The 69629-nt window shown below is 38.7% G+C and overlaps 6 protein-coding genes across 10 annotated transcripts; 3 read left to right on the top strand and 3 right to left on the bottom strand.

Annotated features, from left to right (window-relative positions):
• Nucleotides 1-4464: 4464 nt before the first annotated feature.
• On the bottom strand, nt 4465-11692 carry LOC114141557 (C-X-C chemokine receptor type 3-like). Of its 2 annotated transcripts, XM_028012138.1 has the most exons (3): nt 9504-11692; nt 7543-7935; nt 4465-7466 (listed from the first exon to the last, which is right to left on the bottom strand). In XM_028012138.1, the coding sequence occupies exons 2-3, from the start codon at nt 7924-7926 to the stop codon at nt 6813-6815; spliced, it is 1038 nt and encodes a 345-aa protein (XP_027867939.1). In that variant the 5' UTR covers nt 7927-7935; nt 9504-11692; the 3' UTR covers nt 4465-6812. The 2 variants fall into 2 exon arrangements, with proteins under 2 accessions (XP_027867939.1, XP_027867941.1); XM_028012140.1 differs by lacking the exon at nt 9504-11692 and having other exon boundaries at nt 7543-9496.
• Nucleotides 11693-11751: 59 nt separating this feature from the next.
• LOC114141554 (C-X-C chemokine receptor type 3-like) lies at nt 11752-27015 on the bottom strand. Of its 2 annotated transcripts, XM_028012135.1 has the most exons (4): nt 26641-27015; nt 22438-22485; nt 14158-14565; nt 11752-14083 (listed from the first exon to the last, which is right to left on the bottom strand). In XM_028012135.1, the coding sequence occupies exons 3-4, from the start codon at nt 14554-14556 to the stop codon at nt 13364-13366; spliced, it is 1119 nt and encodes a 372-aa protein (XP_027867936.1). In that variant the 5' UTR covers nt 14557-14565; nt 22438-22485; nt 26641-27015; the 3' UTR covers nt 11752-13363. The 2 variants fall into 2 exon arrangements, with proteins under 2 accessions (XP_027867936.1, XP_027867937.1); XM_028012136.1 differs by lacking the exons at nt 22438-22485; nt 26641-27015 and adding an exon at nt 15618-16601.
• LOC114141553 (C-X-C chemokine receptor type 3-like) lies at nt 17367-22191 on the bottom strand. Of its 2 annotated transcripts, XM_028012133.1 has the most exons (3): nt 19792-22190; nt 18647-19045; nt 17367-18559 (listed from the first exon to the last, which is right to left on the bottom strand). In XM_028012133.1, exons 2-3 carry the CDS (start codon nt 19037-19039, stop codon nt 17828-17830), a joined length of 1125 nt encoding a protein of 374 aa, XP_027867934.1. In that variant the 5' UTR covers nt 19040-19045; nt 19792-22190; the 3' UTR covers nt 17367-17827. The 2 variants fall into 2 exon arrangements, with proteins under 2 accessions (XP_027867934.1, XP_027867935.1); XM_028012134.1 differs by having other exon boundaries at nt 18647-22191.
• Nucleotides 27016-33536: 6521 nt separating the features above from the next.
• On the top strand, nt 33537-38001 carry trim35-28 (tripartite motif containing 35-28). The gene is made up of 7 exons (XM_028013582.1): nt 33537-33633; nt 33731-34257; nt 35410-35505; nt 35754-35984; nt 36104-36126; nt 36222-36340; nt 36448-38001. The coding sequence occupies exons 2-7, from the start codon at nt 33844-33846 to the stop codon at nt 36978-36980; spliced, it is 1416 nt and encodes a 471-aa protein (XP_027869383.1). The 5' UTR covers nt 33537-33633; nt 33731-33843; the 3' UTR covers nt 36981-38001.
• Nucleotides 38002-39948: 1947 nt separating this feature from the next.
• On the top strand, nt 39949-61492 carry megf8 (multiple EGF-like-domains 8). 2 transcript variants are annotated; one of them, XM_028013581.1, is made up of 44 exons: nt 39949-40114; nt 41530-41722; nt 42196-42359; nt 42451-42660; nt 42804-42984; nt 43594-43682; nt 44222-44435; nt 44529-44712; nt 44957-45102; nt 45189-45299; nt 45390-45541; nt 45653-45754; nt 46270-46417; nt 46764-46927; nt 47256-47459; nt 48111-48308; nt 48472-48732; nt 48845-48963; nt 49067-49198; nt 49399-49512; nt 49644-49727; nt 49971-50210; nt 50346-50530; nt 50649-50862; nt 50956-51196; nt 51316-51448; nt 51544-51794; nt 51970-52080; nt 52500-52618; nt 52758-52995; nt 53092-53263; nt 53439-53602; nt 53688-53823; nt 53905-54136; nt 54221-54347; nt 54427-54637; nt 55455-55669; nt 55751-55946; nt 56056-56224; nt 56798-56990; nt 57081-57251; nt 57358-57482; nt 58293-58422; nt 58539-61492. In XM_028013581.1, the coding sequence occupies exons 1-44, from the start codon at nt 40112-40114 to the stop codon at nt 60039-60041; spliced, it is 8649 nt and encodes a 2882-aa protein (XP_027869382.1). In that variant the 5' UTR covers nt 39949-40111; the 3' UTR covers nt 60042-61492. The 2 variants fall into 2 exon arrangements, with proteins under 2 accessions (XP_027869382.1, XP_027869381.1); XM_028013580.1 differs by lacking the exon at nt 39949-40114 and adding an exon at nt 40148-40920.
• Nucleotides 61493-62160: 668 nt separating this feature from the next.
• Nucleotides 62161-66745, top strand: LOC114142364 (oocyte zinc finger protein XlCOF6). Its single transcript, XM_028013616.1, has 2 exons — nt 62161-63004; nt 65005-66745. Exons 1-2 carry the CDS (start codon nt 62554-62556, stop codon nt 66384-66386), a joined length of 1833 nt encoding a protein of 610 aa, XP_027869417.1. The 5' UTR covers nt 62161-62553; the 3' UTR covers nt 66387-66745.
• Nucleotides 66746-69629: the final 2884 nt, after the last annotated feature.

Below are 69629 nucleotides of genomic sequence, written 5' to 3'. Positions count from 1 at the left end.
ACACTTTAGTTGTATGCATGCACCCAGCATCATGGAAACATATCAATATGCAAAATGTCACAACGTTAGAAACTGCCAAACCAAATGCTGAACTGGAAAGTTGGAGGCAGGAAGAAGAAATTTAAAATAGCTTTAATCATATGAAGGAACATGGCAATTGAATATAACCCAAACTGTAACAAAGGGAACCACAAAAAAACGATAAGGGTGGATGTGGTAACCCAACAACAGATTGGGCAATGACTAAAGAAACCTTGGCTTTATTTTAAACTGAAGGAGAAAAAGGAGTAAAGGTAATTTAGATGGACAGATTAACAAATTAAAACCAGAAGGAGCAAAGTGAAAGCAAAGTGAAAGCAGAAAGTAAAAGTAACACCAACATGGCAAGAATACTGTCTGAGACTGCACACATTAAGGAGGACCAATGATTGTAGTGAAAACACATCAGATATCAAAACCATCACAGACCCTTTAGTTGGAAAAAAATACTGATCTTCCACAATCAAAAGGATTCAAAAACAGTCAACTCTTGCTAAATAAACGTAAAATGTTTCTGTTCCTAATGCGTATTCACCCTTGCATTTGTGGTTTGAAACCAAAGTTTGACAGAGATACAAGCTGCACGCCTGCATGAAGCTGTGCTGACTCGTTGCCAGTAGCAGAGTCTGGAATCTGCGGGGAGTTGGTCTGAGGTCAGGAGCTAACAGACACACGTCTAAAACTTACATAACAGTCACAGTCTCACCACATTGAGTACTGAGCTATTCTGAAAATAATTCACTATTTATTCACTGTACAAAGTTAAATCCAGCTTTATTTTGTTTTATCTGACAATGTTTACTGCATCAAAGGCCAATGTGAACCTTTGGAAGAAGATTGATCTTAAATTTTGGAATAAAATTAGCGATTAGAGCCCCAACCCCCATATTTTAGGTCTTTTTCTGCTGGTGCACACCTGATTTGAGTATCTGATTATCAGCCTGCATCTGAATCAGGTGTGTTTAAAGCAGATAGACATCTAAAACATGCAGGGCAGTGTGCCTTGAAGACCAGGCTTGGGAAACATTGCTCTTAAAGACTGAAAAAGTGTTTGAGGGGATTCCTTAAAATGTGCACATTTCTCCCAGTTCCTTTGGGATCAACATTCAACTTTGTTACAGAAGAAAGCCGAAATTTGACTGGTTAAAATTTACCACGCACTTTTATGAGACTATCATGAACATAACCTCTAGGTCTTTACTCAACCCCTTCACTAGTTTTAGACCTCTGCTTGTCTTTTCTGATATCTGAAGTAGAAATCAAGTGTTAATTCTTCTGGGATAATCTGAGCCCATCAGTCTCTGGCATTGCTAAACTTATTAAATAACTTTCTTGATTGGTGTGGACCCAGAAATACTTTAAGCTTCTTCCAGTGGATGTGAATGGGCTGAATTGCCACCCTGTCAGTAAATGGTTAAAGGAACATGTGAATGCATTGTGAACATTATTGAATCATTGTTGTGTTTGTATTAAACCGATGTGCACTGATAAACTGAGAACATGTCAGAAAATTGCACCATCAGTTGTCTTTTAAAGGAACTTCAGTAGTTGATGTTGAATATTCATTTCTACAAAAATGCACAAGATGGGACTAAAGGTGCCCCATTCATTCCAGCTGCCACATCTTAAACACCTTGTGAAACTGTTTACACCATTTTCCTTTTATTGTGAAGGAAACAATAAATGGGACAAAATAACAGAAAAGTTCAACATACATTGCTATTCACCCTCCTAAATTCAGTACTTTCTGGAGCCACAATTACAAGTGCAAGTTGTTTTGCATAGGTTTCTATCAGCTTTCCAAATGATGTTAATGGGATTTTTGCACATTTCTCAAGACAAAGCAATATTTAAATTGGACCACAGACTTTCTGATAGATTATATCTGAGTGGCTTTGACTAGGCCAGTGTAACACATTTACACATTACCGTTTAAACAGCAGAACTGTTACTTTCACAGTATCTTTGGGTTGTTGTCCAGTTTCAAGTCACTGACAGACCGAAACAGGTTTTGCTCATGAATATTTTTGTATTTAACACCATCCATCTTCACCTTGATTCAGACCAATTTCCGAAAGCAAACATCACTGGATGTAGAGCTGGGATGAAAGCTGCTTCAAAATCATGTCATCTGTGGCATCACAACCAATCCAATTAAAAGCATGGTTGACACTGGATTGCTGATTTGATAAATTCGTGGAGCCTTCCATCATTTACTTCTGTAAAACAGAAGGAAGCTTCATGCTTTGGTTTGGCTTGTTTATTGAGCTGAAAAAGTTACAGTCCAGATCCATATAGTATAAAATAACTCTTCAATCTGTTTCCCCATAAAATCGGTTTGTTAAATTTAGATCAAATTTGACTATCGAAAGCAGAAAGATAACCGTTTATGGTTGATTCAGTAAAAATCTTCAATATTTTTCAGTTGTTGTCATCAGATTAGTCTTAATTTATAGTCTTCATCACATACCCTACTTCTACCATGGTCACCATCAAATAAAGTCACTTCAATCTCCATTACTGACATCAACGTAAAACAATAGCACCTTTTCCTCTGATTCACTTTATTTCACAATGTGTGTTGCTATGTTTTGTAGTTGTCTGTCTGCTTCTGCTCCTCCCAACTCCAGGGTAATTTTTAAGCTACAATTATAGTACCTACATGAAATATTAGCAATTAGATGTATTTTTGGACAAATACAACTTGAGCTGCCTTTTGTACATTTTGTACTCAGAAGGACATAAACAACTATTTTTTATTTGACCTTGACTTATACAGGCTGTCTCATTGAGATCCACAATCTCATTTGCAAGAGAGATCTGACATCAAACATAAAAATGACTATTTTAGTAGTTGGTTAATGTATTCCCAATGCTACATGTACTGCTATAAACATAAAATGCACTAGATAAAGAAAGTAAATACTGGATTGGCTATTCAAGCAAGAACAAATAACAGTATACGAGCTTATGTTTCCACTAGAGTTTATGACACCAATCTAAAAAAAAGTTAAATATTTACCTACAAAACTGTAGTTAACAGATGTCATGGTTCATAAATATGGACACCAGAAATTAGATTTGGTCTAAAGCGAGATTAAACAGAAGAATGAGCGGCGAGAACTCTTGTGCAGATAAGAAATAAAACCACGTCTCTGGTGGGTTGGACCTCAAACCCTGACCACAAGGGAACGGTGCTGCTGTGTCACACCAGGCCTTATGAGCAGGAATGTAAATGCCTGTAACAATAATAATAAAAACGGCATCATTTTCAGTTTCGTCTCTGACTTATACTGTTTATATTGAAGCAACAAAGAGTGAGTGAGAAAACCATACTGTTCAAGTTGAGGCAAGTACATTTTAACAGATCAAGCCTGTGGTTTCTATTCTTTACACAGCTCAGCTAGCAAGTTACCAAAACATTTCTTGTCAAAGCCCATCGTTTCACTTGACAGATCTGAAAAGCAACTTTTAAATGAGACTAAAATCTCGGTTAAAAGTAAGGAGAGCAACAAATATTTTTAAATCACAGAAACTGAATATTGTAAAACTACACCCAAAAGACAACAAAACAGAAGACTTGCAACTTGTCTTTAGAAATATATTGTTTAGGGTAAATGTAATTTCTACATATAGTAATGTTATCCTTATATAAACTGTACTTGGAGGAAGTTTGGAAAAATCACATACAGTAAATTATTCCTATTTGAACTTGTCTGACGAAAGTTGATTTTGTTACTGAAATGTTAAGCCCCTGGAGTAAAGTTGGTGACAGTAATACTCCAAAGATACAGAAAGCTTTGAGAGTTTCTCATTATTTGGACAATTTATCCAAGGAAAGTGGGACTGAAAAGGATACAGAAAGATTCTTGGCAAAGTTCTGCACTGGGTCACAATAAATTAGCGAGGCCTCAAATCATGGGCAAATTATTGAACAAATAGGCATTCGATCTCTCTGTATGTGATTTATTTTTGGAATTATAATAAAGACACTTGCGCATGTCAAATAATGTCAGAAGTGGCTCAGACTACGATTTGTAAGCACAATATTCTGTTTCAAGCCAAAGTGCTTATGATACAGTATGTGTTGCATCACATGTGGTCTTTGTAGTGGAAAAATTACAGTTAGGTTATACCTGCTAGTTGTATTGCTATATGTTTATTCTAAGTTCTGTATATTCCCACCAAGTTGCTGTTTGGGTTACATGCACAAGGTTGGTCGTTGTTTTTCCCCAGCTGCATGGGAACCAGTCTGATTCCCATGCTTTGGATCCCTTATCCCTTTGTACAAAACTCATGTGTTGGCTCTGCTTTCCGTTTCAGACTTGCTTCATTATTGACTGTCCTGTGAGCTCTCTGAGTTGTGCACAATTCATGAATAAACCTGATTGAGCGATTTTACCTGAACAGTGTTTGGAAATAGTACATGACAGTCTTCAAAATATATGAGAGTACATTATGGGAGTTTTGTACATGAAATGGCAGTTGATAAACATGCAAAGTGATGGTTTAACAAGATTACCTGTTCAGACAGTTCCTGGTGTTTTCTGCAGTAGCAGTGCTACAGAAGTGTGTTCTGTCTTAATAACTTTTCACACGTGAAAACCCTGCAAAATACTCCTAACTTAACATCACAGCTGAATGTCGTATGTATGTTGAATGAAGCAGGCCCGTATAACTTCAAAATAATATTTTTACAGAGAAACATACCGTTGTAAAAATCTAATCTACTGGGGAAAAGCATTCCCAGTTTTTCTGTGTCCAGTTTTGATGAAACTCTGACAGGGACAGACACTGCTTCAAGATTCATACTCTGTCAGACTACAAGCAACCCCAAAGTCATCTGCCAGGTCTGCCCACCATGACCTTCATCTGATGAATTAATAGAAACTTCCATAATTCACATTTATGAGAAAGTATTTTCCTGGTTTATGAGAACTCAGTGCTGCCCCTTTTATTGCTGTGATCAATTCGGCCCCAAAATTTATTTGCTCGTTCAGGTTTCAGTCATAGACGAAGCAACTTTCACCTGCAGAATAAAACAAAACAAGAACTGTCAGTTTGCTAGCTGCCACATGGTGGTGCTATGTATTCTTTAATGTCCTGTTCTGCTTGCTTACACTTTCACTGATCCCTGTGTTTCTGGGGTGTTTGATTTGTTTGTCCATTTCCTGTTAGTTTCCCCTAGTTTCCCTCCTGTAGGCCTTTCAGAATCAAGTAAGGATCCTTCACAGTTTATGTTTTCACTGCTGGTTTCTTACATTGTCCCTGGTTGAAGCTGTCTCTTGTCAAAGTTTTAATGCTGGTTACTTGTTTTTTTTGTTTTTTTCCTCTATGGACCATTTCCTGTCGCTCTAGTCTGTAAAGGTTTGGTGCATATTGTTGCCTGGGTGAAGGTTGGGGACAGACGGGGAAGTAAAAGAATGAACTGTATATAGATTCATAAACTTTTTATTTACAAATTAAAGTTAAGTGACATTTACAGCAGATTGTGAAGGATGCATGTTTTTTTACTACATGTTTTTACTGAAACACAACATAATGTCACACCACTAAACTACACGGCACAGGATTTTATTATACTATATATGTGTGTGTATTTTATTATAGACTTCTTGCAATAAACTTAAAATAATAGCAAATTATTTTGTAAAACAAACCAATCTAAAATTAGGAGCAGGGGAGGAAAGACAGTGGGGACATCTGTTCATCTTAAGACCAAACAACTCCCACACACTAAGTATGTTCTTAATTAACACACTTAAAAAAATCATTGTGAGTTTTGGGAATAAGCTGGAGAAAACCCCCTGAGGCACCATGGGAACAAGCAAACTGCAACACAGGAAACTCATAGAAACTTTAAACTTTTGTAGTACTTTATTTCCTTTTTTCTTCTTACTATAACTGGTAGGTGTCATTTTTTAACATTTATTTTTACATGTAAGAATGTGTCTGTTAAAATACTTTTTATTGATCATTTCATTTATTTAAGTAGACATGTTGTCAATGCAGTTTTCATTTATTGTGTTTAATTCTGAGTATAGAAATGAAGGGTAGGAACTATTTCTTTTACTCTCAAACAAAATCTGGCTAATCATCACCTTTAGACATTGTAATTTAAATATGGAGCCAAAACCACAATTTATTTTGTCATTAACATTTTCAGAAAACACAGAATTACTTCATTTATAAACTCTGGCTAGCTCTGATTAAAATAATAATAAAAAAAAAATGTAAAATTGGCTTGCAGTATTGATAATGGGATACAAATCAGTATTTTGTGACTTTCCTCTTTTTCTTAGAGTTATGTGGGCTGGAGGCTGTTCACCATAATTGCTTGAATTGGCTTGGAATGGTTAATTGGGAATTTGAACATTCCCGGTTGGGTTGGGCAGATTTATAGGCCATAATGTTAAATAAACTCAGTGACTGGTTCAAATCAGAAAGGGCCTCACTGACACAAACAATGTTCACCTTTAACAAAACTCACTATTTAAACTGTTTGATTCTTTTTCATTTATCTAGTTACGCTAATGTTTTTGAAACATTTGTTATATAATTGTGGTGCTGAAACAAAGTACAAGAACATTTTTAAAAAAGAAAAAAAATCACACAAGATATTAGATATTTCTTTAGTTCTTCATATTACAGTTTCACTTGGCAGCCAGAAAAATTTAAATATGAAGTTATGAGAGACAGACAAAGGAAAAATGTTACTGGGGCTATAATGTATTCTCATTTAAGTGATGTGCACTGGTAATCTATTAGAGTCTTTAAAAAACTGAGCTGTCAGATGTCTTGGTCCACATGCTCATCAGCTGTTGCCGATACTTAACATCTAGAAAAAAGTACAAAACGGGATTTAGGCAACAGTGGATGAGAGCCAAAACAGAAGTTGCAATTAGAGCTCTGTCCAGAGATGTTTGCGTTCCACATTGTGTTGCACTGCTGTTGCTTATTTCAACTGTGTCCATCAAAAGGGTAATATTGAACGGTGTCCAGCAGAGAAAGAAAACTGCCATAATAGCTATTATGACTTTGAAAGTTCTTTGTTTTTGGAAGCCTCTGGTGCCACACCGCAGCTGCCACAGGATGCACAAGTAGCAGAGGACCAGGACAACTGAAGGAAACAAAAAACTCAATATGTGGTACAGCCATCGCGCAACTATCTTATAGGATGTGCCATCCAAGTCACGTTTTGCATAATTACGAACACACACGGTGGTATTTCCTCTTGAATCTGTCACACTTTCTAAAAAGTTCCAGTCAGGGACGGAGAGGAGAATGGAGAGGATCCACACCACCACACAGCAGGCTTGAACCACCCAGGGCTTTTTCTTCATGAACTCTTTGGTAGAAGGAAGGATTGAGAGGAGGTAGCTCACACTGATGCAAACCAGGAGAAAAATCCCACAATAGAAATTCATCTGAAAATAAAGAGACATCAGTCACAGAAAGTGTTTTTCATGTTTAAGATCGTGTTTCTTGCTGCACAGCTCTTACTGTGAAAACACTTCCAGCGACTTTGCAGAAGAACGTCCCAAACACCCATCCGGCATCACTGGCAGACGCTACAGCCCAGAAGGGCAGCGTCACCAGCAGCAGGATGTCTGCCACAGCTCGGTGAAGGATCAAAATGTCTGTTGTGCTCCAGACCTTTCTGCTCTTCATCAGTACACCCAGCAGCAATCCATTTCCCAGGATTCCCACAACAAACGCCACTGAGTACACAACTGGGATCAACACATTTGCAAAGTTTAGATACTCTGTCATGTCACATATATCATCTTCATAGTCTTGATCATAAGAATAGTTGAAATTATTCAAGACATCCATATAGTCATGCCACCATGGCTCTTCATCTGATGACATCACAGGAGCTTCCATAATGCACACCTGTAAGGGAGAGGGAAAATGTTCGCCTTGTTTAATGAGTTCCTAAGTCAGAGTCCAACATGTTGTCAGAGAATTTAAGTGATTTTTCTTTAAGTAAACTGGAAGCCATGCTGAGTAGCAGCAGTCAAAATAGTGAAGTATGTGGTGTTGTGCACAGTTGCAAAAGTGCTTTAGTGAAAACCTTCTTTTTTCCTGGACAGCATGGCATTTTTGAAGAAAGACACCTTTTTCTTTTGACATCCATGCGTAAAGTCAGTTACTCCAGTGAAGCAACCGCAACCATAAAACTGTACCTTGAATGTAATCCAATCTGTATCGATCTAATCCTGTCCCAGTTTATACAGTGCACTGTTGACTTTGCATATCACTCTGTACACAGTTGAGAGACTAAAGATGGTTTAACAGTTCTAAAACTATAGGCTGTTAGCTATTAAAAGTGAGGTATCAGAGTTCACTTCACACAGTCGTATGAAAGCCTTGTCTGGGAAAAATGAAAGATTTAAACTGCTCAGTCTGTGTAGGTAAGAAAATAGTACATTTTATAAAATATATTCAGCAGTTTACTCCTCTCATTAAACTATAATTTATCCGCTCTTGGTGACGTTGGTCTTTTAGAGTCAAGAATATGGAGCAAAATGATTCATTTTCATGTGCGTCAAGTAGCAAACAGTCTTTGATTTGAAAGTGAAAACTTTTTGAAAGTGAGGACATTTAATCTGGATTTTAGTCATTTGGCATTTAAATTAGGTTTCAGTTCTCCTTTGTTCAGCCTTTTATAGCTTTTTACTTTGGGGGATTTTATTGTTTCATTTACAGATTTATAATAACAAACCTGTTGACACTACACATTTTCAGAGGCCGTGTTCAAGTTTTTTTCTTTCACTCTTTTGTAACAGTTTGAGATTACAGGCATGGAAGTATCATATGCTGCCAGCCTAAACACAAAAATCACAAAAAAATGCCTTTTCAAAACAAAATTTTGCCCCCTCGACCACAAATTTTAATTGAATACGACATTATCTAACCACAAATGCCAATTTAGATTTTGTTATTGTGCTTTAATATGACCTACTAAAGCCTATTAAAGGCTAAAGGTGTCTTTTAGTAGGTATCTAGATCCTTTATCTATAAAGATCCTAAGATCTAGAAAGAAAATAGTTTAGAAAAGTGTCTGAATTCAACTTCAGTGCCTGTTAAATAACAGATGTAACAAAGCCGGGAATGGCTACCAGTGACCAGTGGAAACTATCCATCATCTATCATAAGACAAAAAACAATCACACAAAATATAATAAATTTAAAAATATTAATTCATTTATCAAAAAGGATTTAAACTGTGGGAAGAAATGGGGATACGTAGAAAAATAATACAGTTCTGTGATGTTTGCTTGAGAAGTTAGAAATAGAAGGTTTTTCACTGGTAAGGTGAGGCTGAAAGAAAACATCAATATTAAATTTATTCAGTTTTTATCAATATGTTAATACTGATTATTTATAACAAATAGAATTATAGTTATTGAAAGTTCACATGTGAGTTTAGTGAAAGCTTTTTCTGGAAATTCACTTACCAAACTGTGATCTTTAGATGTTGTTGGTCTCAGAACAAGGCAACAGAGACGACATCCTGTTTGCTTTATAAGGCATTTAGTGATTCCACAAGGGAACTGAAAATGAGTCAGGTTCACACAGGGAATCACCAAACAAGACTTTTTTCTGTTTTACTTTTCTTTTTCTATGCATGCTGGAAAATACATTTTAAGATTTTATTGACATTAACAAGACAAAATCACATAAATGGAAAATACTTAAACTTGAACAAAACCGTCTAAAAAGTCAGGACGTCTGCCATCTTCAGTCATCAACATGACTCTAAATAACCTGATCTTCCTGTTGTTTTCCATGTACAATTATCTTATAACTGCTTCCTCCTCTACACTACCCCTCTTGATTGTGGTGTTTTTCCCTTCATAAAAATCCCCTTATAAGTTGAACAACAATCATTTATTATTAGTGGCACTAAGCATCATGTAATAATGTTATCCTTCCATTAGCTCAAACTGATCTGCAGAATGAGACAGAAAATCAACGGATTAAATAATTTTTGAAGCAGAATATTTCTTTACATGTTGTTAACAGTATACTGGGACCTATGCATAATTCAACTAAGATTATTTTTATGTATATATTGTTCTCAAACCATTGACATTGTCCACGGAAAGAAGTTATACAGATGTTTTGGAGGTGTTTATAAATGTCTTAGACTGCTGCGAGTAAAGGTTAAAAAGTAGATTATTTCTCAAATTTGCTCTTACAGTCTGACAGACATGTTAGGTACTCAGTCTTCCCATACAATTTTTAATTGACTTGTTTAAGTCAATATAGCAGTAAATCCAGCTCATGAGATTATTTTAGAATTAGTTTTAGAGGAACCTAAGATTCTGTAAAACTTTACAGATCATAAAGTGTGTTTTAAACACTTTATGATTAAAAAGTGTGTTTGGATTCAGTGTACATTCTTAAATTATGCATTTTCCAGGCACACAGTAAATTTTATGGCACAAATAAGTAACTATGTTACCTTCAGTTGTTATAAAAATTATGAATAGCTCAATATCGAACATAACTTAAAAGTCAAATTTCACAATTTGATGCTGTGAAATTAGCCTCTGTTTCTTTCCTGCTTCTGACTCTGCGTTCACCACGTCATCACAACAATGTTTCTCCATTATGCTGTTTACAACTGTTCTTGGGAGCTTTGAACTTAGAAATAGTTCATATGATGAGTTCAGAAGACACACGGTTTCATCAGGTGTTTGCTAATTGCTGCTGCCACTAGTCTGGAGGAACTGAGTGTGGGAGAGGACGTACACCACTAGGAAGCTGTAAGTCAAGTTGTGGATCTATCGCTGCTTCTCATGGTGTTTGCAAATCTATACAGTCGTGTCTGTCAATCTGTCAAAAACCTTTTCTACCTGGTACCAAAAATGTTGCCTCAGAATCCCTTTGAAGATGATTGAATCTTCTCTAATATTTATTTAACCATTAATTGTTGGACCGCCAGACAAGAAGGTTTTAAAAGTCAACACAGCTCTTTTATTTGAAGCCAACTTTGTTTCATACTTCAAAATTAATGTTTCAAATATGGGTAAAGACACTAATCACTCTTAAATCATAACTGAAGACAGTGTGCGGGTGTGTGCGTGGCAGGGGGATTTTACATTTTTTATAAGACATAAAAATGTTGGACAGAAAGATTTGTGTATTTCAGGAATTAAGTTCTTAAACTTGGAATAATAGTTGCTAGGATTGTTAATTGTAATTACCCCCCAATCAGTTGTAAAAGGAGGTTTCATTTCCATGTAAATGGATTATATAATAACAGGAGAGACTGACAGTGGGCGTGTTTACAAGATTCATACTCAGAGAAACTCTTCTTCACCTTTCTTAACATTTTAACGGAAACTTGAGGTAGAGGATGCGCTTTGGTTTTTTTCCACTTTGTTTCAGTTTCCTGCAAAAAAGTTTTAATGATTTCTTCAGAAACTGCAGCATGCTGGGCTTCATTTTTATCTGTTTATGCTTTGATTTTTCTTCCAACTGCAGATCTCTTAGAAATCTGTAAAAACCCTTTCAAACATGTAGATATTCATATGTTCAGGGTCTCCGATATTAAAATCCAATAAAACTAAGCAACTTTTGAAATTAAAAATTTCTAACATTTCAATTACAGTACTTAAAAAGAACTGATTTATGCAATTTTGAGCAAAAATAGGAAAACATTTTTTTCCAAATGACAAATTCTAGGTAACAAAAATGTCCAGAGTAAATCTTTTTTATTAAAAAAAGAGATTAAAAAAGCAGAGTAATTCTTCCATATCTCTGACATCAAATTGTTAACCATCTTCACTTTCAATGAACACAAAAACCACAATATCAAGGGTTATATGAAACATGAATGATATTTTAAATGAATATATTATTTTAATACTTTTCTATTCTATCAACTTTTTCAAGACCCAATACATACTTGAAGTGTCAAATTTATATAAATGTTCTCACTCATACTTTGATTACTAAATACCTCTAAAATAAACAGTTAGATAAAATGTTTGTGGATGATTCTAAATGCATATGTAGACATACATAATAAAACAGATTCAAATGATATTTTTCTTAAGAACCAATGCTGGCTGTGCTCTCTCTCTTGCAGTCTGGCTGCTGGTGAACTTGAACTCCAGATATAAAATGTGGAATGAATTAAGAATGATCCAAACAGCTGCACATGTCTGAAACTGATTTTAAAAAAAAACATTCCATCATCTTCACCCTGCAACTGAGCCAAAGTTTCTCTCCTTGAAAACATTCATAGTTCAGAGAAACAGGTTAGCCTATATCCATATTTCACAATTTATTTACTTTAGACTGTACAAAATTAAACATAATAAAAGTTACACTGCATATTGTAAGCCGTAAATGATTCACAAGAGCAGTTTGTTTAAAAATAAAAATCATTTTGTCTTTGAAGGACTACAGCTATCAAACAAAACTGTATAATAAATGTTTTTTTATTATTATTTTATATGCTTACAAAATATAACAGAAGCAATTTATTCACCACAAACAAACTGTGAGAAAAAGTATCTGGTTCAGTGTGATTTGATTTCTGCTTGAGACAATTTGTCAATAGCTTTCTGTCTGTCTTGCATCATATGAGAGAGAAATCTGCATACCTCTTAAATCTCAAAGTGAAATTCCTTGTTTTAATTTGTGCAGCCTGCACCAGTAGAGAGAGATTCAGTTTCCTTTGTGAAACCATTTGTGGAGCAGATGTGTCTTGTTTGTAAAATTTTAGAAATAGAAAATTAGAATCAGAATCAGCTCTATTCACCAAGATTGTATTAAACAAGAATGTTGACTTTGGTTTTCAAGCCTTTGCAACATAAAGACAAAGTATAAATATGTAAGCTGTAAAAGAAATCATTGGAGTAAATAAAAAATATGTACATGTGTTTGCAACCAGTTAATTTTTCTACATAATGAAAGGAAAACAGGAGGCTTGATATGACTGAGGAAAAATGCAAAAAATGCTCTTTTAGTTTCACAGCATAGTTCTTGACTAGAAGCTGTAAGGCGGTGGTGCTCAAGTCGAGTCCTCAAGACTCAAGACTGCAACTTTTAGATGCATCCTTACTCCAACAGACCAGGATCATACATTATATATATATATATATATATATATACGTACATACGTGTATGCGCCCCTAGCAATATTTAGATGAACATTAAGAGAAATTACATTATTTATCTCTCCACAACCTTTTGCAATATTTATGTCTGGATATTTGGCTATTCAAATATAGACAAAAATGGTAAAACTTATTATATTCATGCCTCTGATGAATACATTGAAGCTCCTCAATGTAGTCTTTCAAATTTCAATGGCGTTGGAGGCGTCAGCTGACTCAGACCAAAAGGAAGATTCAGATTTTAAACTTGTCTTCAGTGTGCAGCCCATAGACCTCAGGATATTCAGCAGCTGATGTTGAAACTTCAGACCTACGAAGGCATACAGGATAGGATTGAGGCTGCAGTGAAGGTATCCCAAACTCTCAGTCACCAGCCGAGCTATCTGCAGAGATGTTCTTGTTCCACATGCTGTTCCGTTATCGTCGTTTTGGTAAATTGTGTCCACAATGAGTGTGATATTAAGTGGAGTCCAGCAGAGAAAGAAAACAGCCACCACAGCTATTATGACTTTGAAAGCTTTCTGCTTTCGGAGGCCTTTGGTGCCACACCCCAGCTGCAACAGAATGCAGGAGTAGCAAAAGATCAAAACAAATGAAGGAAGTAGGAAGCCCATAGTGTGGTACAGCCACCGGGCTGCCATTCTCACGATATAGAAATATTCTGGACTAATCTTAAGGTAGTTATGAACACACTCTGTTCTGCTTCGTCTGACATCTTCCACGGCTTCTAAAAAGTACCAGTCAGGGATGGAGAGGATAAGGGAGACTAACCACACCACCAAGCAGCTGGCTTGTACCACCCAGGGCTTCCTGCGAGTGTACATATTGGTAGAATGGACGATGAAAAGGTAGCGGTCCACGCTGATGCAGGCAAGGAGGAAAATCCCACAATACAAGCTGACCTGAAAGTAAAAAGAAAGAAAACACTGAGACAAACTTGCTTTTTGAACTAATATTCCCTATTTTACATTCTTACTGTAAAAACAGCTCCAGTGATCTTGCAGAGCGGGGTCCCAAAGGGCCATCCAGCCAGGCTTGCAGACTGTACAGCCCAGAGCGGCAGCAGCAGCAGCAGCAGGACATCCGCCAAAGCCAGGTGAAGGATGAAGGTGTCTGTCACTCTCCAGGTCTTCCTGTTCTTCATTAGCACGGCTATCAACAACCCATTTCCCAGGATTCCAACAACAAACACCACTGAGTACAGAACTGGGATGAACACCGCTTCAAAATTAATACTCTTGGTCAGGTCACAAACATCACCATCCTCGTAACTGTTGTCTTCATAAAACGAATCGTTGCCATAGTAATCAGGTAGATAATCTACTAGATCACTCCACCATGGATGTTCATCTGATGATGTCACAGCAGCTTCCATAATTCACATCTGTAAGAGAGGAAGATCGTTTTACTTAGTTTTGGTTTGTTCATCAAGTTCTCAAGTAAGAAACCAACCATAAAATGTATGAAAAACCTATGTGGTCGTCCTACCATATAGATTTAAATCAGCAAAATTCAGATCTGAATCCATAAAAAGTTTCAGTTTAATTTGCCTCCTGACAAATTACACTGGCAAATATACATTTGCCTGAGGGTTGGGCCAGAGAGCACCAAAATGGCTAGAGCTTTCTTCCCACCAATTATGATTTACCAAGATACCAATACTGGGAATCCTGTCTGGTTTACAATTAAATGAAGAGTTCAGTGCACTAAAGAAGGAAAAACTGAGAAGAAATTGAGAAGTGAAAATGGTCTACACATCAAAAAGGAAAGAAAATATGGGTGGGCACTATTAGCAAAGAAATGCAGATCTTACAATAAATAAATGTAAGTAACATTTATATGACAATAAGAAAGGTCTAACAAATGTTTATTCCTTGAAATGACCCCATTGGTTTATTGCGGCAACTTTTTTATCAGTGGTGTTGTGGTACCATAGAATCAAAGGTCTGCATTAAAATTTACAGCAAACTAGTGTCTTAAAAATCTCCCTCACAATAAAAGGTAATATTGTACCTATTATTTTGAGTTCAGAGTTAAAGATTGAAAAAGTCTTTCCCAGGTGATACTAGTGACATGAAGACAGTGGTCTCTTCATACAGTCAAACACAGAAGCCTGCTGTCAGTACAGAACTACTAGTTCACTTAATGTGCATGTTTTGAATCACAGGAAGAATCCAGTGAAACCACAGAACAACTGTAAAGCAAAATTCACACGGAAAGAGCGGAAACCTTTTTCCAACTACAACACCGCAGCAATACTACTTGTAAAATTCTGTCAATTTTTCATTATTGTTATTATATCTAGTTTTAAATACCTAAACTGAAAGAAAAAAAGCAAACACTTTTTTTAATCAATGACAGAATTTTATAAATGGATTTAAGTACTAAAAGAATCATGTGAGCATTAAAATATAAACACAGTGTAAATTATCTTACCAAGCCGTATGTTGTTGGATGTTGTAAGTCACACAAGCAGAAATGGCTGTGAAAGGATTCTGTATGGCTTACAATGGAACTGAAGGAGGAACTACCCATTCAAAGAAGGAATCCCCTCTTGACCTCCACCACAAACAGGGAACTTTTGTGTGTATTTCTAAGCCTTTTTATTTCCCGTCTTCTATAGTTGAAGACTGTATATAAATTAAGGTTTATGTTTTCCTGTTCACATTGGATTGTTTACTTGAGATCCAGGAACGAGTGCAATATGTCATCTTGAGTTTTATTCCAAACTCAAGTAATCACAAAGAAACAAGAATTTAAATGTTATCATCGATTGATTTTTACTGGAAGAAGAGCTGTGAGAATTCCTGAAAATTGTGTGGTACAAAACATAAAAGAGAAAGTAATTCCTCAGTTACCACAAAAATCACAGAGACATTGTTCTGCTTTAGCTAAATATGAGAAGAAAAATGTAGTCACCTAAGAACAAAATCTGAACTGCAGTCACATGGCAACTCATGAGAGAGAATACTGCAAACTGTCTTCCATGTTCTATCTCTTAGCAGGTATAAATGTTTTAGTTTATAAAATGGTTCCTGTCACTTTATAATTTCTCAGAACAGTTGTGGAACCTCAATTCCATGCAAAACATGTTTGTTATTGTATCCAGTCTCTTATTAGCTTTGGCTATGACTGTGTGTTTTCAAGCCAGTAGGGATATTATAGATGTGGGGGAACAGTGGCTCCACTCTGATCTCTCCATGCACAATGATTCTCATCTTATCTTCAAGGCTGAATCTGACAACTGTATGGAAGAAGCTCATTTAGTTGTATATCTGGGCTCTAATTGTTTTTTCTTGATTTATATGTCATGGCTAAAGTTAAGGGTCAAATCATTGGGTGTGAGCTAAAAGCTTTGCTTTATTGGTTTACTCTATCATGACAAAGACAGACTAGAGTAGCACACACATTACAGAAGACAAGGTGCTAACCTGCCTATCAGTCTCCTGCTCTATCTTACCATCACTTGCAACCCAGACATCAAGATAGTTAAACTCTAGTGCTTTTCAGGATCTGGGGTTGTTTGAGTTTTGTTTTGGGTTTTGTCATTTTTTGTGTTCCTTAGTTTTTTCTATTAGTTCTGCCTTGTTTCCATTTCCACTTTAGTTCTCCCTTAAAGAGTTTGGTTTATTTCTTGTTTGAGTCATTCTTTGTCTCTCTGGTTTATTTATGTTTCTTTAGTTTAGTTTAGAAATGTTAGTCATTTTCCAGACTCTTGTAAATTCTCCCTCATCCCTTTTCTCTTGCCACTCTGCCTCCTGCTCTCTTCTCTCACACAATCTGTTAGCCACGAGCCCAGTTCCTTTCTTCCAGCATTCAAGCTCCCAGTATTTAAGCACTTCATTTTCAGTAAATACTCCCTGGTTTGTCTCATCTATCTCCATCACTTCTTGTTCTACTCAGTTTTTTTAGTGTCTCCCTTTGGGTTTCTTTTACATGGATTTTGATGTATATTTTCCTGCCCTGCCTACCTGTGATATTTGTAAGTTTAGTTTTTTCAGATTTTTTTAAAATTAAACCTTCAAATTCATTTGCTGCCTCTGTATCTCTGCGTTTGGGTCCCATTTCAACCTACTACACATCATGACAGCCCTGAATGAAAGAACGTGGGTGAGGGATGGGAGGTGTATAAATTGTGTAATTACAATAGAGTTAAGAGAAAAAATTATAAACAGACTGCAGAAAAACTTTTATTTTATATTTTTATTAATACTTAATGAAGTTGTTTTCATTGTAAGTTGTATGTCAAAAATAACACATATTAAAGATTTTAAAAAAATCTGTTATAACGTAAAAACAATAATGCATATTAAATGTAGCAAAATAAGAAATTATATACAACTATACTTTACATGAAATGTGTTTTACATAAAAGTTTTACTTTTGCTCACAAAATGTAACCCCAAGTTATTGTATCTTACATAGCTGCCTCGTTATTGGAAAATATAAAAACACTGCTATCTGTTTGTTGCTGCTATGTAGCAGCAAATTGAATGTAATAGATTTCTACTAAATGTCACTCTCCTTTTCAGCTAATTACATGCTATTAACCTTTAGTAACTTGACAGTAAAACGGTAAATTACACGTCTCCACATCAGTTTTAACACACTTTAAATATTGTTCTCTACATACACGTCAATGTCCTTCAGATTGCAATGGAGTTGGAGGTTTCTCTAGAATCTGACCAAATAGAGCTTCTCCTGGTGAGAGACTCTAATTTTATATTTGTCTTCAGTTTGCAGCCCATCGACTTTAGGATGTTCAGTAGCTGACGGCGAAACTTCACACCCACAAAGGCGTAGAGGATGGGATTGAGGCTGCAGTGAAGGTATCCCAAAGACGAAGTCACAGTCAGAGCTTTGTCCAGAGATGTTTGCATTCCACATTCTATACTACTGTTGTTCAGTTCAACTGTATCTACCAAAAGGGTGATGTTATATGGTGTCCAGCAGATAAAGAAAACTGCCACAACGGCTATTATGACTTTGAAAGCTCGCTGTTTTTGGAGGCCTTTGGTGCCACATCGCAGCTGCCACAAGATGCAGGAGTAGCAGAAGATCAGGACAACTGAAGGAAGAAAAAACCCCAAAGTGTGGTAGAGCCCTCTTCCTATGATCTTTTGATGTTTGACATCTAAGCCAAATTTGTGATAATTACGAACACACTCTGCTTTATTTCCTCGTCGGTCATCTTTCGCAGGTTCTAAATACATCCAGTCAGGGATGGAGAGGAACACAGAAAACGACCACACCAAAGCGCAGCTCACATGAACAACCCAGGACTTCTTTCTGGTGTACATCTGGGTAGCATGGACAATGGATAGATAACGATCAACACTGATACAGGCTAGGAGAAAAATCCCACAGTAGAAGTTGATCTGAAATCAAAACAAACAAAAACAAATGAAATACAGGGAACATTTAGCATTTTAAGAAAGGTTTACCCGTCATTGAAAAATTCTTACCGTAAAAACAGTTCCAGTAATCTTACAAAGGGCAGAACCAAACTCCCATCCGGCTTCACTTGCAAACTGTACAGCCCAGAGCGGCAGGGTCAACAACAGCAGGACATCTGATACAGCCAGATGAAGGATGAAAGTGTCTGTCACACTCCAACGCTTCCTGCTTTGAAAGAGGACTCCCAGCAGAAGTCCATTCCCCAAGACACCAACAACAAACGTCATCGAGTAGAGAGTTGGTATAAACAAGGATTCAAAAACTGTGCCATTGTTCAGGTCGCAAACTTCACCTCCCTCTAAGTCACCGTCATAAGAGTAATTGCTATAGTTTGCAAAGAATTCCTCAAGGTCGTCCCTCCATTGGTTGTTTTCTGATAGATTCTCAGTGTCTACCATCATTCACATCTGTAAGAAAGAAGAAAAATTTCTACTTAAGTTATTTATTTTATTTTACTTTCTTCGTGGATTCAGCCACATGGCGGTGCTGTTTGTCTGTAATACACAAACTCAGCAACTTTCACATAGATTTAGATTGAAGAATGATAATGTTCTCGTCTGGGAGAAGGAGCAACTTTTTACTTTGCGACATTAGAAAAAACAACACAAACGACTCTTTATTTGTAAAGATTCATGAAAATACACTCTAAATGTTTAAAATATAAAGTAAGCCGTTGCTCATATGCATATTTTTTGGCTTCTAAATAAAACTCTGCTGCAATTGTTGGCATTCAGATTTGTGTATTTGCAGAGAAGTCAGTAGCTTATCTGAAACACTTTTAGAATATGCTTTTAATTATTTGTTTTTCTGAATTTTAGTATTTTTTATTCTTTAAATCAACACATATCCATTTTGCCGTCATTTGCCCTATACTACTGCCTCCTATCAGTTACTGTCAAAATTATTACCAGCCAAATTTTCACGCTTTAAATTAAACATCACAACTGTTTAAGGAAACATAACTGCACACAAGTCAACTTTTAGAGATTTATTGGCAATACATGCATAAGATTTATTGGGCTGTAACTAAAGAAAATCATAAAATTAATCAAATTTGAAAGTTAATCTTAACTTAAAAGTTGTATATGCTCATCAATGGCTTACTGTGTACTGAAAGTAGGAAAATTCTGAAAAAAGGAAGCAAATAACTTACCAATTTGTATCAGTCAGATATTGTAGGTCTTGCAGCTGCTGAGCAGAAATGTGCTTAATACAATCCAGCGACACTATTAACACCATGCAGGGGAGCCACAGAGAGAGTGAGGAGAGATAGAAGGAAGAAAAAACACCACAGCAAGAACCACAGCGTCAAACGTAACACCTTTCAAGTGATTGGGGAGTAGCTTTGGCAGGGATTTAACTTTTTTTTCTTAGTGAATATTAAACTTTGTGTATTTAGAAAATATAATTAAAGAAGTCTTACTGATTAAGATTTATTTAAAGCAACAACAAAAACACTGACAAAGACTTTACCTTAGGTCTGTACTGCATATTTGTTAACTGGATTCAAAAACGTTTGAGCAACTACTAAAGAAATGTGCAGAACCTAGTTTTGCAGATCACCAGAACTTAGTTTTTGTGACGGCAAAGTGTCATGAACCAAAAAGGTACCACAAAAACCATTCCTGAACTGGGTTTGCATAAGCTGCACAAACTATTCCACAACTTTGCTTCTGTTTGTTCTTGTTTTTGGCAGATTGACTAGACCACTTTCCACTGCTTACAGCAGGTCACACACAGCAGATCTGTGGATGAGGAAAGATTTTGAGAGCGTATGTTGTATGGTATACAGATCACAGTTTTACTTAAGAAGTGAGAAGTTTAAGTCTTCTCAGCTTCTTAAATTGTGACTCTTGAAATTATGTTGAATGGGAAATATTATCAGGTAAAGTCATAGCCTTACCTTGACAAAATGAGATGGAACCACCGTAGAGATGCAAATATGTGAAGATTTGATGTTATGACATTTCCAGAATTTCATTACACTCAACCTGAGATTGACTCATCAGTTTCATTTACTTACAAACCGTATTTCAGACTCTGAACCAATTTAAAAGAAATGCCTTGAAGAGAAATGCCTGATCCTGAGTGCTGACTTTGCTTATCAGTCATCACATTTTATTCTAGATTGTGTCTTTGGGTGTTCCCTTAGGTTATTTAAATCGATTGTACAATTTCGTTTTTGTTCAAATAAATAAACTTCTGTCATATTTCAAATCATAGAAATACTGATTTGAAAACAGTGCATCAGATTTTTTTGCAATAGTTCCTGGAAGTGCAGGATGTTACAAATTCTTGACATGTTCACAAAATGTTCTTGAACATTTTGATTGACATTTGGAATGGCTTTTCTCACAAGAATTGAAATGATTTTGTAATTTAGGTCATGTGAGATTCTCCTGGCCAGTCACATGCAGTACACACCAAATCAGGAGAGTCACATTTCATATTTATCTAATTTCGTAGTATTTTTTGTTCCTTTTCAGAAGAGGAAGTTCCACCTCTTCTTTGATTTGGCCAACATTCAGCATTTGTTTGGAGATAACTACATTGAGATCAAATTATAGAAGAAAAATCAGGTGATTATTCTCTTAAACAACATGACAAAATGTGTATTTCAGTCCATCACAAAATAACTTGAGAGTAAAAAAAGCAATAGTACAATCTCCAGCTCCAGTTTCAAATCATTAAGTGAGGATTCATTTGGACGTTCATACAGTGATGAGCAAGTAATGAGAAATGAGGCCTGAGGTCAGTCGTTTGAGACGTGAAAACCCCTATCAGTCAGTTTGTGACTCACCAGAGCAATTATTTACCAATTTTTGACAAAAATTGCCATTTAAAATGCTACAGTTCTTAAAGCTTTCAAGTAGACACTTTTAACTAGTTTTCTTGCTCTTTTTCATATACTTTATTCCTTCAGTCACTGTCCCAAACACTGCATCACCAAGACAGAATCCTATGCAGTGGTTTTTTTAATACAAACAGTTTGTGTTTTACTTTTTATGGTAATACGGCACTACAGTATCTTTACTCTGCCGCCATGTCAAGCCACTGAAACCCTGTTGGTCTGTTAGCATTTCTTCTCACATGTAGTTTGATGGTAAATGTTAAATCAATCTTGTACTAAATGTTCAAGGGATGAAAGAAATGTTAAAATACTAATGAATATGAATGAATGTACATACTTTATTAGTCCCAGAGCAAAATTCACATGTTTCAGTACAACCCGCCCAAGTAAACAAATCTGTCTTAATGTCTGATATGACATTTAGACAGGTGTCTGAGGTTGGAGGGGGGAGGCGCTACCCTTTAGAGCAGTCTTTCTCAAACTGTGGTCCCTGGACCACTGGTGGTCCATGGCCGCCCTTTGTCGTCTGCAGGGTACTGCATGTAAACAACTGTTGATTTGCCGTGACCTGAGCTCAAAGTGTGACGCATACAATTAGCTTACTAAAAGATTATGTTTAAAAATGACGGACGTGCCGTGGTGGCGTAGGGGTTAGCGCGACCCACATTTGGAGGCCTCAAGTCCTCAACGCGGCTGTCGTGGGTTCGACTCCCGGACCAGGCGACATTTACCGTATGTCTTCCCTCCTCTCCTTCCCCCTTTCCTGTCAGCCTACTTTGTAAAAAGGGACTCTAGAGCCCACAAAAAGACCCCCTGGAGGGGTAAAAAAAAAAAAAAAAAAAAAAGTGGAGACGTGGCTTAAAATTGGGTCAAAGAGAAACTGAAAATACTGGTGCAAAGAAAACAACATCAGGACTACTTAGATGATCGGAGGAAGCCAAGTCATACCTGTTGAGAGTGTTGATCCCAAGTGAATCGATTCTTTTGGTCCTCAGCCTGAAAAGGTTTTAGAAGCACTGCTTTAGAATTATGCAAGAAGAATACAGCTGCTGTCAAATACTTATGTTACTTTGGTTCAGACATAGAGAAAAACAACATATACCTGAAGCAGATGACAGAGAGAAAGCTTTCAACGGTAAAATTTGAGTAGAACTGATACTGATTCAGGACTGCTATCATCAGCAGTCCTTTTGTACTGAAAAAAGAAACAAAGAGTAAAAACTGCTTTGAAAGACAGAATGGATTTACCTGACATATCATAAACTCACAAAACCACCAACCACCATGTTGGTCTGACTGTTGACACATTGTACCAAGCCATTTTATCCTGGCCCTGGCATAAACTCAACCCGTTCTCTGAAGAAGGTCCTTTTTATAAGGAAGATAATCTGTTGCATCAATACTGGCTTGAAGGCAATTGATCAACAGCTCTTAAGTCATCGTCAATTTACATAACTATTTATTTACTTTCAGGACGTGAATAAATATGATGTTATGGCGTCAGTTGTTTTTTTATATATATATAATTTTTGCCACTAGTGGTCTTCAGGCAACAGTAATCTGACAGGAAGAGGGAAAGACATACGGCAAAGGAATCGAGGATGGGAACTCAGGATAGCCGTGTCAAGGTTTGTAGCCTCTGTGAACAGGGTCAGAAATGCTTGGCCGATTTTGATGTATTTATACTTCATACTTTCAACAATTCGAGCTACTCTGACACTGGCCCTCTACTGATTTTGAGCACCACTGCATTAGACACTACCAACAGATACCAGACTTTGAAAGACAAGCTGCTCTTTTGGCTCAGGTCGAACATTAAAAGAAAAAGTGCTGGTTTTGCTGCCCTATACACAAACCTCAGAGGAGGAAGAACCAGTTTCTCTACCTATGTACTGCTAACCAATGTGATAGTCAATGATTGTCAGCAAAAGTATTCAGAGAACATAAGAATTGGGGATTTTTCAGGGTTGTTATTGCTAATAAAATTTCTTCAGTCAAAAGAGTGAAACATTAGTGAAGAAAATAGACACAAAAGATGAAAAGAGACAGAGAAAATATAGAGATTTGCATGCTAACAGAGGATCAGTTTAATAAATGTAGGGACATTTCAAATATTTTGAAAATTAGTGCATGTCCAAAAACTGATTCTAAGTCTTTTCCCACCAAGAAAAACAAAATGTCCTTGTGACCCATGTCGTTCCAAACCTTTGCAAGTAACGAAATACAATTCAGAATTTTATTTACAGGTTTGACTTTTATAGCTTTATTATAAGATGAGGATCTTATTGTTTTCTCATCTTCAACAATTTATGATCTATTAACCAAAATAAAGTAACCAAATATATTGAGTTGCACATAAATAAGAGGGCAAACTGCAAGAGAAGGGGAAACGAGACCAATGCAAAGCACAGGAAACATGAAACTAGAACTTGACATTAGTCATAATGAGACCTATTTCTCTGTAAATGAAACCTGAATTGCTCACATACGTTCATAAAAAAGTAAAATCATTGTAGGTAAGAAGGACAGGTTGAAATATGTGGTCATGGTTATGTTGCCTGTCCCTTTATTTTTATGACATATTAAGACAATAAAAGGCTATTCAATGTAGTAGGGGGAAATATAGGAAATTGATTCATAGCAGCATATAAACACTTTGTAATCAATCACCTGACAACACACTCAAATCCAAAGGAGTGAAACGTGAATGAATGAAGTTATCTCTAGCTGATCATACTGAAAGTGCTTTAAAAATACTTTTAATCTATTTTTATGCCTCTTATCTGTGTTAAATCTCTCATAAAATGATTTCATCATATACCCTTTCAGAGAGGTTGTCACTCACTTCAGAACTTCAAATATATTATCACACCTTTTTTTTCATGGTGTTGCTTTTCCCGTCTGCACAGACACAGATGCATGCAACATGACACCTGTCAGAGCATTGCATTTAAATCTCTATTTCCCCTTCGCTCAACTTATGTGCAAAGGGTTCCTGTTTATTCACACCTTTTCTCTCCTTGTCTGCTCTGCACTAATTTCTTCAGTTTGTGGTCAGAGAGGCAGGTGGAAGCGCTAGTATCGCGTAAGAAACACGAAGCAGTGTCTGTTTTTTTCCACACTGCAACGAGACTGTTTAAGAGAGTTTGTTTGAGCAAAGTTGTTTGTATCTTTGGTGCCATCACAGTTTTCACATGTTAGAGGAAGGCTGGTATCCTCTGTGGTTTAAAATGCACTGGTTTATCTAAATATCCACAAAGGTGCTTTTGGCACTCTTTGAACTTGTCACACATGATTAGCTCTCAAGGTTCGGAAGTTACTGGATTGATATTTTCCATGTGACCAATAGCAGCATACTACATTTAAATAGAACATGATACATTTCAAATATGCACTTCTTAATAGGAATTAAATGTGTAAACGACAAGTGTGCTCTTAAATTGATGTTTTGTTTAAATAGGAAGCTATGAAACCATGAAAATTTAGGAAGTGAAAGAAACAAAACACATGCTAGTTTTGTTTCCTAAAATTTTGTTTTGTTTTTAGTCATGTTACCAAGGTTGAAAAAATTATAAAAATAAATGCATTTGGTCGCATTTATATATCCAATTGCAGAGGTTGAAATCAGTGTTGCTCATTCAACTTCCTGTTATGATGTAATTATGGAGTCACACTATCTTAATCTGAATATTTGTTGGAGAATTCAGCTAATGCTTGGGATGACAGAGAAGTTTTAGATGGCGAGGCTAATTTTGCTGATATAGTTATTAATCAACATGTTGGTTTCAGTCAGACAACAGATTGTTATTTCTTAGATTCTGCTTATTTATTCCAAGAAAGTAGATAATACTGCTACATTTTTGGTTAACCAATCTATCAACATTCAAAGGAGCCGGTTCTCATGAGTAAAGTATTGTGATTGCAATGAAGCGCATTGCAGCCACACAGAAGTTGGGCTTACAGCTATTTCTTTACTTCTGTAAACAGATTGTTTCCTTTTTTGGAGTTATTTAGTGAAAACTCAAGTGGGAAGTTTTAGTTTTCTGAATCACTTCAGTCTTTTAGGTTTTACTCTGTTTTAATTAAACTACACTTAATATTTGGACTATCCTAATAAGGACTGGACCACAACAATTGAGTTTATTTGTTCATTTGAAGCTAAGCATTGGTAGGTTGAAGGATGAAGCAAGGGAAGTAGTCTGCTGTTCTTTGCAACACCTTAAACACACACTGACATGCACACTCATAGAGCTGCAATGTTACTATGGCAATCACCAACAATGTTCATAACAAGCATATGGACAACGTGACCATTTAAAAACTTACCATTTTTTTCTTGGTAAGAGAGGATTAAAAAAAGTCTAACTTACCAATTAACTTTCATAACAGGTCAATGCACCTGTTGTTGTTGTAGTGGAGTACAAAGGTGTCAATAGTTCTGGCGCTATGCAGGGTTGATAGCAAGCAAAGCCAGCTTACTGATACTATTGCTGCTGTTCCTTAATTTTTCAAAAGACACAATAAGAGAAAGTGAGCTTATATCCCAGTGATGCTTCAGGAAAGGTAAAAATATGGTTTTCTAGAACTGCAAGAATATTTTGGCAACCTCAGTTTACAAAAATGTGGCATATTTTGACTCTACCAGAAGAAATTTGGTCAATAACACCTAAATGGGTCTTCCGTTCACTTGTTTACAGAATATGAAATGAGGTCAATGGCAGGTTTTACTTCAGAACACTACTCATTTTCTTTTTCCTTGGGGTGTTACAAGCTACATTTCTCTGTTGGTCACTACAAACACAAACAATCTGAGCTTAGATATGTTACTTAGACATAAAGACCAGATTATGTAATGTGTACATGTTGCAGATTTCTGCCCAGGTCCCTCTTGAAAATGAAATCTAGATCTCAATGGGGTTTTACCTGGTTAAATAAAGAAAATTAAAAAAATCTTTATATGTAACCTCTTTTCAGACAGCACACTAACTCAGAGGAACCTCCATTACCGTCCTGTTGGTGCCAGGGGAGTTAAGGAAGAGAGAACTGAGGGTACAGATTGATCCGTCGGAGGAATCTGGGAAGTCTAATGGTTAGGGAAGGTGAGGCTAACTTGGAAATTAATCTTTGTAAAGCAGTTAAGCAATAACTTACTGTTCTGGAAAGGAGAGCAGATGTTGAAGAGAGGGAGTGATCCTGGTTGTGGTTGGTACTGATTAAGTTCCTGGGTAATTTCCACTAAGAGCAGAGTAGCTGGTTTGTAAGATCCAGATGGTTCCCGAACAGAGTACATCAGAGAGCAGGCAGGCAGAGAATGATAGCTGATGTCGATGATCATGGAGGGAATGGATATCCTTACGGGATCAGAACAAGGAAGTGGTTTGGTGTTGGGATATAGTGAAGGAGGGGTGGAAGCCAATAGACTGAGCTCCACCTCAGAGGCAAAAAGAGCACCAAGAGTAAACATGGAGCAAAGTAAGCACAAATAACAAAATTCATAACTGTGAAGAAGTAAATAGTCACTAGATATAGCTGACTTGACTCTACGAGGAAAGACTGAATTCTATGTATCGGCTGGTCACAAACAGCTTCTTAAATTCTTAAAGCATATTATGTAATTACAAACAGATGTGGAGTCTGTAGCTGGTCGGTCTTGCTCTCCAGCAGAAATTCTCTGTTTAGGGAACGATCTCACACATGCACAAAAAACACAGACACTCTCTAGGATATACTGTAGTAGCTCATGTAAAACTTAAAGGATAGAAACAAAAAGAGCAGAATTTTTTATGTTTTTTGTCAAATTATATTGAGAAAAATGTTACTGAATAGGACAACGTGTAGATAGATTCAGTTTATCCTTGTAAGTCTGATTACCGGCTTACAAGGATAAACTTTAATTGTGACGTTAATTGTGAGTTGGAATTATTTAGACTGAATTTAACTCAGTGGAGAAACTGCTGTTTTAAAAGTACTGGTAGGATGTTGAATGAGAAATATGAGTGGAGTAAGGAACAGGTCAAATGAGGAATGAGAAGGATTTTTATGTCTCCAGAGAATGCCCAAAGAACCTTTAGATGTATCAGTGGTCCAACATGTCTGAATAATATGGCTGGATTTCCTCCTCAGTATGCAGTCAAGTTCTCCAGAATCCTGCTAATGGCCTCATTATTTGTCTCAGGTGTGTTGATGCTCAGGTACATCTACTCACACTTGACACATTTGGAGAATTCCCCCTTTGGTCTGGACTTTTTGTGCAGGTGTGAATATAATACAAACAAATCCTGGTGCAGACCAAACAACCAGACTGAGACCCACTTTTTGAGGTGATGTTGGCCCACTTCTAAATTAAGTCTAATATGGTTTGGTTCAATGTGAATACAGACCGGCCTCTATCTGAACCAAATACAGGAAATGTACATCTGTTTGGACATCATGAGCCACCATAGCTGGGCATTATGGTAAAAATTAGCTCTTCAGTGTTGCTAACTTTGGTACTGTATCCTCTGAACCATACCTGATCCATAGTTTTTTGCTTAGCGATGCTGCAGCATCTCGTCTCATTGAGCTTGCAGCCGAATTTGCCAATACTGTTCCAAAATTGATATCATATACAAAACCTGCTTCTTATGAGATCCTTTTGAGTTATTGTGGTTTTAATAACAGCACATAGGCACACAACAAAAAAGCAACAAGCAGAACTTCCAACGTTTGTTTTTTCCAGGTCTGTGATTATCTGTCCCGCCCCCCTTATTTCTTTCGAATGGCAGCAATGGTCATAACTAGCATGGCTTTGTGTATAAAGTATGGTCCACTTGCTAAAAAGCACAATTTGAATGCAAACCGCACCAAATGAAAAAAATAAAGTTTTGGTTTGGACTAAAGGACTTTCCAGGTGTGAATAGACCCTAAACATTACTGGAAACCAACCATTGAGGTCTTAATTTGAAGAACCTTAGTGTATGTGAATATATGTGTGTACATGGATGTATAAATATGCTGTGTTGTGGCTCTTGAAGAGCGACAGGTTTTTTTGTGATGTAACTAAAAGAAGACCACATTGACTCATTTCAAAACTTTCTTTACAGATGAGGTGGCTTGCAGTTTCAAGAAAAAACTGCCAGGTATCTGACTGTTTCATTGTCATGAAGTTTCCTGACCCACATGCAGAATCACATACAGGACTCAGAATGAATAATAAAGTTTTTACTTACAAAGAAAGTGAAAATAAAAAAAAAAACTGGTTTATATTTCAGCAATGTCTGGTGAAGATAGGAGAAGTTAGAACAGTGATAAGGTTTAAGAAGATGAGTCATATTTTTAGAGGAAGAATGAAGTAGACTTCCAGTTCCAGGTCGGAAGAGGGATAGTTGGTGTGTAGCAAAGTTTTGTGTGCCATAAAGGTTCCGAGTAGTGGTGGAAAACTAAGCATAAGGTCCAGATGACTGTTCAGAACATTTTAGAATCAACAGGCAGGGCAAAGTTGAAAATGACGACTCAGTAGAGAACGACGGTAGGTGGAATGTTATTCAGGGGACATCTGTCTCTGAGGTTCCTGGTGAATGGATCCATAGATAGGTGAAGAAACCAGAACTTGGGAGGTGCTTGTCCAACTGCTCTTTATATCCTATCTAACTATGTTGTAATTTTCAACTCTATTTTTGGCTTTTAGGGATATAACCCACTATGTCCAAAATAGACCTGCAATCTACATCATAAAGACATAGGAACACACCAGAAAAGTCAGGAATAAAGTTGGGGAGAAGTTGAAAGCAGAATTGGGTAATAAAACATTATATCATGTTTCAGACATATCATGAATGCCTGTTAACATGATCATCCTAAAATTGGACTCAGGAGAGGTTGAATAGAAATGAACACCACACTCCTCAGATTTTAATTAGCAAAAAAAAAAAAAAGTGAAAACAGTAAATCCATTTTCTATTTTCTTCAGAATAATTAACTAGTTTTTACTGATTTATCACATAAAATCCCAAATAAAATATGCTGTAATTTGTTGATGTAACATGAAAAAAAATGGAGTCTAATGTGTATTAAAAATTTGCCTTCATCCTTTGAAATTCTCCTGTTTTCTCTGATTGGTTAGTGCTGCTGGGCCACAAGTACGGCTTCTTATTTAATGTAAAACAAAAAGTTTTACATTTCCACTTTATGTTTTTCCTTAAAGTAGCTCATTAAATTCTGATGTATTTTCCACATTTTATGTCTCTGCAGTTGACAAGTTGTGGTGTGGTATGTATTTTAGAAGCATAATTAACTGACTCCATGACTAAAAATGAAACCAGTCTATAGATTATGATGTGGGCATTAAAACCACTAATTTAAAAAACAGAACAGGAAGCTACAAAACTGGCCCTCTGGATTAATGTGTTGTTGTGCTTTTGAACATTTGCTTAAAATTCATGGCACATATTTGGCCATAGAATGGAAAATAAGGGGGTGTAAGAGAAATTCTGCAGTATTTGGTTTGGTAGCATCTTCCTGTTTCCCGTGGCTTTCCGGTATTTCATGACCTGAGTTTAGCACATGAGAAATGAAACTCTCCAAAAGTCAAAAGTTCCTCATCCTGTCCCCAAAAGGTAAAGTTGCCTCAGTGATAAGTGGGGCCCCTTTTTAGTTTCTCCTTTTTATGTCAGTATTAATTTGAGGATGGAAAAAAAAATGTTTTATTAAAATAAAAATTGAAGCTCGTTGTTTGAGAGATTTTCAACTTGACCAACGAGAGACTTTTAACACTGACGACTAGTAAGGCTGATGTCTAAAAACTTAATTGGAGTGCATTACAGACCTTGTTTTGAGCTTGGAAGACTTAAGGTGTTCACCTTTGCCGTGATGAATATGCACACAGCGTAAATTTTTGCCAACCTAATATATGCACCCTCTGCCATCACCATGAAAGCATCACAACTACAAAAAACACCATATTCCAGGTGTAGAGCTTTGAGTACAAAGGACCACAAACATTGCATCAAACTGTTCTTTGAACATTCATCTAGTTATGTTTTGAGCTGACTAAAATAATATATGAAACATAAAACACATTTATTGCTAAATTAAATAATGTAAATGGACATCATGCCTATATTTGCTGAAAGACCCTTCTATGACTAAATCTGTTATCAAAACTGGTGATAAGTGGAAAAATGTTCTTGACCATTCTCTCGCTCTTTAAAAAAATTGAGGAGTGAGTGAAAGATGATACATATATGGATGAACAGAGGAGGGTTTGTATGAAGACCTCCATTAAGTGAACAGCACTTGTGGCCTTGGAGACAGTAGATGCCACAAGTAGGTCATATCTTCTCTGGTTAGATGCTAGCTTGAACTGGAGCAGTGTGCCCTCTTTCCAGAAAACAAGTGACGAAATGAAACATGTTGGTTGAGTGGTACTGCTTCCACAGCGACGACGCAATGACAGTGCACCTCATCATATTTTGGAACTGAAACAGTATTTATAGAAAGGCATCTTCTTTATGTTAACAAATGTGTTGAAAACTTATTTCAAAAGTGTTTGGAAATTCCCCCCAATTGAGTTGTTTGACATTAATGACAAGGATTTTGTTTTCTGAATTTCTCTACAGGTCTGATGTAATGTTCTAATCTTCTGTGTTGTGTTTTTATTAGCTGTGACCAAACATACACCTTCTCTGTTTGTCCTGGAGCCTGTGGCGGCCATGGGCGCTGTGATTCCTCTACATCCAAGTGCCACTGTCACCAGGGTTGGGGCGGAGCATCATGTACGGCTCCTCTGTGTTCCCAGGCTTGTTCTTTGAATGGACAATGTGACAAGGTAAAAAGAAAGCACTTGATTTTTATAATCACTCTAACAACCTCTTCTTAGTTCATTCTGCAATTGCACTATATTGGCTTTACCTACTTAGAGATCATTTGTGTACAATTTTATTTCAGTGATAATGTAGCAGTGAAAGCCTCCGATGTTTGTCAGAGAACTTTAGTGAATAAATGGCATCATAACGGCCAAGAACGGCAGACCGGTCAGGGAGAAATTTGAGGAGACATTTAAATCAAAGTCTGATTATAAAATATTCTAAGCACTGAGCGTCTCTCTTAAAACTGTTCAATCTATCATCTGAAAATGGGAAGAATGTGATACAACTGTAAATACTTGACCATTTTTAATTGTCCTATTTCATCTATATTAAAACAGCTTGTAAAGCTTGCTAATTTTAATAATTGCAGTTAAACTCAACCCTGCAACAGATGTCCAAGTGATCTATCTCCTGCTACTGTATCATGACGTGTTTAATCTACTTGTTACACATTGGGGAGTTTTGTTTTTTGCTTGTGTGGCTCCAAACATCTTTAAAAAACACAGACACACATGGACCATGTCTCTATAAAGTGGATTAGGGGTTGTGTTGAGAATATTTTTGTTCTTAACACAAGCCATTTAGTTTGTATTATAACTTAGAAACTGTGGAGTACTCATTACTTTTACAAATTTAGAGCATACTTAGAAAGTCCAGAGAATACTTACTTACACTTATTTAGCAACCCAGAACAGGGATTAGAATAAACTTAGAATCCAGAAAAATTACCTTAGCAATTACGTTTTGGACTCCTATTCTTCCACCCAGAAAAAGAAATAGACCAGAGGATACTTACTTATACTTATCTACCAACCCTGAATAGGAGTATTCAGTTTATCTAGTTTATATACTTTGGATCAACATTATTATACTACTTTTTAGACTCCTGCTGTTTCAACCCAGAAATGGAATTACACCAGAGGATATTTATCTAGCAACAGGAGCACCTAGTTTACATACTTTAGATCAACATTAGATTGTTTTTCTTCTTTTGCACTTTGGTTTGTTATTTTGTTTGTAATTCCTGTAAAGCACTTTGTATTGCCTTGTTGCTGAAAATGTGCTATATAAATAAAATTACCTTTACCTTTACCATAAGCGATCGTCACTGTTTCTGTGGTGCTGGTAAAGGTCAGTGGCGCCATCTGTTGGTCATAGCTGAATGAAGAAAAACAGACAAGTAGTACAAAGGCATACATTACAAAAGGTTACACACTTAAGTATGAGTTTGTTGGGAGCAGTGATGGTTATAATATTACAGCTCCTGGGAGGAAGGACCGATGCTAACACTGCTTTGTGCATCTAAGATACAGCAGTCTGTCACTGAAGCTCTCCAGTTCAGTCACAGCTTATTCCATGGGAAGAGAAACATTATCTATCAGTGAAGTTATATTAGCCAGAGTCCTTCTGTCTTCAACCACTTGTACTTGTTGAGGGGGCATCCTGGGATACAGCTGGCCTGTATGATCTAACCACCTCCTCTCATTTGTTGATAGGCTGCTGCTCCAACAGGCAAAATCACAGAAGATGGCCGATACCATCTCAGAATCGAAAAAGTACATATGTAGAATGTTTTCATCCATCAACACATTAGTCCTCCATACATACCTACTTTGTTAAGAGAATGTTTCTGGGGCATCACAGGGGGGAGCTTGACAAGGGCTGTCATTCATACAAAAATCACCACTGCTTAAAACATCCTTTGAAACATAAAATATTATTTCCTGAGGTCATGTCTTTCTTTTTATATGTCTGTTTTTAATAAGAAGCCATCAGTTTTCGTTAAGACCTCCATATCCACTAGAGGGTGGTGTTTTAAAATTTAAAACCTGGATTCGTTTCTTCTTTTTATTGCCATTCACAGCAACGTTGTGCATTAATAAAATGTTAGTGATTGAAACAGAAGAGAGAAAATAATAATGCTGAGATTGAGGGTAGGTCAGACGTACCGAAGTCATATATTGTGTTTAGTGGAGAGAAAAAACAATAATAAATGTGAGGAATGTGGAGTGAAAGATGGGTGCATTGTGAAGTATGCGCCTAAAAAGGAGAGATTTAGGAAAATAGTAAAGACAGGACATGAATTGAGTCTTAAAGGAATATTGGGCACTGAAGAAAATCAAGAGTAAATGTATATAGTAAGGGAAGCATTATTTATTTATCTTCGTGATAAAAAATGAATATGAGTTAATGCTAGGCATGTACAATAGGTGGCGGTATGCACCTAAAGATTGCTTGTAATCCGCCATTGTAGAAAAGAGGAAGAAGAAGAAGAACGCGGAAACGAATCATCCAAAAGGTGAGACGAACTTAGTTAGCGTTGTAACATTACTTGTATTATTTCTCTCTGTCCATTTTTATAATCATTTTTATAAACTATTTTATTGTTTTAACAGAGGTTTGGGGCTGTTTGACCTCACTGAAAGAAAGTCCAGTGTGTCTGGGTGGCTTTAAAAGAAAAAAGAAAAGAAAGGCCTAACAACTGGTTGGTACCAAAAAGCCTGAGAGCATGGAAGAGGAAATGTTCGAGGACACTCTGCCTCTCCGGCTGGACCTGACGTGTCCTGTGTGTCAGGGTGTCTTCAGGGACCCCGTCCTGCTGCCGTGTTCCCACAGCTTCTGTCGGGAATGTCAGCAGAAAAGCTGGGAGTTCAACAACAGGACGTGTCCCGTCTGCAGAGTTCCCTACGAGGAGGGCAGCGCTATCAGTAACCGAGCCCTCAACGACGCCTGCGAGAGCTTCCTCAAGCAGAACAATCTGCGGCCCGTCCAGGTCCAACTCAAGGAGGAGGTCTGCAACCTGCACCTGAAGCCGCTGGGGCTGTACTGTGAGAAGGACGAGGAGCCGGTCTGCGTGGATTGTGTCTCCCAGCACGCCGGACATAGGCTGTGGTCCCTGAAAGAAGGCACATCCATGTGCAAGGTAAAGCCGCCTAACAGGCTTGGAGTGTCTTCTTTACTGAAGCTCAGACAACGTGGATTACTATTCTATAATACACTGTTAAATGAATTTACAAGACATAATAAATGGAGGAATGCCAATACTAATAGAACAAAATATGTTTACTAAGTCCTAAAGTTTTTTTCAAATGTCTGCATAAATATGGAAAACAATATTGATGCCCAGACGTAACTCTTTGCCCCATTATCTTCATGTAAATTGTTTTATAACATCTAGAAATACACCAATGGCTGATTAGAGTTCCCTCTTTTCTTTGAGGTCTGATCTGCCAATACTGATTTTGACCCCCTTACATTTTTTAAGAACTATAACACTTACCAAGAAAATATGTGCTGTATTTTTTTTAAGAAAGTAGATTTGGAAGGAAATGGAAGGAAATACAGGATTATGTCAGTGTTTGCATAATAGGATATTACCATTCTTACTCAAACTTAAAGAAGATGAAAGTACATTAGAGCTGCAGAGTATATCACAATTGCATCATCATCACAGTATCAGTGTATGCAATATTCATATGGCAAAGTAATGTTTGGAGATCAATAATTGTTGGATAATATCCTCAAAGTATTATAAATCTGAATTATATGGTAATATTTAGCCTTGAGTTTTACCAAAATACTAAAAGCCACAGAATGATGGAAGCACAGATGAAAAAGAAGAATTAAGAAAATGGGCAAATATGAGGCTTTGCTTCAGTTATCTTTTACCTAAAAATAATAACTGATGCAGTCATCCTGGTACACAAACTTGTTTAACAGCAGTAAAAACCGCCTGGAGTAAAACTCAGTTCAGACCTGTTCAGTTGAATTCCTTTACATGGGCGGGCATATTTTGTTGCTCTGGAGCACATTGTGTTAAACCCAAGGCCTGTGGGCCAAATCCGGCCTACCATAATGATTTCTGAGGCCCTTTGCACTCTAGAGATAATATCATAATAGTTTATTAATAAATAGTTTTATCAAGACATTCTGCCACCACATCCATTGGCCTATTGATATTCATAATATTGATGTTAATTAAATTATATTTGTTAAGATGCAATGAGTCTAAACTGAAGTAAACGTAATATTTATGCCTTTGCTACAAGTCTGTTCTCTCTTTGTGCTTTTTCAGGCAGAGCTTGGCTTCAAAGTACAGATTTTTGAAAAGAAAGTGGAATTGCACAAAAAGATGACCAAGAAGTTTAGCAATGCAGTGGAGTATATCAAGGTAAGGTTACTGTCACGGTGTTCATGTTACGATTCATGGGACAAAAGTTTGAATAATGATTAATAAGACTCAGACAAAACGGTTTTCATAACAAAAAGATTTGGACTGGCAAAGATGCAGATTGGTTGCAATTCAGTGATATTTTTTTTTTTTACAAAAGTACAAATTGTAATTCTATAATTTTCCATTGTAGATAACAGAAACAAATTGTATACACCGTTTTATTTTTTCGGTCTGACTCATCACAGCATCAGGCTTTGGAAGCAGAGAAAATGATCAAGGCAGAATTTGAGCGACTCCACCTGGTGCTTCACCAGGAAGAGGCCAAACGACTGGAAGCTCTGTCCATTGATGAGCAGGAAAAGATCGAAAGCATGCAGAGAATGATTAAGGAGACAGAGAGGGAAATTAAAGAATTAAAGACCCTCATTGACACAGTGAAGAAAGAGATGGGAAATGAGGATTTGGCCCTCCTGAAGGTAACCAGGGGCAGCTTGTTTTACCATCTCATTTTGAGTTTCTTTTTTTTAATTGTAAAACTTGCTTCAAGTCTAATTTTCAACTCATACCCTTTCTGCTGTCTTTCTTTATGTTACAGAATTTTCAGAATGTAAAAAGACAGTAAGTCATGACCTTACTATGGGATCTCAGTATTTAAACACAAATACATTTGATTGTGTTTTTTTTAATTATTATTATTTTCTTTTCTGTTACAGAGCCCAGTGGGTTGAACCCGATCCAGCCTTTCTTTATGATAACCTTATAGACATGGGTAAGCATGTTGGCTCTCTGGGCTTCAACATATGGAAAGACATGAAGGATCATATCAAATGTTGTAAGTACAGTTACATAATTTGGGCTTTATTCAAGTAAAAACCATAGGAGGAAGTGAGACATCCTTCAAGTAGTTGCATTAAATGTTGTTTCTCCCTGTCTGTGCAGACCCAGTGGTGCTCGACCCGAACACAGCTTCCCCATGGCTGTCCCTGAGCCCTGATCTCACCACCATGAAGGAGAGCTCAGAGCGGATGACCGTTCCTGACAACCCAGAGCGCTTTGATCCCATCGTCTTCGTCATGGCGACGGAAGGATACAAAACCGGTAAACACAAATGGGACGTCATTGTCGGTGACAACCCCAAGTGGATCCTGGGAGTGTGCAAAGAGGTTTTGACCCGGAAAAAGAAGTTCACGGTCTCCGCAAGTCGTGGCGTGTGGGCCCTAGGGCTGAGTAAAGGGGTGTATACTGTCCACACTGATAAGCGTACAGAGGTGATGGTGCCGCAGTGTCCTGAAAAAATACGCATCAAGCTAAATATGGATAAGGGAGAGGTGTCGTTCTGGGATGGGGGGAGAGAGAAGCACTTGGTCACTCTTACACACAAGTTTGAAGGGAGAATATTCCCAATTTTTGGCCCTGGGCTTCATACTACTCCTATGGTTCTGGTTCCTGGAAAAATTGCTATACACACATAAGCGGCCTCCTCCCCACAATATTACAGAAAGATTCAAGTTGATCAAATTTTGGATGAATTTAACTTAAAAAAAGAGAAAGTTTTTAATGCAAAGTTAGGTCTGTACACCCTACCAAATAGGTTTGCTGTGGAAATAAAATCTGAATTGGATTGAAAAAAAAATGGAGATTAGTTTGCTATTGCTGCTAAATGTGTCTTAGACTATGTCAGACATCTTCAAGTGTAATGCTTTATTTCTAAAACCTACATCAACTAGATTTTGATGACAATTAAGATTTTCTTTTAGAACATATTTGTGCATAAAGTAAAACTCACTGTTTAGGGTTCATGTTAAGAATGGAAAAACAGTTTAGTCTCTGTGCCTTTTTCAAAATAAATGATTATGCAGCAAAAATAAGAAAATGAACAAGTGACCATGTTAACTACAATTGTACCATAAGAAACACTTAGCTTTTAATATTTGTTTTGTTTTTGTGTTTTTGCCAATTCAAAACTGCATACTTGCCTTTTTACTCGTCTTGGTGTCTGTTTCAATCCTTAGAAAAAACTAAAGAAAAAATATCTATCAACATTCTGCACTTTAAATCTTGGCAGGGGTCTTAAATCATTTTAATCGTTTTAGTTTTTAATTTTTTTTAAATGGTGGTGGTGTTAAACTACGTCTGTGTTAGCTTGTTAGAATTTTATTAGGAAGCTCATGTTCTTCACTTTTTTCCCTGACTATGACGTACAAAAACTTAAAGCAGTGTAAACTGAATCAGAATGCAGAAAATGTTATCTAACACTTCAACCAAGTGGGTTTTGTCTCATACTAATCATAATTTAATGTTCTAAAACATACATCAAATGTATTTCAAAATCCATGAGCATTTTTGATAAGTTATTCTACTCTTCATCTATATTGTTTTCTTTATGTAGTCCCTTGATATGATTTTTTTCACATTTTGTTAAAATTTTCTTTGATATATTTTAAAATATTCTTGTTTTCTTTTTATTTCATTAAAGGACAAATGCAGACTGTTCCTCTGGATTCATGATGCCTTTTTTTGTGGATGACAATATTTTCACCAACTGGTACATTCTTAAAGATTCCACTATTGATTTTAGCACTAATAATTAAAAATTACACATCCATTCGTTTTAAATACCCAGTTATTCTTGCTGGTGCATACCTAGAGGCAAACTACACCCTGGACAGATCTGTCACACTCAAATCTGAGGGTAATCGTAAAGAGACAAATTAATCTACACATGCATATTTTTGGACTGTGGGAGGAAGCAGGAGTCCTCGGAAAGAACCTAAGCATACTCCATGTCAGTGTTGTATAAAGTACTGAAATCTCAGAGTCAAGTAAAAGTATAAGTACCTCTCCAAAATATGACTTTGGTAAAAGTCCAAGTCACTGACTGAAATGTTACTTGAGTTAAAGTCTTAAAGTATCTGAAACTTCTTGTACTTAAGTATGGAAATTACTGTAAAAATGGATGTACTCAAGTAATGTAATGAAAAGTACAAGTAAAAAGTAAAACAAGGCAAATGCAGTTTGAATGACTTTTTTTATATTTTGGTAAACTTGTCAAATACACTTAAAATAATGTACACAACCAAGTGCAGGCAAAATTAAACCTGCTAATAAATTGCTCCAGTTTTAAAGAGTAGCACATGTTAATGGTTTGTGGTTTTGAACTTGCATCCCTTTCCTATATTCGTTAAATTTAGTCTAAATTGCTATCCTATGGCTTCTGTCCCCCCTTGAACAGAGGAGTCTAGGTAGCCTGCTACAGTCAACATTAGGCCTAAGCTAAATACACCACGTGTGGAACTGAAACAATGCCAAACAAAGTTCATTTATGGTCAACGTTTCACAATACAGTAGTGCCTAGTGACCAAGCTATAGTTACTGAAACAGGAGGATTATAACCATTTCATAAGACGTTACCTCGATGTGTTTCTTCAAGTTGGACAGGGAGTTTTTGTAAGATAGAATTTCCACACCTTCGGGCAGGAATAACATACACTGCATGCGGTACGACGAATCTTTAACACCCACGAAAGAGTATATTGTGTTTAAATAAGGCCATGGGCTCTCATCACCAGCTGGTGGTTCCCCTGGAGCCGTGTCCGACGTAGTTGCAGTCGTTGTGGTCTCCGTCTCCTCCTCCATGTGGCTGCTGCTGATTGCGAGACTTGCTTTGTGTTTAATGGGAGAAGCGAAACAGGTGTATCCTATTGGTGGCGATGAACAAGCCCAGGCAAGTAGGCTACGGACTTTGTTGCAGTCAATCAGTAGGTGGGGTCAAAACACTTGCGTTTCTCTCTCTCGCTTTTTTGTAACGAGTAACTAAACCACACATTGAAAATGTATCGGAGTAAAAGTATGCGATTAAGTTCGGAAATATAGTGAAGTAAAAGTGAAAGTCGTAAAAAATGTTCATACTCGAGGAAAATATGAAGTACTCCAAAATATACTTAAGTAAAGTAGTGAAGTATTTTTACTTCGTTACTATACAACACTGCTCCATGTTCCATGTTAACTATAATGTAAGATTTTTTGTGACAGACCAGCACTAGGAATTAAATCATTCTGAAAATGCTAGACAATGGTTTTTAATGTTTTGTTTTACAAATAGGAATCTGAAAAGTTTGACTTGACTTGAAGTCTGTACTATGAACAATCACCTTTCACTATAATTACGGTCACAAGTCTTCTGGCTTCTGTTTCTACCAGCATTAAAAATCTGGTGACTGAATTTAGCTGATTCTTCTTGGACTCAATCTCAGTCACAATGGCGCATAAGATCTGCTAAATGATTTTTTTAAATTATTATTAAAGCTTGCCACAGATTCTCAAATGGTTTTAAAGCTGAACTTAGACTCACCCATTCTGACCAATGAATAATTATTTCTAAATCATTAACTTTGGTTGTGTATTTAGATGAATCTGTTTTCTCTGACCAGAGCTCTTCTTTCCATATGTTGCTACTTCCTGATGCAAGAAGGATTTCTTGTGCCTTTTTTTTCTACAGCAGCTTTCTCCTTGTCAGTCATCCATAAAGGCTGGATTTGTAAAGTACACAATAATTGTGTTGACATTGCTGAGGTGTGGATCTCCAGATTTACCAAGGGCCTCTATGGTGAGATTAAATTACAGGCAGACTCTCTTTACTAATTAGGGGTCGTCTGAATGGGAATATGACTGCAGTGGATTTATGAGTATCAGAGTAAAGGAAAGTTATTACAAATGCATGCCACAATTGTAAGATATTTTTTGTGAAATAAAAGCTGTTTTTAAAAATAGATGTTTAGTCTTATCAACAAATCCAAGACAGTGTCATATAAACAAACTGCTGTCTACTCACTGTGTGGCCCTTTGTTGCACAACTTAATCTGACCTTTTAAAAACTAAATGTTGCTTAATCCATTAAATCCCTTGTTAATGCAGTGAGCCAGGCTTCTGTCCAGATGTTGAACGTTGTCCTCCATCTCCGCTGGATGGCAGTGCTGTTACAAGCAGCCTGCAGCTCGGTCTTTGTGCTGGAAACCTCTGGTCGCAGCTAGCCAGCCATAAATACCAAAACAACGGGACTGAGCTCTATACCAGGGGGCTGACAGAGTAAAGACGTTTAAAACCGTAGTGTGGGTTTGTGGTGGAGATGTTCCATAGCCAGGCGATTGGTTTCCCTTACAGGAGAGCATCGAAGATCATAACAACGTAATTACTCCGAGGGATGGTCTCTCATGGTTCTCTGCGGCCACTGACGCATCTGGATTTAACAGAGCTCCGTGTTGCAGCCTCTGTTCTCTGCAGCGATTTACGCTCCACTGCGGTTAGCTAGTCGAGCTAGCTTCGCCAAAAAGGACAGGTCGACTCAAGCGGCTGCTTGCGTTATAATACCCATCGACAATGTAACTCATTATGCAACCAAAGAGACGGGAATTGGTAAGTATGGTCATAAAAATGTGATAATAAACGCTATGACGGCCCCTGGCAGTTAACGGTTTTCTTTCGGCTAGCTTAGCAACACCTTTCCCGTTAGCCTTGTTATGATAGCCTTCAGAGTCCCTCCTTTTTAGAAATCCTTTTCATTAACCCTTCTCTCTGTTTTATGGGTAAAAGTCGTGCAGTGGAGGGAGGTATGAGGCTTCTCGTTGCGTCTTTATGTGTTTTTAGCTCGTTACAGCCGTTGTTGCATCCAGGGTTAGCATGTAGCTACATGAAAATAGTTTTGTTTTTTTCTCTAGAAGCCTGTACGTCTTGAAGAGCAAATATGGGAGTTTGTTCGTATATTTTTGTGAATGCGGCGTTCTGACGTGAACTGATATGCAGAACAAGCTGCAAAATTGCGCAATCGAGTCGGTGTTTTCAGGACCCCCTTTAAATATTTCACACCTCGTATTTGATGCTGGCTTTCATTTGTCAGATTTCTTATCCAGACTTTAATTTATGGTGGATTATGATCTTTATCAAGGAAATCTAAGTCCAAACTTACTGTATGTTTATAAGGGTTCATGTTTTGATAGAAATTAAAACAAGACATTCTTCTTTCAGGCAGTGCCAGAGATGGCCTCCCCTCTCCCTGTCTCCGTTGTCATTCTGGTGGTCCTCCTGTCAGCTGAGTCACCTGTGTGCCAGGCAGGGGACTGCAAGGGCCACAGGCAGGTGCTGAGGGGCCTTCCCGGTTTTGTGACTGATGGACCCGGAAACTACTCTGTTAATGGGAACTGCGAGTGGCTTATCAAAGGTAGAGTTGATGCAAGTTGTTGTGCTTATCATTCACATTACACACTCCATTGGAAAAGGTAATCATAGACCTAGAACTGTTTCACATTTTGAGATGTTACAGTTTAATTTTGATACTTATGTGATGGAGGCATTCACAATGGATTGGGGGAGTGAAGAACAGAATGATTTGTGGGAGAAACCCTGTTTGTACCTGCAAAAAGACTTACAATGTTACAGTTTAGATCAAAGCCTATTCATGTTAGTCTAGACCTAAATCCAGTTGAGAATCTGTTCCATACAGTACATCAACAGGTCAGACTTCTCAGATTGTTATTTCTAAACAAACAAAAAACAGAAGCTTGTATTAATATTCCAATTGTGACGCTTGTGGTTGTGTTTTTTGGGCTGTGGGTTGGATGTGGTTGAAGTGGTTCTTCAAGACACTTACATCACTAATTATTAGACTGAGCAATATTTTCTCCTCTCTCTCAGCTCCCAGCAATGGTCATCGAATTGTGTTAAATTTCACCTTTATGGACACAGAATGTACCTACGACTATCTGTTTGTGTATGATGGCGACTCCTACCAAAGTCCACTTCTTGCCAGTCTGAGTGGAAACTCTTTGCCTGAACCCATTGAGGCCAAGTCTGGCAAGGTAACTAAATATAAGTAACATGTTATTTGCTGTTTTATTTATTTTTTATACAGATATACTAGATGTTAACATGTTTGTTTTCTTTTTCCAGATGCTTATTCACCTCTTCAGTGATGCTAATTACAACCTCTTGGGCTTCAATGCAACATACACCTTCTCTGTTTGTCCTGGAGCCTGTGGCGGCCATGGGCGCTGTGATTCCTCTACATCCAAGTGCCACTGTCACCAGAGTTGGGGCGGAGCATCATGTACAGCTCCTCTGTGTTCCCAGGCTTGTTCTTTGAATGGACAATGTGACAAGGTAAGAAGAAAGCACTTGATTTTTATAATCACTCTAACAACCTCTTATTAGTTAATTTTTCAATTGTATTTAGGGAAAAAGTCTAAAGTAAATCCTTCTGTTTTTATGAATTTAAATGTTTAATATTTCTGGTTTTGTTTCAGAAAGGAGAGCGTTGTCAGTGTAACCCTGGCTTCCTTGGCCACAGCTGTCAGCTTGGTCTCCGTGACGATAAGGGGCCGGGACAATGGTGGCGTGTGAGTGAGGGAAACCCTAACGCACCTCCGAGGACAGGCTCTGCTGGCGCGTACCTGTCCTCTACTGGAGCCATGTATTTGTTTGGAGGTCGGTGCAACCCACTGTTGGTGTTCATTAATAGGAATTTAAGTATTTAGAGAGCAAATTCTGCTTTTACTCACTTTTTTTTTTTACAGACTTTTAAGTTACTTGTCTGCTATTGTTTCTTCATTCTTAGCTTTATTATAGTTTCACTTGGATCACAGATTATGACTTAAATATTGTGTTAAGCATTGATCTTTTGTAATATCTCAATCTTTGTCTTAGCTGTTTGTCCTGTTTGTAGTATACAGTCATATTTAATAATTGAGAATATTATTAAGCGTTCATTTATTTCAGTAACTCCATTCACTAAGTGAACATCAAAACCTCTATAACGTTTAGTTGTACACAGACTGATGTTAAGCTTTTATTTCTGTTACAGTTAATGTAAACATATTTAATTCTTACAAATTTATATTACATCAGCTCCATTTTTAAAAAGTCGTACGGGTTGGTATTATTAAAAGTATGTTTAATAGCTGCTTAAAGCTGGTTAATTTCAAAATTAACAATCTCATGTAAAGCTTGTTTTTAATATGAGAAACAAACCTTATCAGAACATATACTTTTTATTGTTAGAAATTTATTTTAATACTTTTTATCTTTTATTTGCAGGATTTGATCTGAACAGAGCTCTTGGTGACTTGATCAAGTACAATTTCACTTCCAACCAATGGGAAAGCAGATCTTATGGTCATTCCCCTGTAAGTGTTTTTTTTTTTTTTTATATGTAAACACTAAATATTTCAAAAGAGACTATTTAACAATGAGTTTTAAAATCGGTTTTATATGTGATATTTTGTTTTTTAAAATCATGATTACCATCTTTAGTGTAAAATGACCCATCATTAACATGCACCTTGATGTCTCTTTAATTGAACAGACTAAATGCTTTGTAAACATAGGTGAACATGAGCTCTCCATAAATAATCCAATAAAGAACTGAACTTAATGTTAAGTTGTAAGTAGCATACTGCGCATGTGTGAGATGTAAGGAGTGGGAGGCGGAGCTAGATCTGGGGTCCTTGGGGGTTTTTGTGTGGGGAGTGCGGAACGCAGGTTGTTAACGGTTAATGGCGACCATTAAAGTGTGGATGCTAACGTCAGCAGTGTGATTATTGAGTCTACACTTAATAGCATTCAAATGAAAAATGAATGTATGATTTATCTAAAGCTGATAGATAGAACGTCTACATGAAATGTTTACATTTTTTTTTCTCATTTTTAAACTCTCTTATGTAAGGTGGCTCGTCACTCCCACACTGCTGTACAGTACATGGGTAATATGGTTGTCTTTGGAGGAGAGCTAGCTAACGGATCCCTGGCCAGTGACGTTTGGATGTACCGGCCTGTCCAGGATGATTGGCAACAGCTCGGTTTCTCCCACTCACGCGGTGCTCCCAAACTGGCCAATCATGCTGCAGCGGTCGTCGATACCTATCTCTACATTTTTGGAGGTGAGGGCGATATCCCTGTATCACATTGGTGTGTGTGTGTTGAAATTGAGATTATATTTTGAGAAATACATCTTACCTCTGCCGATGTACCAGGTCGCACTGAGGAGGACATGTTTTCCTCGACTCTGTATCGCTTCGGTTTGCACGGTTCTGGACGATGGGAAACGGTTCAGCCCACCGGTGGGAAACCCCCTGCCTCTGCTGGCCACTCTATGGTGTTCCACAGCCCATCCAGGACTTTGTTGGTCTACGGAGGCCACAGGCCTACTACTGCAAGGTACACACCCCCTCTGAGCATATCATGCATGAGTGCTGAGCATTATTATTTAAAATTTTATTAAGGAGTAAGAGAAAAGTAGAACTGCTACCAGCAACCTTTCATATTAAATATTTTGTCAAAATTAGTGTGTATTTCTCAAATTAAAGGGAAAAAAACTAAGCATTGCATTAAAATCTTCATTGATTATAAAGTAACATAATAAACTGATATTAAGCTTAATCATTTTGTAAATTTTTTTAAGGTTCAGCGTGCGGGTCAACAACACCGACGTTTTCCACGTGGACAGGCGGTTTTGGACATCCTTCCGTTCCCGTTTTCCAACCACTGGGCCCAGAGAGCGAGCTTTCCACACTGCCACTGTCATTGGAAACTACATGGTGGTCTATGGTGAGAAAGAGTAAGATTAGAAAACATGAAATAGTTTGATTTGAACTTCTTTTGTATTCATTTTGCTTTTTGCCCTTTTTCACCAGGTGGAAATGTGCATATTCATTACCAGGAAGAGAAATGTTATGATGAGGAAATCTTTTTCTATCATTTGGGCTGCCACCAGTGGGTGTCTTCTGGGGAGAGATGGTCATCCAGTCAGTTTTTTTCCTCTCATTTTTTTCTTCTTCTAGGCTTTTACCACCTGTGGACATTTATTGCATGCATTTTTTTGTATTTTCCCTAAGATGGTGAAGCTGTGAGGGGGCGGTATTCACATGTTGCAGCGGTGATGGAAGGACGTGTGCTGCTGGTTGCTGGTGGTTACAGCGGTGTTGCCCGGGGAGATCTTGTGGCTTATAAAGTACCGCTGTTTGTTAGCAGTGATCAAGGCGACAGGGTGAGTCAAAGTGCTCGATAGCAAATGAATACAGAGTAATATGAAGTCAAAACTGGAGAGAAACAGAATGAAAAGAAAACCAACATTTAGTCCAACTTCCTTTTAATGCAGGATGCTGTTTGTGCCGAGGCGCTTGATGAAAGTATGTGCCTGAAGAACCCAGAGTGCAGCTGGTGTGAAGGCCGCTGTCGAGAGTACCAGCCCACCAATCCGGTAAAACTTCCCTCAAAACGATTTCTGCAGTTGTTTATTTTTACAAGATTTTAACCTTTTATTGATTGGGCCTCATTGGTGATGAGAAGGTTAAATGTTAAAACATTCTCCTTTTTTTGGCATCAGAAATAAGAACTCACAAAATTAAATTATCTATAAATCCATCAACCTAAACTTTGCATGTACTTCACTTTTTATAGCTTAATATTGAGTGTAAAAAAAAAAACATCAGATAAAGCAGGGAGACATACAGTTTGATGATGGGGATAATCTCAGAGATAATCTCTACATATTATGTTAGATTCAACTAATCTATTAACTCTATCAAAGAACCCGAAGGCTATTTTGTTCACTCTTATGTGTTTTGGTCCTTAAAATGAAATAAGAATCGGTCCAGATCATAATTAGCAGACCAGACATCAAAGAAACCCCCAAAATCTCCTTGTTCCTTTATCTTTTTGTCTGTGTATGCTTGTCTATATTTCCTTTGTATAACATGAATTTTCTGCTCACAGTGTGGCAGCACTGGGTGCTTGGGCCTGGCTCGCTTCCTGTCCGACTGCCAGTCCTGCCTGGTGTTCAGCGGCACGCCGGCGTCTCTTGCGCGAGCCCCCGGAGAATTTGGCTGGTGTGTTCAGAACGAGTCCTGCCTGCCAGTGTCAGGTGAGACGTAAGGAGGGAGGAAGGAGGGCAGAAGAGAGGGAACTAAAAGATGTTGGGAGCTGACATGGGAGGGACCAGCCTTCTGTGTGATTGTGTTGCTCTGGTGGAGTTCAGTAACTTGACGGCGCTCAACTGTGATTGGACAGGCTGCTCATACGCTGATTTGGCTCGTCTGTCCAATCACGGTGTGCGATCATGTCACTTTACTCCCAGAAAGCACAACACACAAAAGCCACAAATTACATTTCAGTACAGTAGTTAACTATAAGAAACTGCTGTATAATAAAAGTCTTTAAGAGGTCAGATGTGTTACTTGTGTGCTGACCTCTCCCTCTCGGTCTCACAGAGCGAAGTGCGTGCCGTGTGGACCAGATCTCAGGGGCGTACGGCTGGTGGGGGGAGCGTACCCGTTTCCTAACCTCCCTCCACTCCTGTCGCACCGAGAACTATGTCCCGGGACTGCACCTGCTCACCTTCCAGCACCCCCGCAACGACTCCCAGCCTGACAAGGTACGGAGTCTAAATCTCAACTGCTCACTGTTCTGGTTGTGGTTGTAACTCCCTCCCTCTCTGTTTACACCTAATCCTCCTTCCTTCCTTTGAGACTGTGACTCAACTGCTGTTCTCCAATTTTTTTTTATAATAACACCTCTATAATCTTTAGTTATACTGAGCTCTTTTATTTTTATTTTTTTCTCTGTTTTGCATAGACATGACTATATCCTCCCAAATAGTTACAAACATGTGGAGTAGTTTATAGAGAATAGTGCTCCTGTTGATGTGTTTCCACTTCCATCCATCCCTCCACTATCCTCCATCCGCTTTACCCCTCTGCCAGGTATCCATCCTCCGCAGCACCAACATCATTCTTAGCCCCACCACAGAAATGGATGTGGCCCTACAGTTCAAGGGCTTCATCCACCCCCTGTGGGGAGGGCCTCCACCTGCACCTCCTCCCACAGAGACCGTCTTCATATGGGCTCGCATCCAGAGGCTCCACTTTGAGGCTCGAGTGGCATCAGGACCCAACTCCACCCAAATGGTAAGGACAGCAGCTTCGCAAATGGCTCTTAGTAACTTTGGCTAAAAATGAAAAAGAACCAGATAAATATTTTAAATTTAGATCTAATAACAAATGCAGGTTTGTAACATTTTTTTCTTTTTCAGTTGACTCTTGCAATATTTGCATTGGAAACAGTTTTGTTGTTGTTGTTTCATTGCAAAATTATATGTTTATCTTTATTTTAAATCCTAAAAGTAGAAATAAAATGGTGGTCCTTTAAAAATGGCAACAAATTTCCTTATGCTTACTTCAGAGATACTCAAAAACATTTTCAATTCAGTTTCAGCACTGACCTCATTTAACTTCTGACTTGAATTTTATATCAAGCCCAGCTGTACAAGTGATATTTTATGAAGACTACAGAGTCATATTTGCATGTCTATGTTTAGTGTAGCTCTCTTGGCTAAGAACAGTACTGAGCATTTCAAAAATATTTATATTCCTTAATGTTTTAATGTATTTTACAATTATGCACAGCTTTCTGCTGGTCTATCACATACAATCCCAGTTAAATATATTGAGGTTTGAAGTTGTAATGTAACAAAATGCAAAAATGTATGGATATATAACGCATTATGTTGAATTATAAAATGATAGGATTTAATTAAGTACCTTGTTGTCCAATTGAAGGAGGTGGTGGGTCGCTGGGCAGCCCAGCAGGAGAAGGAGCTGAAGCTGCTGGTCCGACCAGATGGAGGTAGACTCTTCTCCAACCTGACCAGGGGGAACCATTACCTCGTTCAAGCCGAAGGCTACCTTAACAACTCTGGCTCTGGACAGACGAGTGAGATGGCCCTGATCTGGAACAGAACATTGCCTGGAGGGAGTGTAAGTACTATTAATACTTCAACTTTCATGGAGCAGTAATGTTGTAAAACCTGTAACTATAGAAAAGATTGTGTTTGCTTTCCTTGTAAATTTCTATGCAAAAAAATTCCACAAAGTTCATTATGGTAAGGTAGATTAAAAACCACATTTCCTTCCCCTCAAGGAGATTTCCTTCCTGTTCCTGGAGCCGTACCGTTCTGGTTCCTGCTTGGGTTACATGTCCTGCCTGGCCTGCCTGTCTGACCAGTCGTGTGGCTGGTGTCCGTCTCTGTCCCGCTGCCTGTTGCGAGACGGCCCAGACCCGGAATACTGTCCTGAGACAGAAATGGTTGAAGGCAAAGGAGACGGTCAGCGCCATCTGCTGTTGGCACCACAGCACTGCACCCTGTGTGAGGATTACAGAGATTGCTCTGCATGTACTCAGGTATGAAACGAAATGGTACCTTACAGAACATTGATGTTGTGGGTGACTCTTCTGCAAATATGTAGATAATTTAGAAAGTTTCATAATATTGCCATCTAACTTTGGCCCACAGGACCCTTACTGTGAGTGGCAGATTAACTCCAGCAAGAAAGGCGACTTTCAGTGCAGCCGCAGAGGAAGGTTGGAGGGATCCATCCGTGACTCAAACGGGTGTCCTAAAGTCTGCAACCAGTGAGCAGAAAAACTAAAATCTAAACATTTTTCTTGTAAATTACATAATTTCATCTGGAATTTGTGATTCCTCACAAATGGTTTTCTACTTTTTGTTTCCAAGGAGAAATACATGCAGTGAATGTCTGTCCAACTCCAGTCAGTGTGCATGGTGTGAATCTGCCCAAGCTTGCTTCTACTTTGCTGCCTACCTCACAAAATATCCCTACGGAGAGTGCAGGGACTGGTATGACAGGTAAAACAAAGACACTCAGTTAAAATCTTAGGCAATTGTTGGATTTACTACTCACGTGACATTATATCAAATAATGTCTTTGTAATTCATTTCTGATTGAACATAATTTGTGTATTTACATCTCTTAGACACATATCTGAATATTTCGTATGTGGGATTAACTTGTGTGTTTACTGATTTGTTCTTTTCTTAATCCTCAGTGTCCATTCGGTTCCTCAGTGTAAGCAGTGTTCAGCTTTAAACACGTGCACAGAGTGCCTGAAAACATTTCAGTGTGGCTGGTGTGGTGACTACAACAATCCCACAATTGGAAAGTAAGAGTAGCCTATGATAAATACGAGATGTTATTATGAAAAAAGGATTAGATTTGTGGAAGTGGAAAAGACTCTGCATTAATCAGAGGTGTGTGAAAAGTCATGTGTTTTTTTTTCTGTGCTTGTTTTAGGTGTTTGAGGGGAGACTGGGCAGGAATGGATGATCCATCTGTGTATAACTGCAGTGTGGCTGTGGCTGAAGCTCGAGCTGCAAAGTAAATGAACTCATTACACTTTGATGAGTCATGTTCCAAGCTGCCTTTATCACAGAGTGAAGTGTTAATCTGGAATAAGTTGTTATAGTTCATTACTATGCTAATAATGTCCTTTTAGTAATACTTCTTAAATATTAACAGGCTATAGTAGTTGTTTTTGAAAGTAGTTAAAGATAATAACCAGAAAAATTTTATCTGTTCAGTTATGTCTTGACATAACTCTGTTTTTTAATTTTTTTTTAGCCCTGAACCTCAAACTTCAGCCCCACCCAGACCCCTGGAAATGGAAATGGAGATGGAGATCTTAGATGATGAGGAGAAAGATGCGGTCTGGTCTTACCCCACATGTCCTGATGTGGAGGAATGCAGGCTGGGCCTCCACAACTGTCATCCCTTTGCCACGTGTATCAACACTCCCACCTCGTACGAGTGTCACTGTGAGAGAGGATACACCGGCGATGGCACGCTGCACTGCAACCAGACGTAAGAGTTCTGTTTAAACATGTTTTAGTTTTCCCTTTCTCTTGATCTCAATCTGACGGGATTGGTATTTATATCATCAAAATTATGATTGAGTTTGCGATTCTAATGTCAAGTTACATTTTTCCGCTTTCCCAGCTGTTATAATGAATGCCGTGAGGGCCAGTGTAGCGGCAGCCCACGGTTTGAGTGTGAATGTTCTCTGGGCTGGACGTCCGACCCCGCCACGCTGGTTCTGAGTGGCGTTGAATGCGATGTAGACTGTGGCTGCAACTTCCACTCCACCTGTATCACTGCCCCTGGGATCTGTGATGAATGCCAGGGTGAGGCCATTATTTAGTTCATTTTATGTTTTAAACAGTTGCCAGTATTTTCCTTAGAAAAAAAAACATCTTTTATGTGTGTTCACACTTTGTTCACAGTTGTTTGCTTATCTTTCAGACTGGACTACAGGCCCCCACTGTGAACACTGCCGTCCGGGGAGCTTCGGCTCCGCCCTGGCTGGAAGTGGCGGCTGCGTTCCTTGTGAGTGTAATGGACATGGCGACCCGCTCCAGGGTTACTGTCACAACCTGACAGGCCAGTGCTACTGCACCCACAACACTCAGGGGCCACACTGCGAGTCTTGCCTTCCTGGTTACTATGGAGACCCTAGGTAAGAATCATTTACTTTTCATCTCTTTGTCTAAACAAAACCAATTTAATGGGATAAATAGAAACGCGGCTAAATGAATATTCCCACAAACAGGAACAACGGCACATGTTACCGTCAGTGCCAGGGCCGCTCCGTCCTGCTGTCCTCCACCTCTTCCTCAACCATCCCCTTGTCTTCGTCTTTGGGATGGCGGAGTGGCACAGAAGGGAAAGGAGGACTTTCTCACTGTCTTTGGGTCTTATCTGTCACTGAGAAGCTTGGACCTTGCAAGCCCAAACAGCTCTGCCCCCCAGTAGCGCTCACGTTACACCCAGACTCCCACACTTACTGTAAAGTGAGAACCAGTGTTACTTTGTTATTAATCCATTCGTGGATTAATAATTAATAATGACATTTTTGAGCTGCTGTGACATTAACTTGTATCTTTGTAAAATATGTGCATTATTTTTGCAGAATTCTTACGTTTACGTGTTTGATGGCCTCCCTCGTTTTCTGCCCAATGGAGTCGTGCGTTCTGATCACAACCTCATTGGAGCGTTTTGCGGAACAACAAGGACTCAGCCAATCACAGTCGAGGCCACCTCAGGTAAATGTTTCTCTTCCCTTTTAATGTCTAATTTTGAGTAGGCACCTGATGCACCTTCAGAGTTCACAACGTTGCATCTGGTTTATGAACACTAGGTGTGATCTCAGTCTACTTTGAAGCCAACGTCTCTTCAAACAAACCTCAAGGCTTCAACGCGTCTTTCTGGGTGCGACGTTGTCAGCAGAGCTCTGATGAGGACGAAGAGGGGTCCGCTGTGTGTGCAGGTGGAGCCCAGTGTCAGGGTGGGCTCTGCCAGTGTCCTCAAGGATATGGGGGGCCATACTGTGACCGACCCATGTGCCCCCAGGATTGTGGAGCAACAGAAGAAAGAGGAGTTTGTAATATAGTAAGTTTTCTGATGGGAAAATTGAATTTTAACTTATTTTACTTTGGAGAACTAGACTAAAATTAGTTTTTACAGTTTAGATGTAGACAGTTTTGTTTATTTGTCACCATGTGTGACAAACTTGCTCACATTAGTCCTTGTGGATATCTAACTATCATTATTTGCTGTGTTTTAGTCTCTGGGAGTTTGTGTGTGTTCTGAAAGCTGGGCCGGCTCTGACTGCTCAGTTCTGCGGGACCCCAACAGCTTGATTTGGGAGACTCTGTTGGACACACAACTGACCATGGTAGGTCCTAAAACAAATATGATCAAAATACATTACATTTACAATTGCAGCAGTTCATGAATTACAAATCCATCCTTGTTGGATATTTTCACCTGTACATATAAAGAACCACACAGAAAGTAGTATCACTTCAGCCTTTGCAAAGGGGGAGAGTCTCAGTGGTGCCTCAGGACAACTCCAACTTGTCCCCCTGCAGCAGCCTGGTTTTATTGAAAGCAGGGTGGGGATCAGTCATAAAACAGAAACTTAAAGATAAGGAGTAGAGGGGTCTCTCTGAACTAGCTGAAACCGGTTTCTCCAACACCAGCATGGTCCACCTCACCTTATTTTCAGCTTAGGGTAGAGAGACAAACTTATTCATGAGATGACTATTTGCAAAACTGTGACAATCCTGACATTCAAGCACTTCTGTTTTACAGAAACAGGCCCATAGGTTCCTGCACAGGATGGGACATTCTTTGGTAGCTGGACCTCAGGGCAACCTGTGGATGTACGGGGGGCTTTCTCTGTCAGACGGCATTCTTGGAAATGTGTACAGGTGGGATAGAATAATCTGAGATAAAATCAGTTTAGGTCGCAGAACTCTGAGAGGCTTAATGTTAGACATTTTTAGGTGCTTTCTTTCTTGTCCAGTTTGTCCTTCTGTATAATAGCAAGTCCCCCTCTGTTTGGTGTAGATATTCTTTGTTGGAGCACCGTTGGACCCAGATGTTGACCAGTTCTGTAGATGAATCGGCGACTCCAGGCGCTCGCTATCATCATGCTGCTGCGCTGCTGAACACTTATGATCTGGACTCTGGAAGCCACGAGGGCGGTCACAGCCTAATGTTAGTGGTCGGCGGTGTCACTCAAAGTGGTGTTGCCATGGATACCTGGACTCTCAATCTCAGCAGCTTGGTCTGGAGAGAACACAAGGTTAGCAGTTGTTTTATCATGGATTTAGAATATTTTTTTTTTGTGTGGGGAAAAAAAATATCTAAATGAAATCCAATGTTGACACCTGTCTGACAGAGCTCAGTGCTGCCCCCGGTGGCCGGTCACACTTTAACTGTACGTTGGGAATCCTCGGTTCTCCTGATCGGAGGCTACTCTCCTGAAAACGGTTTCAACCATCATCTGTTGGAGTTCAACCCTGATTCAGGGAACTGGACAATTGTCCCCCACACCGGAACGCCACCTACAGGTTTCATAGCTGTTGTTTTTTCACATTAAATAACCATACATCCACTGATGAACCTTCAGTTTAAAACCTCAAAAGGCTCTTGTTATGAAAATGTATAGTCAAGAGAAATGTAAATGGCTTTTGCTAATGTGTTTTTTTGCTCAGAAATCTGATGCTATACATTCCCTTTTGTCAGGTTTATATGGCCACTCAGCTGTGTATCATGAGCAGACTGATGCCATCTACGTGTTTGGAGGCTATCGCTTTCACGTGGAGACAGTGGAGCCGTCAGGCGAGCTCTACAGCCTGTATTACCCCAACCTGACCTGGTCTCTCCTGGTTCCCTCACAGGGGAAAAAGGTAACAAGTTAGCCTTGTTTTTATGTTTTAATATGCGGTTTGACCACGTCATGCAGTGCTGATATATTATCTGCTTGCTTTACAGCCCCTGTCCCGTTTTTTCCACGCTGCTGCTCTGATCAAAGACACCATGGTGATTGTAGGTGGGAGGACAGAAGCAGAAGACTACAGTAACTCTGTGTCTCTGTACCAGATCAACTGCAACACCTGGATACATCCTGGTGATTCTCTTAATATTAAGCTGCTGCTTCATTTCAAAATATAATATTCTATCAACTAATAGATTTCCATCTTTCATTCAGTTTCAGCTGTTGGAGACCCAGTCAATCGCTCTGTGTCTCTCGCGATGACAACCTGGGGCGGTCGTCTTTTCCTGTCCGGTGGCTTTAATGGTGTCACACTGGGTAGACTCTTAACTCTGACTGTGCCCTCTGACCCCTGTGCCCTCCTGCCCACACCAGAGGCCTGCAACACCACCACAGGCAGCTGTGTGTGGTGCAGGGGTACCTGCACTTCTTCTGATGCTGCCGAGAGGTAACACAGACTATAAACTAAGCTTGAAATTATCTGCAGCTACTGTAATTAATGCAGCTTACCTGAGACATTAATTGTCCCCAGAATTGGCTGCCTGTTGGGACATTCCACCTGCTCCCCGACTCCTCGTCAGCCAGATCAGTGCCGCAGACTTAAGACCTGTAGCGAATGTCTTGCTCGGCATCCCAAGACGTTTTCCAGTCCGCCTCAGGTAACATACTTTATTTTAGAGTATCTGATTAACAAAACATTCAGTAAACTAAAATCAATTTTTTTTTAATTTTCCCCAGTCTGCTTTACAGTGCAAGTGGTGCACAAACTGTCCAGAAGGGGCTTGCATCAGTAGCTCTGTCAGCTGTACATCGGAACATGACTGTCGCATCAACCAGAGAGAGATTTTCCTGTCCAGCAACTGCACTGAGACCAGCTGCGAGGCTTCAGACTGCCCCAAGTGTACGGCTTCTGGAAAATGCATGTGGACTCGCCAGTTCAAACGCACAGGTACACAAGCTTCATTTGGTGGAAATCGCTGTTTATATTAGAAAACATAATTTTATTTAAACTACTGTATACAGTAACAGCTTTTAATACGAGCCAAATGGCTAATTCCCAAGGGCGTCTTGGTTTGGAGATGGTCTAAGCACTCTGTGGGGAAAAAACTTGTTAGTTGCACTTGGAAGTTTTTTTATGTTGCTTTTTTGAGCGTGGAATCAATGGTGAATCAGCATGAGCTACATTATGTGAAGAACTCTGGCCGCAGTTTAAGAATGGTAATAAATGGCCACTTAAAATTTTTTTGGGAGGGGAGAAATTCACAAAATAAAATCTTTATTTTTTTTATTTTACCTATTTGACTAAAATCAGGCTACATCATTCTTATTGTTAAAATATTGCATGTTTGTATATATGTAGAATAATAAAAAAATAAATGTTTGCATTTTTAATTTAAAAAATGTTTAAATAAAAAAAGTTTATTTTTGCAGGCAGTCTATACATTTAACATGAATTTGGCCCACATATCAAATCATATGAACTCCTCTATTGGATGTTTCAATACTAAATATTTTGTTAAAGTAATAAGAAAGGTCTTATGAATCTTACATTTTTGTAAAGGTACAAAAGTCATATAGACTTGTGATACATTGACTTATTCCACATTGATTACAAGTGCTTTCGAACACTGGTTTATGAAACCTTTATTTGTTGAGGATATGAGGTTCCACATGTATAGTTGAATATGTGTAATTAATTCAGATTTAAGGCATTCGTGTTGTTTATGTTTTACCAAATCGTTGAATGCAGTGTGTTCCTCCTTCAGGCGAAACAAGACGAATCCTGAGTGTGAACCCCACTTACGACTGGACGTGTTTCAGCTATGCGCTGCTCAACGTCTCCCCCATGCAGGTGGAGTCGTCGCCACCTCTCCCATGCCCTCCTCCATGTCACACTCTGCATAACTGCAGCCTGTGTCTGGGCTCTAGGGGCTCTGATGGGGGCTGGCAGCACTGTGTGTGGAGTATGGCTCTGCAGCAGGTAAAATCTAGCAGCTTTACTTTTCTTTGATTGTGTTTAAATAATCGTTATATTCAACGAAACCATCTTTCCATGTTTCAGTGCATGAGTCCATCTTTTGTGCCTCTTCGTTGTGAAGCGGGCCAGTGTGGCCGGCTTCTCTCTGGGGGAGACTCCTGCTCTCCAAAGTGCTCCCAGCTCACCCAGTGCTCCCAGTGCATCGCCAGGCCTCAGTGTGGCTGGTGTGCCTCTGGGGGAGGCAATGGAGCTGGGCGCTGCTTACAGGGAGGAGTTGATGGTGAGAATAATTTTCACTTGAAGATTTCAAGAAGCAGTCTTTCACGATGTTACAAAATAAGTAATGTACAATGCAGTTTGTCTAACTGTTACTACTGATCTCATTCCAGGTGTGAGTGAGGGCGTTTGCCCCGTGAGAAACAGCACTTGGTCTTTCCTGCATTGTCCAGAGGAGGATGAGTGTGCCAACGGTCATCACCATTGCAACAGCACTCAGGACTGCCACGACTTACCTGAGGGCTACCACTGCACATGCAAGCAGGGTTACATACTTAATGGGTAATGAACAGCTGTCAGTAAAGCTGCTGTCTCATTGTTTTTATCTCATGTATGACGGCTTTTCTAAAAATGTATTTTTGCTCAAGTTAATACATCCCTGAACAGGAGCACCTAGCTTATGGTTACATACTTTAAATCAACATTAGATTCTTTTTCTTCTTTTGCTCTTTCTTTTGGTTTGTTATTTTGTTTGTATTCCCTTTTAATTCCTGTAAAGCACTTTGTGTTGCCTTGTTGCTGAAAATGTGCTAAATAAAATTACCTTTACATAAAATACATATTGTGAAACATCAAATCCAGCTATGTCAAATTAATAAATATTTCATATATGGTGTGCCTTTGTTTTATGAAACATGCATGTCTTAGGATGTACAATATTAATGAGAAAGTACGGTAGGTCAGGCTGCCCTGCTGTTGGCACTAGTTCAAGGATTTAGCATGCAGAGGTGAGAGTATTCATCAGTGCTGCATCAATGCAGCATGACATTAAATTTATGTTATTTACCACACTATGCCTTGTCGTAACCTTATATGTTTAACCAGATCTCAATTTCTTGTGTTTTTTCTCTTTAGTGTTTCTGGTCAGTGTGAGCCGGTGTGCGCACAGGGCTGCGTTAACGGGACCTGCGTGTCCCCGGGCATTTGCCAGTGCCACTTTGGCTTTGTTGGAGATAACTGTTCTTCTGAGTGCAAATGCAACAAGCACAGCAACTGCACCAGTGTTGACAAACCCGATGTTTGTCTGGAGTGTCATAATAACACCCAAGTAAGTGTTAATAAAAGTCTAACATTTACACACTGTCATTTTTTTTCTCATATTCAGTACTGATCAGTATTTTTCTTGCCTAAATTTCAGGGTATTCACTGCGAGAAATGCAAGCCTCTGTTTGTAGGCTCTGCAGTAGATGGCGGCAGCTGTCGTCCATGTCGGGACTTTTGCCGGGGAAACGGCATGGTATGTCTGTCCCGGGATGAATATAATAAGGCCATTGAGAACCCTCATCACTTCCCTGTAGACGCCATTGAGGTACATTTCTGAAACTCTCCTGTCTTTTTTCTCAGTCTCTAAAAACAAATACACCAATAAGTGTTCTTACCTCTTCCTTCTCTTTGTATCCTTGAATCAAATTCAGAAATGGGTGTCTGAAGGTCCCACAGAAAATACTGCGGTGTGTGTGAATTGCCAAAACAACAGTGTTGGGGACAAGTGTGAGGGCTGCCGTCGTGGCTACTTCTTACTGAATGGGAAGTGTGAAAAGTGAGTACTGCTTGGTGCTCAAAAGAAAATAGATTCACTTTTTACTACCATTAAAAAACCTCTTTTACCCCGTGCTCGGAAAAAGTATTCATAGCATTTTTTTAATCACATTTTCCACAAAGTTAAATGGATTTTATTAGAATTTCATTTTATAGACCAAGAAAAAGTTGCTAATGACTGTGAAGTAAAATGTAACCCATAGTTTACAAACTTTTATTGCGAATAAAATAATTTCTGCCTTCCTGTAGAACACTTTTTTAAAAGTTTTAATACTCTATCATTGACCTGTTTTATGATGCGGTTTACGCTCTGTCGTTTCCTTTATAGAACAGCTGAGATCACATCACATAAAAGATGTGGAATTAAGTAGCATCAGAAGGAAGTAGTTTCATGTATAATTTTCCTTTATGTATTAATTTGGAACGTAAAATCCTAGTAGTAGAGTATGACAGCATGAAAACATCTAAAAAAAACTTCAAGGGTGGTAAATACTTTTACAAGGCACTCTTTAAGAAGTTTTGTTATCAATTACAAAACATATAACTCACGTCTCACTGTTATTATTGGTGAGTGTAATGCTGGGCCTGTCAGACATGAACATAACCTACAATGTAAAAACAGTAATTTGGGATTTCTTCAAAGCAATTTGTGGTGTTTTTCGACCTGGATTAAGTGCAACCAAAAAGCTGCCAAGGCAACAGAAATCTTCTTGTGCCTAAAGACGGAAAGCTGACATGCATATGTAGAAAACAAAGAATATTTACTCCTTTATAAATGCTATTTGTTGCTAATGTTTTCTTTTTATTGCAGATGTCAGTGTAATGGCCATGCCGACACATGTGAGCCCGATGGTAGCGGTTGCCCATGCCAAAACAACACAGAGACCTCGTCCTGCCTGAGCAGCCCTCAGAATGATCGAAAAGACTGTTACAGGCAACAAGTACGACAAATATGTTTTTGTACAAGAAGATGGGGATCTATGTCACATCCTTCCTTTTTCTGCTAACCGTTACTCTTTATTTTTTTTCTCACATTTTGTCTTGCTCTCCCATTTAGTGTGCCAAATGCAAAGACTCCTTCAACGGGAACCCAGTGAACGGGCGCCAGTGCTACCGTCAGTTTAACGTGGACTCAGAGTTCTGCTTTGACCCCACGTCCCAAACAAACTGCTTCCATGACCCCACCATTCGCAACCTGCCCAAGGATCGCACCGTGTTCTTTGCTGCTCAGCCAAAGTTTACAAATGTGGACATCCGGGTCACCATTGATGTTACATTTGGAGAAGTGGAGGTTTATGTCTCCAACTCGCACGACACCTTTATAGTGGACGTGGACCGTTACACGGGGATTCACACTATTAAGATAGAGGACGAATCAGCAAGTCGAGGGACAGCTGCAGGGGCAGATAAGGATTCTCCTCCGTCCCCTATAAAAGTGTTCGCCAACGCCTCGTCCAACCTGGGAGGTCCCGTGCTCTCCCACAATCCCCTGCAGCTGCAAGCCAAACCCCCGGGAGCAGAGAGAGAGATCAGAGAGGAGCGAGCCGAGGGACTCATCTCCTACATCACCGTGTGGAAGCCTCAGACGGTGCTGATCGTCCGAGGAGTTCGGGACCGCGTGGTCATCACCTTCCCCCATGAGGTGCACTCCCTGAAATCCAGCCGCTTTTACATCGCTCTCAGAGGTGTGGGAACGGATGATAGACAGGGCGAGTCCCAGGGGCTGCTGTTTGTGCGACAGGACCAGGCCCACATAGACCTCTTCGTCTTCTTCTCCGTCTTCTTCTCCTGCTTTTTTCTCTTTCTGTCTGTGTGCGTCCTGCTGTGGAAGGTCAAGCAGTTCCTGGACTTCCGTCGGGAGCAGCGTCGCCACATTCAGGAGATGACCAAAATGGCTTCCAGACCCTTCGCTAAACTCACCATTTACCTTGAACCGGAGGAGCCTCAGCTCATCTACTTACCTACAGCTGGTGGCGGGGTGGGGGGCAGCACCGTATCGATCGCTCACGCCCGCACGGGCAAGTTAAGCGCCGTGGTGGTGGGTCAGAGAGGCAGAGCGGGACCGGTCTATAAACACGACCCAGGCTCCGGACCCACAGCACACCACCACCACCACCACCACCATCACCTCACCTTGAGTGGGGGAGGCAACAGCGGACAGCATCTACCACTGCACTACTTAAACACCCATCATTACGCCAGCACCACCGCAGGCACCCAGTCCTCCCATCATCACCATCCATCCACGTACTCTGGCTACCAGCAGTTCTGCCGCTCTGACCCTTTCCTCTCGCAGCTCATGGGCTTCTCCTACTCCTCCTTCAAGGTGGGGCCCATAACCCTAGAGCCCACAGAGGACGGCATGGCCGGGGTAGCCACCGTCCTTTTCCAGCTGCCTGGCGGTGTCTTGGCACCAAATCGTGCCTGTTTGGGCTCTGCACTGGTTACCCTGCGCCAGAATCTGCAGGAATACTGCGGCCACGGCAGTGGAGGCGGCCACCCAGGGGCGGGCGCGGGCCGCAAGGGTCTGCATCAGCACCTGACCACCATGGCAATGTAGGAACGCAATCAGCAGATAAGAATAGAGATAAAGACAGATGTGGAAAGCCTGTAAATCGTTTGGAATATTATAAATTAATTTTTTTTGAAAGCATCTTAGCTGAAAGGCAAAGTCCAAAAGAAAGTTACTGTACCGCCAGTAAAATGAGCTTTTTGAACAGAAATGTACATACACTGTATAATGAATTAAGTGTCTTATATTGTATGATGTATTGCTCTACGATATTTCAGCGCTTCACATGACCAAGTCAGCTGTCTCTGCAATGCACTAAACTGCTACTCTACTAAATGATATTTGGGTGTGCAATCCCTAATGAGGTAGGACAACACTACAGGTGAACTCTGGTTAAAAATTATTTAACAAATAAATGCAAGGCAATTCAGATCAAAATGCACGCTTTGGAACCAATGTGCTTTATGCATTAAAAAAGTGACAATCAGACAGTGTTAAATTTTATTGCAAAGACACTAAAATTGGTACAAGATAATGTGCATCATGTTAATTGTCAGCCCAGTGCAGAAACAGTGTTGCTTGTGAGACGGTTACTTTATCAGTCAATATTAGGGATTTCTAACTGTAACTCGATTAGTGGCAGACTTGTCAACTACCTGTTTCTGTTAAACTCTTGGGTATGGTTTTGCATATTTATTCACCTTTTCTGTTACCTTTCGTCTTATCTGCCTTCACTTTATGCCTTTTCTGCGAGTCAGCTGGCTTACACTTGAAACTTTTGCGGTAAACGTGTCTGGTGCAGCTCCTGGAGAAAGTTAAATAATGTTCTACATTTCATTTCTTGTTTTGTTCTTTTAAAGAGATGACAAGGTAATGTTTTCCACATTGGTATTCTGGTCTGTCTCTAAAATAATTTATCGAACACTACAGTATTAGCCCATAATAATGACAAAATTATGCTTTTGAAGCCATTGTTTTGCTTTCAAGATGTTAGTCTGACTGGTTACACAAAATGATTGTAATTGCTAACAATAACTAGTTTAAAAATGTATCTGTTAAGAACTTTGAGAAGGTGTGAGTGCATTTTGAGACTGAATCACTGTTGTGTTGGCATAATATTTACTTTTCTTCCTGTTTCTCTCTGCACTGCATGGAGCCAGCGGCGTCTTGACCAACATTACTCCATTCTTTATTAACACATGTGGCAAAGAAATGAACTGGCAGTGAGGCTTCTGGATTCTTATCAGATTTAAAAAAAAAAAAAAATGTCATCAATTGCAAAATAAGGAAGCAAACATTATTAATAGGAGCCCTCTGCAAATAAGCTTTTGTCTTGTAACTTTGTGCATGAATTGATTTTTGTTTACATGCTTTATTTTTGTACATAACTTATGTTGTCTTTGTTTTTTTGTTTTCAAAGAAAGGGAACAGTATTGTGAAAAAAGACTGAGTAAAGATTCAGCGTCCTGAGTCAGCTGAAATAAAGCAAGTTTCTGGAACATGGCTGCATTTTGTCTTTATTGCACCAAATATTTAGTGTTTTGTTTTTTAATTGGTTACAAATAAAATTCAGAAACTGTGGCATGCATTTATCTTTAGCTTCCCCTTAAGATTAAACTTAGCAGAACCATCTTTTGCTGATATTATAGGTCCAAGTCTATAGGTTGTTTTTTACCAGCTCTGCTTACGCTCACAATTGCACTTAGGTCCAGATTTTAACTAGGCCGTTCCATCACAAGAATATGCTTTGATTTAAACAGCCAAGTCTAGTCCTGGTTGTTTAGGGTCATAGTCCTGGGAGGAGAATGTGAAGCTCAAACTCACGTCCTGCAATCGGAGAGTTTTGGGCTGAATTCCAGCTTCTTGTCTCACGTTGATGAATATATTTTATTAGTTGGCTTTTGAAAGTTGCTCTTATTTTAGGGGTATGAGAGGTCATAATAAAACTAACATATGCCACACTTATTTTTTTTGTAAACATTTTGAAAACCATGTAGAAAAGAAAAATCATCCTTTTTGCAGTTTTTTTGCATGTTTGGTTTTTGACAAGACCATTACTTTCTACATTTTTGATAGATAGATAGATAGATAGATAGATAGATAGATGCCTTGTCTCTTTAATTAGACTGGTAGCACTCATTGGCCTGACCTGTTTGGTCACAAAGGAAGTAGCTGCAGCTCTTCCTGTGCTGCAGCTATGTATTCGCTGCTCGCTATAACACTAATGCATCCTATAAGCGGTGGGGGCCAGCTCGTATAACCTCATAAAAAGGACTCTCCTTTAATCTTTATTTATGTATTGACTCTACGTGTCGTCTTCAGGGCTGAGAAAACGCAGACCGCAGTGGCAGCCGCAACAAAGCTGTGCCACTGCGGTTAATTCACTGATTGTGTAGCTTAGCTTTGATGCTAACGGTTGCTAACAAATCAGAGCAGCCGCCGACTGCGCTTGTTTACAGTTTCATTTAGACTATTTTTTTTTTTTGCATGTAACTGTCCTTGTTGCCAAGGGCAATCACTACGAAGATAAAAATGAGATGCTTTTGGAGCTAAAAAGAAGATGAAGTCTGCAGTGACGAAAGAGATGGAAGAAGAAGAAGAAGAGTACAATGTAATCACAGTCAAAAAAGAGTCTGACTCAGAGCAGCAGACCTCATCCGCTGAGGAAGATGAGGACTCTAATGAAGAACACACTACTAATGGATGCGATCTGATCGTTTTAATAAAGGAAGAACCTCATCTACAGGAAATCGGTGAGGATTTCTGTGAGGACACGTCGAGCTGTTTAGACAATGAGCCTGACAATGTCAGCGATGGTTACCATCCAGAGGGACACGTCAAAGTTGAGTCTGACTTTGACCTCCCTTTTGATTGCGACTCCGACGGAGCTCCTGTCAAGGAGGAGACCGAGTCGTGGTTTAAGGAGGAGAGGGAGAGTGAAGAAGAAGAAGACGACGACGATCCGGGGAACATCCAGGAGGAGTTTGAGGAGGAAGAGGGGGTCTGCACAGGTATAAAAATGTCACTGGAAAAGAGAAATACTGCTGTTTCATGTTGTCAATAAAACCTGACGCGCCTTGCAAAATTATTCACACTCCACAATAAAATTGAGCCTGAAATTTTATGTAATAAACCAATGCAGAGTAGTACATTATTGTAGTACAATATAATTTTTAAAGTTTTTGCCAATAAAAAGATAAGGTGTGGATTTATATTTGCTTGTGTCTGAATGGGTGTCAGTGTAACAAACCTAAGCTAACACAGCAAAGAAAAGTGCAGGACTGATTCAATAACCTTCAATTAACTGTGGGATGGTGTGTTTAAGGTGCATTATTAGTTTTTCTCCACTCACAAAGGACATGGTTCTGGTACTTTCCCACCTGAGCTGTAGACATCTGCAGCTCCTCCCCAGTTAGCATGGGGTCTCTGGGCTGCTTCTCTAATGAGCTCTTTACCTAACCAGTCAGAATGGACAGCTGTGTGGTGGTAGGTTTTACAGAAAGGATGGGTAATTGTATGCTTTGTCTATTTTGGGGGGTAAAAAATGTAAATTATGATGAAAATAAAATCTAAAACCTGACAGTTTGGATCATTTTTGTTGCTTGAAAATGTTTCTTTTAATGTTAGTTGCATAACACGTCAATGAATTAGTACATTTTCAAATCAAATTGAATGGAATTATGTGCAGTTTGGCGGTACTTACTGTAATTGACATAAATGGATGAGTTTTATTTATAGAAAAATATTTGTGATTTGACTATATGTGGCAGATGCATAGCCACAAAGAGTGATTAACTTTAAAATGAAAATTGTTCCCGTCATCAGTGTCTTTTGTAATAAATGACGCAAAATAAATATTTTTCCTACTTACCTCTTCATAACTATGCTTTACTTTTTGTTTGTCTTTCACATAAAATCGCTATCAAATATATTCCAAGTTTTTGGTTACCAAGTGACAAAAAGTGAAAAGAAAAAATCAAGGAGTGTTAATGCTTTTGCAAGGCATTGTTGATGATTGTTTGAATGATAAAGTTCCACCACATGAGGATTTTACCTGTTTTTTCTGAAGTTGTTGGAAAATATGAACATAAAAAAATGTGTTTTTAATTTCCCATAACTATATGTATGATTCATAAGAGGTATAGCTTTGGAAAAACTATTAGAAATTGTTAAATTACAGCAAAGCTCAGCAAGGTAGACACAAGACTTTAACAAATTAGTTCAACATAGTCTAATGAAAAAAGTGACATGAAGGAAAATGAAACAAATATTACTGAAATACAGCCAGATAAAACATCTGTTATCCCTACATCCTTTGTTCAGGCTTCATGGCCAGTTGTGTGATGTTTAGAGGTTTGACCTTTAATGTAGGAGGAAAAACATTCAATCATTTTTTTCTGAGTCTACATTCAGATATCTTGTTTTAGTGGCTTTAAGAGGTTATTAAATCCCCCGTTTTTCATACGGTACCCCATTCTTTTCCTGACTTTTCTTGAAATTTCAAATATCTACCTAAAATAGTGAGATTATTTATTTATTTTTTTAATAAAGTTTTGGCTTTAAAATTTAATAAAATTTTGGCAAATAAGAAAATGCCAAGAAAATCCTACTTATATAGCTGAATTTTATTTTGGGTTTGTTAGATTCACTAGAAATAATATGTGATGTCAGCTCGGTACACATTTTGCAAAACAATTATTTCAGCTACTTTATTTTTGACATTACAGATATAAAAAACTTTTTTTTGTTGTTTTTTTGTCAGACTTAAAAGTCTCAGATCAAAGCTACATTTAGTAAGCTATAAGTTTAGTTTCAAAGGCAAAAAAGCTGTTGAATACACAGAGAACCAGCACCTAGTGTATGTCTGCAGGCAATAAGGATTTCCTGTATTATTTCCTTATTTCCGGCAATAAACTGAAGATATATAGTGAGCGCTGGTTCTCAATTTCTTTTTTGGTTTTCTCTCAATTCATCATGTAACACTTTCCTGTCTGTGTTTGTCTCTCCTTAGAGTTGTCTTCTGAGTTTTTTCCATGTCCCCACTGCACTATCTCCTTTACTGACTTGGATTATTTAGAGAAACATGTGAAGTGGGTCCATCAGAAAGAGTATCTTGCTAACCTCAAAAAGAGCCTTCCAAACCACACCCTAAGCTTCAACCTTAAACACACCTGCTCCATCTGCAGCTGCAACTTCAAATCTAAAGTCCACCTCAGCATCCACATGCGTGAGGCCCACCCCTCTGCTCCCCCCCGCAGGCTTCATCCATGTCCAACATGCGCGCGTAGCTTCCAGTACCTGAAGAACCTGAAGAACCACTGCACCCGCTGGCACAACATGTCTGTAGTTATCCGAGGGGGCCACCTCAGTTGCGCCGATTGCGGGAAGAGTTTCAAGGCCACTTGGGGTCAAGGTCGCCATATGTGTCATGAACCAAACGTTGAATCTGAGGATAAGCCGATCTGTCTAGATACCGGCTTGCCTTGTCCAGAGTGTGGCAAGAAGCTGCGCACACCCCAGAGTTTGGGGGACCACATGCGGACCCACACAGGGGACCGGCCGTTTGTCTGCAAGGACTGTGGGAGGCGGTTTGGGGAGCGCAGCAGCTGGCGCCAACACATGAAAATACACCTAGGTGACAAGCCGTTTAAATGTGATGTCTGTGGCAAGGCGTTCATAAGGTCCCATCACCTTAAGTCCCACTTAACTACTCACTCGGGGAAGAAGGAGTACTCCTGCCCTGAATGTGGGAAGGAATTTGGATTTAAGTCAAGCCTTGATCTTCATGTGAGGACGCATTCCAATGAGAGGCCTTTCCACTGCAACGTGTGTGGAAAGAGCTTTAACACTAGGAGAAACCTGAGGGTTCACTCCAAGCTTCACAACAACGAGAAAGCTCACCAGTGTGGGGAGTGTGGGCTGGAAATCAGAGATCTGGGAGCGTTAAAAGTCCACCTACGGACACACACCGGAGAGAGGCCTTACCACTGCACAGTGTGCGGCAACAGGTTCATTCGCCTCTCGCATCTGAGAAACCACCAACGCACCCACACTGGCGAGAGACCCTACAAATGCACTGAATGCGACAAGAGTTTCATTCAGTCTGGTGACTTGGTGAAGCACAAGAGGATTCACTCTGGGGAGAAACCCTTCGAATGTCCAGAGTGCCACCGCTGCTATACTTCCTCCGGTGACCTGGGCAAGCACAGGAGGAGTCACACTAATCTGCGCCCCTACACATGCAAAGACTGCGGCAAAAGCTTCCGTTTGTCGGGTCATTTGAAAACGCACATGTTAACCCACACGGGGGAAAAGCCGTACTCTTGCCCCAACTGCCTCCGCAAGTTTGCACGCTCTCACCACCTTTCTGGACATGTTGCTAAATGTCGCTGAGCTCTTATGAGGAGGACGCATATGAGATGATCATGACCTGAGCTGCACACAATCTTAACACTACATTTTGATAAATGTGAGAAAAATGTAACTTGTTTTTAAGTAATTATTTATTAAACACTGTAAGACTCTGAAAACTCTAGAAATAATTGAAATAACTAACCCCAAATGCATGACACTTTTCACAGAACTGCCTCAAGCCTTGTCTGTTCTTTGTCCAGAGTAGTTCTGAAGATGTTTTGTAAGACACTATTTTAAAAAGGCTTGTGGAAAAAGAGCTCTTTAGGATTTTCAGATTGGTTGTCTTGTCAGTTGAAATATGTGTAAAGGTAAAATAAATTATTCATTAAATGCATGAACCCTGTGTCATTTTACTGCTTGACATTTGGATCTGCAAATAATTGTGGGAATCAACAGAAGCTAGTTATTTCTAATTAGCTGAAAGAGCAAATTCACATTAACAAAGAAAACACTCCTTTAAAGGTAAGCACAAGATTGTTATTGTTATTTTGTTGGCAATTTAACCACAAAGTCGATTATGTTCACAGGTCATGTGTAAAATAATAAAAAGTGCAGTCTACATTTATTAGCACTCTTGTTAAAAAGCCTTCAAGTAAATTAACATTTTCTTGCAGCAATAGTGCATGTAGGCAGGTTTAGGTGCAAAGAAAAATGTATTTTTGGGAAAGGTTAGAAAAGGGGAACATACAAAGTTTTGCATAGTCATGGAGGTTTATAAGCTTAAAGAGTGATTACTGAAACAAGGAGCTTTGTCGGACTGATTCCCAAAGTGGGAGCAGCTGGAGGACCCAACAAGGTTTGAGGTAAGAGAGGGAGACCGACAAAGGTTAACGACAGAATGAGCATTGGAAACAAAATGAGACAGGAACAATTACAGAACACAAGAATAACCCAAAATAATATTTTTTCTTACTTCCATTACAATCATCCTCATTGTATGTGGTGAAATGAATCTGGTCCTGTCACAGTCCTTCAGATTTAAGCTTTTTAACCATCATTGACTGAAGATATTAACTTTAGGCAAGCAGCCATTTCCTTGTAACTATTGATTCATCAAAATCAACACATTACCCTTATTTGAAGAGTTTTTTCCTATTTTGAAGAGTGAATTGAAAAACTGTTTTTCTGTCATCTCCTATTTCTACTTTATCTAATCAGGAAATCATGGATGCCTAAATAAATGCTGCCAAACACTGTTCTGTTTTAAAGAGGTAAAGTATACATTATCATGCTTTACCCACACTTTTCATTGGAATTAATGTAGATGCCCCTAACTGTTGCATTTGTGACGTTAACTTGCTATTGATAACACAGTAAATAGGTAAAAAATATGTTGTTTTTATACCAAATATGAAAAACTTACTGTCAGTAACAGTTCTGCCTCATAAAATGTGTTGTATTCTGAAAATAGCCATTATATGACAGTGTATTCTTTATTTTATTGTCAGCTTTTATTGTAAAAAGATTCAAAGGAGGCCTTGATTAGACATTTAAACTTTAGCTTTCACACAGGCACACAAATCCACACTGAATCTGCTTGAAAAGGAAAATACAAATTGCGCTTTCTACATGGCTAAAGAAACTCTGGGGGGTTTATTGAATTTTAGATGAAACGCCGTCTGTTTAGACGAAAGCTCAATCTCAAGAGAATACATGGGAAACAATAAGGAGGAAGATTAATTTTTGATTTAGTGGTTTTAATTGTTTCTAAAATGCTTTGTTTTGCTACTTTTTTATTCTTTGCATCTTTTGCGCTTCCCTCCCTGTTCGGATTGGAATGCATACCTGCCTCGTTGGTCAGTAATCATTGGAAAACCTTACTAACGTTCATATACACACAGGATATGCATCACTTGGACAAGGCCTGCAACCAAACCTGTCTCAGTCAATTCAGTGGGAATTGCTCTATTATTTTTATGTCCGCAATTACAGCTACAGAGCAGTAACTACGACTCCGGCGCAGATAACAAAGATATATTTAGGAGTAAATAATATTGACTGTACCTTTGTTTAAAGCTGGAATCAATACTTCTTAAAGTGTGTCCATTTTTCATTTAGCCGCGTCATGTCTGTGCTGGGAGGAGGGGCCGGGAGATGAATGGGTGGATTCTCTAATTCCCCCCGTTGCAGTTATCATAATTGTTGAACAACCACGGTTTTTAAAGATCGGGCTCGGGGAGAGGCAGGCCACACAAAGAAAGTTAATAGATTTGGAAAATTGAGATGGATTGCTCAGAAGCCAGTTTTGGAGCGTTCCAGCGGCGTGGCAGGCAGATGGACAAATATGATCCAGGGATGAGGAGGTGGGTAGAGTGCTGGGGTGCACAAAGTGGCAGAGAGGGATTTCTGGTAAATACAGGGACATCTCAATGAATTAGAACATCATTAAAAGTTGATTTATTTAGGTACTTCAATTCAGAAAGTGAAACTCGTTTATAAACTTAGCACAAACAGGAATGAAAGGTGTGTTGGGCTAATTGTGCCGGTTGTAGTAATGCGTTTTGGCAATAAATCTTTTGCTGTTGAAAGTCCTGTTGACGTTCTTGAAATGGTGCCACATTTGGAAGCAAAAGTATTTGTGTTTAGAGCAACAGAGCTGAGTTTGTGCATAGCTTGTTAAATGCTCCCTGTTGTTTTTTTATGGGTTGTGTTGCTGCAGTTTGAAGAAACAAAACATACTGGCACTTAAACAAGTCATTTGTTTAACGAACGGGGGCCTCAGTGGTGTGTGAGATACCACAGACAAACTACAAGCGCTTGGCTCTTCCTCTACATGCTGATCACCGTCTTGGTCTCACACTGCTGCAGGAGGGCATTGTGTTCATGTGTCACAACCAGTCAGAATTAATGTGTTACTGTAATCTGATTACTTTTTTCAAGAATAATGTAAGGATTTAATATTGCAAAAAAATATAAATAAATTATGTTAATTCTCAGCAAACAGGCTATGTCAACAGAACCCTAACTTTGTTTGTGTGTCTCATGACACAAGTCAGCTTCTCAAACAGCAATAATGTAACATTTAAAAAAAAAAAGTTTTACTACAGATTTATCCATGGCATGGGCCAAGGCTGGTCTTAAGGGATAAATGATTGAACGGTTGTTCAGTGGTCCAAAATACTATTTTCAAATAAAAATACATGCAGTCATAATATTAAAAAAAAAGTGAGAAAGAAGTGGAGAGGCATATAATGCAGGTTTCATGAGGTCCAGTCTAATTTT

The sequence above is a fragment of the Xiphophorus couchianus genome, chromosome 3 (assembly GCF_001444195.1).
Source record: "Xiphophorus couchianus chromosome 3, X_couchianus-1.0, whole genome shotgun sequence".
NCBI lineage: Eukaryota > Metazoa > Chordata > Actinopteri > Cyprinodontiformes > Poeciliidae > Xiphophorus > Xiphophorus couchianus.
Note: the sequence above shows the minus strand (reverse complement) of the source record. Positions and strands in the feature narration are given on the sequence as shown.

Bases quoted from the DNA above. Each gene is read 5' to 3' on its own strand.
- LOC114141554 (XM_028012135.1), bottom strand. From the start codon at position 14,556: ATGGAAGCTGCTGTGACATCATCAGATGAACATCCATGGTGGAGTGAT. The intron at 14,084-14,157 runs GTAAGAATGTAA...TTTTACTTTCAG, and splicing joins TCACTGGAGCTGTTTTTACA to GTCAGCTTGTATTGTGGGAT.
- trim35-28 (XM_028013582.1), top strand. From the start codon at position 33,844: ATGGAAGAGGAAATGTTCGAGGACACTCTGCCTCTCCGGCTGGACCTG. The intron at 35,506-35,753 runs GTAAGGTTACTG...GACTCATCACAG, and splicing joins ATGCAGTGGAGTATATCAAG to CATCAGGCTTTGGAAGCAGA. The intron at 35,985-36,103 runs GTAACCAGGGGC...TTTATGTTACAG, and splicing joins AGGATTTGGCCCTCCTGAAG to AATTTTCAGAATGTAAAAAG.
- LOC114141553 (XM_028012134.1), bottom strand. From the start codon at position 19,039: ATGATGGTAGACACTGAGAATCTATCAGAAAACAACCAATGGAGGGAC. The intron at 18,560-18,646 runs GTAAGAATTTTT...TTTTGATTTCAG, and splicing joins TTACTGGAACTGTTTTTACG to ATCAACTTCTACTGTGGGAT.
- megf8 (XM_028013580.1), top strand. From the start codon at position 40,897: ATGCAACCAAAGAGACGGGAATTG. The intron at 47,460-48,110 runs GTAAGGACAGCA...GTCCAATTGAAG, and splicing joins GACCCAACTCCACCCAAATG to GAGGTGGTGGGTCGCTGGGC. The intron at 48,733-48,844 runs GTATGAAACGAA...TTTGGCCCACAG, and splicing joins ATTGCTCTGCATGTACTCAG to GACCCTTACTGTGAGTGGCA.
- LOC114142364 (XM_028013616.1), top strand. From the start codon at position 62,554: ATGAAGTCTGCAGTGACGAAAGAGATGGAAGAAGAAGAAGAAGAGTAC. The intron at 63,005-65,004 runs GTATAAAAATGT...GTCTCTCCTTAG, and splicing joins GGAAGAGGGGGTCTGCACAG to AGTTGTCTTCTGAGTTTTTT.
- LOC114141557 (XM_028012138.1), bottom strand. From the start codon at position 7,926: ATGGAAGCTCCTGTGATGTCATCAGATGAAGAGCCATGGTGGCATGAC. The intron at 7,467-7,542 runs GTAAGAGCTGTG...CTTTATTTTCAG, and splicing joins TCGCTGGAAGTGTTTTCACA to ATGAATTTCTATTGTGGGAT.